Source organism: Camellia sinensis, chromosome 13, assembly GCF_055761805.1.
Source record: "Camellia sinensis isolate YWXY chromosome 13, ASM5576180v1, whole genome shotgun sequence".
NCBI lineage: Eukaryota > Viridiplantae > Streptophyta > Magnoliopsida > Ericales > Theaceae > Camellia > Camellia sinensis.
In genome coordinates this window covers 134938104-135010192 of record NC_138973.1, presented here as the reverse complement: position 1 = coordinate 135010192, position 72089 = coordinate 134938104, and the positions used below count along the sequence as shown (strand labels likewise).

Below are 72089 nucleotides of genomic sequence, written 5' to 3'. Positions count from 1 at the left end.
TGAGAATTGCTGCATAAAAACAAGGTGGAAGAACAGGATGCGAACAGGATTCTACACGCTTTGGTTCCTATTGTTTGCTTCGTATTTGTGATCACATTTTATTTGTTGATAGTCAGATGGACTTACTCTTTAAGTTTTGTGATTTTAAGTATTTTGTGTATATGTTCATTGGATAATCTTCATTATGATTCCTTTACTCTAATAAGCACAGACAGGACAAACATCTACAATGGAAAAGAATAGGTAGAAGAACCACTGAACATGGTTGAAAGCAAATGAGATAAATTAAACTATTGAGTTTGTTTCTATATTTGTTCTCTGTGTTGTCTATATTAAAAATGACATTTGTTCTCTTATGGTGCTTTACAGTGGGACATTATATAGAAACAATGACAGTGGAATTGTTCTCTGTGCTGTCTATATTTGTTCTCTTATGGTGCTTTACAGTGGAACATTATATCTCTTTGTAATCACTGCAGGCGATGTTTGAAGGGATTCTTGTTGATATACCATTTGCAACGTTCTTCTTGAGCAAATTAAAGCAAAAGTAGGGTTGCACCCATGTGGCATTCACAATGTATATTCTTATTTATCAAAAACACAAGAAATAAAAGGAAAAAGAATTTCTTGCAGATGATCAACCTTATATCACTTTTCTTTCTCTCTCCTCCACACTCCCACTCCCACTTCCACTGCCCTTCTAAAAATTGTGGAAAAAATCCGCACATGCTTTATATGTATCTGCGTACACATTATGGTCCTATGGAAATAGTTTTGAATTTCAGGACCATCTCTGCATATAAAAGATGAGTCTTTTGGGGTCCCAAATTGCCTCATAGCAGGTGTTATATTTTTTAGTTTTGAATTCTAGTTTTGAAATCTATTTTGATGCTTTAATTTTAGTTTTTAATTTTGATGCATCCAAAATTTTGTTGAGCAGGTACAACTATTTGAATGACTTACCTTCCCTGGATCCAGAGTTATATCGCCACCTTATTTTCTTAAAGGTGATATTTCTCCCTCTCCCTTGCTCTCTTCTTTAAGCAATAGTTTTTAGTGAAATCTTATGCTTCATTGATTTGCAAAATTGATGAAGCTAAGAGATGAATTGTTTGAACATTGTTATTGCCTATCCAACCAGAAGTTATAACTGAATCTGTATATATTATCTTCTTGTCAACCAAACAAATTTTTTGACATCTTTGGATGTCCATGCAAATGGAAAATTTTCAGTTTTCCATTGCATTTTACAAGGCAAGAAAATCTCCCGTAGAATAATCACTGAAGAAAATGAAGTGTACACAAATGGTAGGATGAAATTAGAATAATCACCTTTTGTTGTTTTCTGGCTCAATTTCATGGCCAATCGGGTGGTTCTGTGTAATTTCGTGTTATTTATTGATTTATTTATTTATCTTTTGTTTGATGTACAGCATTATGAAGGTGATACTTCAAAGTTGGAATTGTACTTTGTTATTGTGAACAATGAATATGGAGAGCAAACAGAAGCAGAGTTGCTTCCTGGAGGGAAAAGCATACGTGTTACTAATGAGAATGTCATTACATTTATTCATCTTATAGCCAACCATCATTTGAATTCTCAGGTTGCAAGGGTTTTCCTCTTTCATTTATTAAGTTTGTTTTCAAATTTGATCATTTTCTCCTGTAATTATGATGTCGTGATATAATTTTCAGATACGCCAACAAAGTTCCCATTTTATTAGGGGATTTCAACAGCTTATAGAGAAAGATTGGATTGGCATGTTTAATGAACATGAACTTCAGGTATTGCGATTCTTGTTGAATGATATTTAAGAACCACGTGGTGAAAGCATTACTCTAATTACTTCATTTAGTAGGGAGAGCTATGAGCCTCGTAAAAACATACAAACAAATAATAGTTTGCTGTTGTATGTGGCCAATATGAAAAAAAAAATTTGACTTTTTTAATAAACAACTTAACATTGCTTGCTTTGTTCCATCTACTTCTGTTTTGGAAACAGGGCTGTGAACTTGCCCAAGTAAAAAAAGGAAAAAAAAAAAGAAAAAAAAGAGAGAAGAAAGTAATGAAACATTCTAACATTAACTACCTAAATCTTGTAGGGTTCTTGCACTGCATCCGTTTCAACGCACCAATACTCAACAGATATGTGCTCAGTTTTTTGATTGGCCTCCTGAGAAAATAATTTTTGTAATTCACAATCTTAATTATGTATTCTAGAGTAACTTGCAAGCATGCACATGCTCACATCATTTGGATTCATGAGTTTTTTCGAGTTAGGTATCTGTACTTCTATCGTCTAGTTGGTTCACTGGTTCATTTACAAGACAATATCAATTAGCTCCTTATCGGGCTGTTCCTCAGCTTATAGATTTTTGTTACAGTATGGGCAACCAGTATTGGAACCTTTCTTTCGGACTTTTAGTAACACTGCCAGCTGATCATAACTATTGTTTTCACATTTTTCTGTTGAAGGAAACTGTCAAACTAACTCTTGTAGTGGGATAAGTCAATTGTTACACTAAACTGTCAAACTAACATTTGTTTTAACATCAGAGAAATCTTTCTATAATAAGGTGTCTGTAGTAATCACATCTTTCCACTGGAATAAAATTTTCCTTTTTAGATTTCAATCTTTTGACCACCCTTTTAAGTAAGAATGTGAAGAGTTGAATCTATCTTAGCTTATAACTCAAAATTGTTAGGCACAAAGAATTTGTCCATTACCTATAAAAAAAAGGGGCAGTGGCATAAACTTCTCCTTCCATTCCTAAACAAAAGGTTTGTTTCCTTTTTAACCTTTGAATTTTCATGCATTGATTAAGATCTCTTGAATTGAGGTCTTGTTCCTCTACAATTGATGTCTTCTTCTAACTCTAAACTCAAAAATTGGATCAAACAATGTATCGTGGATGTTAAAATATGTTCAAACTTAGCTTTCAACCTAATAAATCAAAATTTCAAATGAATTTTTAGGTCTTATTTGATTAGTGAGATTAATAGTGAGAAGATTAATAATCCATATGATGAGTGTAGGAATAATTATCCAGTTGAATTAGTGGGGTAAATAACTCACTCTTGTCACATTTGTTTTGCAATAGATATAAAAATATATAATCCTAATTATATGTTTGTTTTGTGTTATTAATTGTATGATTAAAAAATTGTCAACTTTATTGAATGAAATTTTCATCGGAATCTAATTCAAATAATAGAAATTGAAATCAAATACTAAAATATGAGTCCTATAATTTAATAATTTTATTTCTATATTATAATTTTCTCATTTAAATATGCTCTTAATGTATCAAATATGAGTCGCGCTCAAATTACTTGTTGTGTCCAACTCATTTGTGATGCCTCCGAGATAGTAGATTAAAACATGGGTGTGTCCAACTCATTTGTGATGTCTCCGAGATAGTAGATTAAAACATGGGTGTTGAAAGGTAGAGGATTCTGAAGGTCAACCAAAAAAATATGCTACACTTTTCGACTAGTATGGACCCCAAAATGCACCTGATTATCCCTTTTTCACCATCAGATGCTGATATCTACAAAGGAATTAAGCTTTTTAGCAGTCTGCACCTTGTAAACTCAGTAACATTTGTACCTTAGAGGTCATAACTGTTTGACATGTGTCACTCAATAAATACCCATCATGGTGAGAGACAAAAATAAAAAATATTAACAATGATTAGTGTAGTTTTGTGTTGTCCTAACATCAATGTGCAAAACTGGTATAGTTTTCCTTTGCTTTGTATTAAAGCAACAAATTCTGGAATGGTCTAGTCTTGTAGACTTGCTCCTCTATGCAATTGAAGACATGCATTCTTGCCCTATACCTCATATATTTTCATTGATTTTCATGCAGCAGGTAAGGCTTCTAGAACACTCAGCTGGTGGTGTTTTAATCCAGGAATTGCCATGGAAGAATTTTCCCAGTTGGGTGTTGGATCCATCATTTTGACATCTGGCACATTATCTCCAATGGATTCATTTGCTCAGGAATTTAAGTTGTAAGTCACTTTAGACAGATTGGTCTTAGTGTTTATTTGGTTGTGTCATGAGTTCCGAAATTGATAAAAAGAAAAAAATTCCGTCATTCTTTGATTGTCATGTCAGAGAATTTCCTGTTCGTTTGGAGAATCCTCATGTTATATCTGCAAATCAGATATGGGCTGGAGTTGTATCAGCTAGTCCATCTAGTTACTCTTTCAACTCCTCATATCGAAGCCATGATTCTGTAGAGTACAAGCTAGAGCTTGGCAATGCTATTGGTATATAATTAGGTATTAAGATTGCGGGTTCTATGTAATGATAAACATGTATCACAAACTATCTCTTTGTAAATGATTTGAATACCTTGTGCATGGATAGTTTTGGGGTTTGATGGTTTAGGAAGAATATGACTTTTTTAAAACCTGACTTGTTTTCCTGATGGAGGAAAATTTTGGCTTTTCATTGCACTTAACTGAAGATGTTTACATTTTTTACAAGGAAAATTGCAAATGAAGCTTTGTTTAAATCAATCTTCCTTCTGAAGTTAGTAGCCTCATTAGTATGATAATTATTTCATGAAGTTTTTGTTCCGTGGTTCTGATGCTTCAGTCAATTTTGCTCGAATTGTGCCGGATGGCTTGCTAGTATTTTTTCCATCTTACTACCTTCTGGATCAATGTATTGGGTGTTGGAAGAATACGGTAAGGGTTCTAGCACAAGGAATAAACACATGTGGATCACCTTGTGCCTGTTTAATAATCTATTATATGAAAATTCCTCTGTGCGACTAGCACAGCTGAAGTGAGAATAGAAAGCATATACAGCCTAAATAAAACAATAGCACCCCTATATCACAATTAAAAGAATGCTATTGTTTTACAATTATAAGAATGCTATTTATTTATAATTTGAGTACACACTTGTTTTATTTACAACCACAATTATAAGAATGCTATTGTTTTATTTACAATTTGATAATGAAAGTCATTTAATTTGCTAATGTGACGTTTGCTTTTCATCGACACTTTTCATTATTTGTCCACTTTTACCTGACATTATTTTACTTTTTCTTTGGTACAGATGGATGAACTCGTGCACAACGTTAAATTGCACAGGACAAATTGGCACTTTTTGCATTTTTTGAAGGATTATATAATTTTGTATAGATGTATATGGAAAATATTAGGGTAGACTAGTAGTTATATTTTTGGATGGGTGTGTATAGAAAATATTTGGTAGGCTACTAGTTATATTTTTCGGTTGATGTACATGGATAAAAATTTAAAACATAAGTTTGGAATTATTTGTGGATGAAAACTTATAATAGTTGCTGATTTTAATTAAACAGGTTTAGAAATGGTTGATATATGTATTTTGTTGAATGTTCATGATTCAATTTATTTGTTGGTTTGAATGATTTTTGCAAATTACAGATTTTATTGAATAAGTTGAATGGATTATTATAAATTACAGGTTTATTTTGTTGGATGTTGGCAACCAAAATTTGGTTTTGTTTTTCTAGTTTTGGCGACCAATTGATTAGTCGGGAAAGATAAGTTATACTTTTGCCGAGTAGTCAGTGTATCACCAAGCACATTTGGCGACTAAATAATTAGTCGTTAAAATTATTAATTTTGGCAACCAAAGGATTTGGTCGCGAATTGGTCTATTGCCGACTAAAGTTTTAGTTGCGCAAAACATGTTTGGTCGCGGAATGTGACAATTGGCGACCAAAATCTTTGGTCGTGGAATGTCACAATTGGCGACTAAAATTTTTTGGTCGTGGAATGTCACAATTGGCGACCAAACTTTTTGGTCGTTGAATGTGATAATTGGCGACCAAACTTTTTGGTCGCGAAATGTGTCAATTGGCGACTAAGATATTTGGTCGGGAAAATATCACTTTTCGCGACTAAAATGTTTTAGCGACAAAATGAATTAGTCGCAATAATTAAATATTTAGCGACAAAAAATTTAGTCGGCAAATCCAACTTTTGCCGACCAACCAAAATTTTGGTCGCGAATTACTTTTGCCGACCCTCAATTGGCGACCAAAGTAGCGACCAAAAAAATTGGTCGCGGATAACTTTTGCCGACCAAAAATAGACTTTTAGTGACCAATTTTTTTGTTGCCAAAAGTGTTAATTCTTGTAGTGTTACGAATAAATCCCAATCAATATTCCATCATCCAAATCTTAAGGGTGAAACAAAACCTAAATGTTTTCGTCTCAATCTGGTTTAAGTAAATTTCAATGTTAAAAAAAAAATAAATTACAAAGAATAAAAAAAAAATTAACAAACGCCAACCAATTCATTTATCATAAATTCATAACTATCCAATTCTTCCAACATTAAAGTAGCAACAAATAATCAAAACAACTTAAATAATGTAAAGTTAAAAAATAACCCACAATGCCAAATTATCATAATACTAAGGTCATAAAAAAATAATAATAATAACGTAATATCAAATCTAAACTCTAGAAATACAAGAAATCCGAGAGACATGTCCTACAAGCATAGTTATTTTTCGTCACCACCGTAGTCCCAACTAAACCTGCAAAGGAAGCTCAGTTGCGTTAAAACAAAATGCACCCGAGATGTTAAGAGACAAAATGGGTATATACAAGTATACTGCTATGAGTACAAGATTTGACACCTACGTGTCCACTAGACACAAAAAAATTACATTTAATTCTTATTGCGGGATAAGACAAGTAGTTCCACCTGCACCGAGACGAAGGGGTAGTTTCCCGAGATACGGTGTCATTTAGTTTCTTACCCATATATAATTAAATATAATTTGAGTATAAAAAATTAATGAAAATAAAAATAAATATGGTGGGTCAGCCTTGCATAAAAAGTTAGTAAGATCCACCATTCTACAAAAAATAAAGTTAATATAATTTAATCATAAGTAAATTACTGAAGAAATACAAAAATGTACCGTTTCATATTTAAATCATTCGAATTGACCAAAACTCAAAAAATAAAAGTTGTATATAATCAAATTTCCTAAAAGGTGGCATGGAAGGATTTAGTAAAAACTGAATAAGTTGAGAGAAAAACTTCATAGAAGAACTTAGATAGGATTCGACTGAAAAACCTGAAGCTAAAAACGAAAAGAAACTGCCCTAAGATGATTTTTTTTGGAAAAAGTTCAAAATACAAAAAGTGTTCAAAATAATGTTTTACTTCAGTTTATGCGAAATCAATGAAAATGAGCTCGTTTCGTGGGTTAAAATAGCTTCTAAAGTTTGCATTGTTAAAATGAATAAAAACTATTGTAACTAAGATTATTCGATTACAAGTTCTAATTGATCTTTTTAGTACCAAGTTAAATATAAAAGTTGTCTAGAATTACGTATACATGCCTCTGCCCAAATTTCGTAATTTATCAAGTTCGTTTACTATTTTTCGAGATGTACAAATCAATACAATTCAAACTATACCAATAAGTTCGTATTTAATTCTTTGCACCTTAACTCCACCACTTTGGCCCTTCATTTCTGGCCTACACATATATCTCATGTGCCTCCCATATACCTAACATCGCTCCGAACCCAAACTTGCACCGGGATATCATTCCAAGTTTGACCCACACTCCCTTGACGATTAGCATATACGTTCACGAGTAAATCAAAGTACTCGTCTACTCCTGAGAATGAGGCAACAATATATATACACAATCCCTCATCTACTCATGAGAATAAACTGAAAAATGTCGAGTCTAAAACATTCAAATAAATTTCATAATCCTTACTTTTTTATATACTTTTTCTCACCAACACTAAAATAAAATAACAATTCATGGAGTTATGATGGAGTATTCAGAATTTATCTATAAATTCCTAGTTTATTTTAATTTTATATATCCATGACTGTAATTACAATCATAAAATAAATATATATAAAAACCCTAAACTTTGCATACACAACTAATCAAAATAGTTGAACTCAATCCATCATCTACATGCAAGTTCAATATCAAACCAACACCAAATAAATAAATAAAAACAATGAAATAAACATAAATCAGGGAAAATGAGTTTTGCACTCACAATTATTTTTTTAAAGATCAAAGAAATACTTGAACATTGAATGAAACTACCAAAATAAAACCCTAACCTTTTTTTTTTCTCCACTCCTCTTTCTCCCCGTGGCTGTTGCAAACTCTTCAAAACTTTAGTGACACAGCCCCTCTCTCTTTCTCCTGATCTCGGCTGCGCACTCTTTGTTTTGTTTTATTTTGTTTTGTTTCGTTTTTTCCGCCCCCTTTTCTTTACCTCTTAAGATTATAACCTAATAACTATTATTTTATATTTTATTATATAAATGCAACATATATAAATATGCTATATGAGATCAATATATATAACGTTTTTTTATATATAAAAATATATATAAATATTCGTATTAATTATATATAATTAAATATCACGTTAAATTAATTAAATAACACCTTAAATTCTCATGTATCCGCGCAATTAATAAAGCAATAAAAAATAAAGTAATAATAATAATAAATAATGACTTAAGAAAATTAAAGTTATTACAATAGTTTTTTTTTTTTTTTTTTTTTGAATTTTATTTCCGTTGGGCATGCAAGTGTCATTGGAAGTGGAGCCAGGCCTGGCTCATATGGGAGGTGAAAACTTTTTGAGTCAGACCGAGTTTCCAAACAGGCACCCCAAGCCCGGAGTCCAAGCCTAGGCTTGGGCCTGGGCCTGATCTAGCCTACTCGAGCCGCAAGCAGGTTTTATATAGCGATCCCGGGTTTACCCTTGTTGTACAGTGATCCGGACATGTGTCCGTGGATGTTGGTAGTTGGTTATTATCGTGTTTACATTCCTTTTTCTTAGTATTTGAGTTATAGTATGTGTTGGGCGGATTTGTTTCAGGTTGGTTGAGTTTAGAAACCAAAACTAGTTGCCCAGATTTTTGGCCTGTCCGCTCGAGCGTAGTTGTTGGCGCTCGAGCGGGGAATACACCCATCCAGTAATTGTTGTGCAGTGTTGTATGCTCGAGCGTGGAGTTGGCCGCTCGAGCGGAGGCCTGGTTCTGCAAAAGTGCTGGGCGAGTGCATTCTGCGCTCGAGCGAGAGGTTAGCCGCTCGAGCGGAAGTCTGTGAGTGGCCGCTCGAGCGGGGTGTTTTACGCTCGAGCGGAGACCTGGGTTAAAGTCCCGAATTTGTGACTCTTCAAATCACTTTTTCACTTTCTCTTCTCTCTCTTACTTTTCCAAAAACACCATTGTTGAGTCTCTCTCTCTAGATACTACCTTCTCTCTAGGTTTTGATCTAGTAGGAGTGATTTACTCACCTTTGGCCTTTACAAAAAAGTTGTTGATCGTCGAGGGCTACATTTTAATCTGAAAATCACGGGTTTTGGAGCACGTTGGGTTTTGTCGTCTTCTCCTTTGGGACTTCGAATTTGAGGTAGGGATATCCTACTCCTCTCTATGGGTTTTGTCTTTAAATTTTGGTATTTGAGATGTTGGGCTTGGTTTGGTAATTTTGTGAAAGTTTGGGGCCTTTGTGTAATTTTACAAAAGTTGGGGTTTTATTCATAATAAACCTAGATGCATGTTTGGCATGGAGAAATGGAATTGATGTTGAATCATTGATGAAAATGGGACCTAAGGGTTGAAATGGTAATTATGGAAAATGGCCTAATTACATTGTTTAATTAATTGGGATAATTAATTGTGAGAAATGAGGAATGAAATGTTGATTGAATATCCATTTGTGCATTTATGTTCTGTTTAGAAATAACTGCTTTGGGCTATCAGTGGAGGATAGTCGTGATTGTTGTAGACAATGCATGATGATTAGGTAAACGGAAACTAATCAATGGAATGTGTCATGGAACTTGACGGTTGATAGAATACATAAATTGTATGTATTGTGTGATTGTATATAGAACCAATGTGTTTATATACGTTATGTGTAGAGGAGGAGATAGGGGATGTACTCCGCGGTTTAGGGGAAGATAGGGGATGTACCTCTAAACCGGATAGGTATTGGGAGGAGATAGGGGATGAACTCCGTAGACACAGCTCATATGCTTGTCTAGAGAAGTGAAGATAGAGCTCATATGCTTATCTTTGTGACGTGTGGATACAGCTTGTATGCTTATCTGTGGATATTGTTGTTATACATATCTGTTGAGAATGAGGATATAGCTTTTATGCTTATCTGAATGTGAGATATAGTTTTTATACATATCTGTGGAAATGATGATAGAGCTAGCATGCTTATCTGTTGAAAAAGAGAAAATGAAAGGAAACTTGGACTCATAAGTCGTATGACATAAATTTGTGATTTATGTGATTGTATCAGTGTTGACCATCTATCAATTGCTAATATTTTAGTCATTGTCCATGGTTGGTTTAGTGTATTTCTACTGGGCTGTAGCTCACCCTATATGGGAATATCATTTTCAGGTGCAGGAAGCATGCCACCTCCAAGGACATAGCTGGGTGGCTAGTGGCGGACATACTTTTGTCGCTTAACTTTTGATGTATTACATGTAACTTCAAGCCCAGGGCTTAATGTGTAATTGAGTTAGTACTCTTTGTTGTAACCAAGTGTTAACTTGGAAAGCTGTAAGCCCGTAGGGCATTTTGATATGATGTTAACATGTAATACTTATGTAATGGAATTTTAATGAATGTAAGAATGTGGCTAGTTCATATGTCAATGCATGTCTTATTTGATGGGTTTAATGTTATTATTTTGAGGGCGTTACAACTTGGTATCAGAGCGTACCGGGTTCGAATACTTTGGGTACGTGGGAAGTGATTAGTATCACAATGGGTTTGTCTCGCTTGATAGAGACTTAGATGTAGTACCATATGTTATGTGCTTATTTGATAACATGCTTATGTGACTATGTGGGTATGGGATTTAATTTCTAGGATGTTGATTGGATCCTTGAGTTTCTGGGAGTCTTGTTGGAAAAGCACTTGATCAATGCTGTTTCTAACCGGAACTCTAGTAACGCCTCGGGACTATCATTATCCGGAAATGAAATTCGTAAGTGCTTATGTGTTTATGTGCTTATGTGGAGTGAATTACAGTTGTCCATGCATTAGGACGTGAGTGTTTAGTTTCGGCACATTTATGAATGTGCTAACGTTCTGTGCTGCCTTTATTAGGATGTCAGGACGAGGAAGAGGTGCTAGGCGTGGTAGACCTGCGAGGCAGGAAGTACCATTACCGGGTGAGATTCCGGCAGTGCAGGAGGGAGTTGGGCAGGCCAATGTGGTCGAGCCAGTGGGTCAGCAGGCTATGGGTGCCTTGGCCAGAGAGATAGCAGGAGCTTTGGGTATTCTTAGAGCTGGGAATCAGGCAGCTGAGACAGGGCCTTCTTTCTTGAAGAGGGAGTTCTTCCGGTCTAATCCGGATGAGTTTATCGGGGATCCGAAGGAGCCACTGAAGGCTAATGAGTGGTTAGAACAGATGAGTAAGACGTTCGAGATGCTTGGCATTGAGGACGGAGCACTGAAAGTGACCTTGGCATCCTTCCAGCTGAAGGGAGATGCAGGTCAATGGTGGAAGTACGAGAAGGTTCGTGTTGGTGGTACTTGGGAGGCGTTTATAAATGCTTTTCAGGAGAGGTTTTTGTCTGCAGTAGCTAGGGAGAAGCTGAGAGATCAGTTTAGCTGGATTAATCAGCAGGGCTTGTCAGTGGCCGAGTTTGAGGCTACTTTTACCAGTCTGTCCAGGTTTGCACCGGAACTGGTGGCGTCTGAGGAACACCGTTGCTATGAGTTTGAGCAGAAGTTGAGGCGGGGCCTCAAGTTGAGAGTTGGTGGGTCTTACATCCGAGAGTATAGACACCTAGTTGATGCTGCAGCACATATGGAGCTTATGATGCAGGAGGAGGATGAGGGTCAGAGAGGCTCCAAGAGGAGCCAGGATAGTCAGAGTGATGGCAGGAGGCAGAGGGGTTATAACCCTCAGCAGTCTCAGGGTGCAGTCTCTAGATCGACCTTTCCAGTGCCGAGTGGAGGCTCGGGGAGAGGCAATCAGGGGGAATTCACTTGTTACAGGTGTGGCCAGCTGGGTCACAAGGTTTCTGTTTGCCCGCAGAAGGGTGGGGGTCAGAAAGTTGCTTCTTCTTCAGCTAGACCGCAGAGTCAGAGTTTGAGCAGGGGGCAGCTCTTGACTTGTTATCAGTGTGGACAGCCTGGGCACCTGAAGAGGTTTTGCCCACAGTTGAGTGCCACATCGGGAGCGTCTGGTTCTAGGCAGACGCAGGGTTTTCAGCCAGCTCAGTCTGTGCAGGCCTCGAGGGCCAATCCGGGAGTTTCGTCATCCTAGTCTGTGCAGCAGTCTTTTGCTCTGAGAGGTGAGCAGGTAGACCAGGGGCCTACGGGGCGCGTGTATGCTGTTACCGCGCAGGATTTAGTACCGGCTCCGTCGGTGGTGAGAGGTACTTTTCTGTTTTGCAACTCGGTTGCTAATGTGTTGATAGACACGGGTGCATCTCATTCTTTTGTATCTGCTGCATTTGCATCTGTTTTGGAATTGGAGTTAGCACAGTTAGCATCTCCTATTTGTGTGGTATCGCCTTTGGGTGGTGAGTTGGTTTTGAAACAAGGTGTTAGAGGTTGTGATATAGAGGTCGCCGACTATAGGCTTCCTTTTCCGTTTGTTGTCATGCCCATGAAGGGTTTTGATGTTATTTTGGGTATGGACTGGTTATCGTCATACCGGGCTGTTATTGATTGCTACCGCTAGAGGGTCACGTTATGTACCTTGAGCGGGGAGTGGTTCCATTTCTTGGGAGACCGGGTTGGTAGTGTTTTGCCACCGGGGTATGATTCGCGAGGGCGAAGTGAGCTTAGTAGTCTACTTGCTAGCTTTGAGAGTGGTGAGAGTGGTGAGACTCAGCTTGTGTTGCCGAGGGTGGTTTGTGAGTATTCGGATGTTTTTCCCGAAGATCTTGTTAGTTTGCCACCTCACCGAGAGATAGAGTTCTCTATTGATTTAGTGCCTGGTACGGCGCCGATTTCTATGGCACCTTACCGTTTTGCTCCAGCAGAGTTGGTTGAGTTGAAAGTTCAGCTCCAGGAATTGCTAGATAAGGGTTTTGTTCGCCCTAGTGTTTCACCGTGGGGAGCACCGGCACTCTTTGTTAAAAAGAAAGATGGTGCCTTGAGATTGTGTATAGACTACCGGAAGTTGAATCGGGCTACGGTTAAGAATAAGTATCCTATGCCCCGTATAGATGATTTATTTGACCAGTTGAAGGGTTCCCGTTGTTTCTCTAAGATAGACTTGAGATCGGGTTACTATCAGTTGAGGGTCAGGGAGGAAGATATTCCTAAGACGGCATTCCGTACGCGGTATGGCCATTACGAGTTTCTGGTGATGCCATTCGGGCTTACCAATGCACCGGCAGTCTTTATGGACTTGATGAACCGGATTTTCCGGGAGTTCTTAGACCGATTTGTGGTTGTCTTCGTGGACGACATCCTTATCTATTCGTCTTCTGAGGAGGAGCACGAGGAACACTTGAGAGTGGTGCTTGAGTTACTTAGAGCCCATAGGCTGTATGCCAAGTTTGGGAAGTGTGAGTTCTGGCTGGGGGAAGTCAAATTCTTAGGCCACGTGGTATCCGGGGAAGGGGTGTCTGTTGATATATCCAAGGTTGAGGCAGTGCAAGATTGGGCACAGCCTAAGAGTGTGTTTGAGATCCGCAGTTTTCTGGGATTAGCTGGGTATTATCGTCGGTTTGTGAAAGATTTCTCCAGGTTAGCGTCACCGTTGACTAGACTGACTCGGAAAGGAGTCAAGTTTGTGTGGTGAAAAGTCGTTTCAAGAGTTGAAAGTTAGATTGACCACCACTCCGGTGTTGATTATTCCGGAGAGAGGGTTGGGTTATGCGGTTTATTGTGATGCCTCACGAGAGGGTTTGGGCTGTGTGTTAATGCAAGAAGGGAAAGTGGTAGCTTATGGCTCACGTCAGTTGAAAATACACGAGAAGAATTACCCCACACACGACCTAGAGTTAGCAGCTGTGATCTTTGCCTTGAAAATCTGGAGGCACTACCTTTATGGTGAGAGGTTCAAGGTATTCTCGGATCACAAGAGTTTGAAGTATCTGTTTACACAGAGAGACTTGAATTTGAGGCAGAGGAGATGGATGGAGTTCATCGAAGATTATGATTTTGAGTTGCATTATCATCCGGGAAAGGCCAATGTTGTGGCCGATGCCCTTAGTAGGAAATCCATTGGTGATGTAGCTTGTATAGCCATCCGGGAATGGGAGATGTTGGGAGCACTTGGCGAGTTTGATTTGCTACTGGGCGAATCTATTGAGGCTGCGGCCTTGTTTTCTGTTGTTGCACAGCCTGCACTTGTGACTAGAGTATTAGAGGCACAGAGAGGTGACCTTGAGGTAGAATCTCTCCGAGAGAAGATCTCCAGTGGGAAAGTGGAGAAGGGTTTGACGGTGTATCCCGACCTGAGTGTGAGATACCGAGACCGTTTGTTTGTACCGGAGTCTTGTCGAGAGGAAATACTCCGAGAGTTTCACCATTCGCGCCTTGCGGTGCATCCGGGAGGTACTAAGATGTACCAGGATTTAGGTCGCCAGTTTTGGTGGCGGGGTATGAAGAGAGATGTGGCTGTTTTCGTATCAAAGTGCCTTACTTGCCAGCAAGTGAAGGCCGAGCATCAGAGGCCAGCGGGTTTGTTGCAACCCTTGCCTATTGCCGAGTGGAAGTGGGAGCATGTCACTATGGACTTCGTTGTAGGTCTTCCGAGGACTCAGCGGGGTAGTGATGCTGTTTGGGTGGTTGTAGACCGGTTGACTAAGTCGGCGCACTTTATTCCTATGCGCGTGAGAGATTCGGTAGATCATCTTGCCGATTTGTATATTCAGGACGTAGTGAGATTGCACGGGGTCCCAGTGACGATCATCTCAGATAGAGATCCTCGTTTTACTGCTAGGTTGTGGCAGAGTTTGCAGAGTGCCTTGGGCACTAAGTTGACCTTTAGTACGGCTTATCATCCTCAGACTGACGGGCAGTCCGAGCGTACTATTCAGATCCTCGAGGATATGCTTCGGGGTTGTGTCCTGGATTTCAGTGGGACGTGGGAGAGGCACTTGCCATTGGTAGAGTTTGCTTACAACAACAGTTTTCAGTCTAGCATCGGTATGGCACCGTTTGAGGCCTTGTATGGCCGACCGTGTAGGTCTCCAGTTTGTTGGGCCGAGGTGGGTGATGCACCTTTGTTGGGTCCGGAGTTGGTTAGGGAGACGACGGAGAAAGTTGAGCTTATCCGTAGGAGGCTTGTTACAGCCCAGAGTCGGCAGAAATCTTATGCTGACCGTAGGAGGAGACCTTTGGCGTTTGAGGTAGGTGATCATGTCTTTCTGAAGATATCACCTAGGCGAGGTCTGATAAGGTTTGGGAAGAGTGGGAAGTTATCCCCTCGGTTTATTGGTCCTTTTGAGATCCTTGAGAGGATTGGCGAGGTTGCTTATCGGTTAGCCTTACCGCCGCAGTTGTCCGGAGTGCATGACGTGTTTCATGTGAGTATGCTTCAGAAGTATGAGCCAGATCCATCACATGTGCTGGATTGGACCGATTTAGAGGTAGATGAGGATGCCTCGTATGAGGAGAGACCGGTTCGGGTCTTGGATAGGCGGGATCAGATCCTGCGTGGCAAGACCATTCCTTTGGTGAAAGTCTTGTGGAAACATCACGGAGTGGAGGAAGCCACTTGGGAACGTGAGTTGGAAGTCCGAGAGAAATATTTGGACTTGTTTGTTGATATGTAATCTTGTATTTAAATTTTACATTTTGTTGAACTTAAGAGCTTTTATATATGTCTTAAGTTGTGAAACATTGAAAATGTTTTGGTTATTGGAAGTATGTTTTGGAACTTGCCTCACATGGAAGCTGAATGTGACATTGTATATGTTGATCATATTGTTGACATTGGAAAGATAGTGCATAATGTTGATGCATGTTGAAAATACATATGTTGTTTACATATTGTGATATGTCTCTTGTTAAAGGGATGTGATGACCGGTAATGGGTCGAATTGTTGAATGTTAAATTGTAACATTGTCTAAAATGAAGAAAAACTTGTTTTGAAAACTTGTGCTTAATTTCGGGGGCGAAATTCTTTAAGGGGGGGAGGTTATAGCGATCCCGGGTTTACCCTTGTTGTACAGTGATCCGGACATGTGTCCGTGGATGTTGGTAGTTGGTTATTATCGTGTTTACATTCCTTTTTCTTAGTATTTGAGTTATAGGATGTGTTGGGCGGATTTGTTTCAGGTTGGTTGAGTTTAGAAACCAAAACTAGTTGCCCAGATTTTTGGCCTGTCCGCTCGAGCGTAGGTGTTGGCACTCGAGCGGGGAATACACCCATCCAGTAATTGTTGTGCAGTGTTGTACGCTCGAGCGTGGAGTTGGCCGCTCGAGCGGAGGCCTGGTTCTGCAAAAGTGCTGGGCGAGTGCATTCTGCGCTCGAGCGGGAGGTTGGCCGCTCGAGCGGAAGTCTGTGAGTGGCCGCTCGAGCGGGGTGTTTTACGCTCGAGCGGAGACCTGGGTTAAAGTCCCGAATTTGTGACTCTTCAAATCACTTTTTCACTTTCTCTTCTCTCTCTTACTTTTCCAAAAACACCATTGTTGAGTCTCTCTCTCTAGATACTACCTTCTCTCTAGGTTTTGATCTAGTAGGAGTGATTTACTCACCTTTGGCCTTTACAAAAAAGTTGTTGATCGTCGAGGGCTACATTTTAATCTGAAAATCACGGGTTTTGGAGCACGTTGGGTTTTGTCGTCTTCTCCTTTGGGACTTCGAATTTGAGGTAGGGATATCTTACTCCTCTCTATGGGTTTTGTCTTTAAATTTTGGTATTTGAGATGTTGGGCTTGGTTTGGTAATTTTGTGAAAGTTTGGGGCCTTTGTGTAATTTTACAAAAGTTGGGGTTTTATTCATAATAAACCTAGATGCATGTTTGGCATGGAGAAATGGAATTGATGTTGAATCATTGATGAAAATGGGACCTAAGGGTTGAAATGGTAATTATGGAAAATGGCCTAATTACATTGTTTAATTAATTGGGATAATTAATTGTGAGAAATGAGGAATGAAATGTTGATTGAATATCCATTTGTGCATTTATGTTCTGTTTAGAAATAACTGCTTTGGGCTATCAGTGGAGGATAGTCGTGATTGTTGTAGACAATGCATGATGATTAGGTAAACGGAAACTAATCAATGGAATGTGTCATGGAACTTGACGGTTGATAGAATACATAAATTGTATGTATTGTGTGATTGTATATAGAACCAATGTGTTTATATACGTTATGTGTAGAGGAGGAGATATGGGATGTACTCCGCGGTTTAGGGGAAGATAGGGGATGTACCTCTAAACCGGATAGGTATTGGGAGGAGATAGGGGATGAACTCCGTAGACACAGCTCATATGCTTGTCTAGAGAAGTGAAGATAGAGCTCATATGCTTATCTTTGTGACGTGTGGATACAGCTTGTATGCTTATCTGTGGATATTGTTGTTATACATATCTGTTGAGAATGAGGATATAGCTTTTATGCTTATCTGAATGTGAGATATAGTTTTTATACATATCTGTGGAAATGATGATAGAACTAGCATGCTTATCTGTTGAAAAAGAGAAAATGAAAGGAAACTTGGACTCATAAGTCGTATGACATAAATTTGTGATTTATGTGATTGTATCAGTGTTGACCATCTATCAATTGCTAATATTTTAGTCATTGTCCATGGTTGGTTTAGTGTATTTCTACTGGGCTGTGGCTCACCCTATATGGGAATATCATTTTCAGGTGCAGGAAGCATGCCACCTCCAAGGACATAACTGGGTGGCTAGTGGCGGACATACTTTTGTCGCTTAACTTTTGATGTATTACATGTAACTTCAAGCCCAGGGCTTAATGTGTAATTGAGTTAGTACTCTTTGTTGTAACCAAGTGTTAACTTGGAAAGCTGTAAGCCCGTAGGGCATTTTGATATGATGTTAACATGTAATACTTATGTAATGGAATTTTAATGAATATAAGAATGTGGCTAGTTCATATGTCAATGCATGTCTTATTTGATGGGTTTAATGTTATTATTTTGAGGGCGTTACATTTTAGATGACTGACAGGCCTACGAGTTAGTTTTACACCCCTAATGCTATGTCTCAATACGATGCAATTTTGACTTTTTGTTTGTTTTTTTTGTTTGTTTGTTTTTTTTGTTTTTAGACACTTACAAGGCGCAACTTTTTGTTTTGACTGCCCATTAATGAGACAAAATTTTGATTGTTCATTCCTTAAAATTGTTTAAGTAAACCAATAAAAAATCATGATTTCTGTTTATTACCGGTGGAGAACAAAAAATAAATAATTATTTCTTAAAATTATCAATTACAATTGTCTCATTGGACAAAAAATGTCAAAAAATAAAATAATTATTAAAATTGTTATAGTTTACCATTGATTTGATTTTTTTTTTTTGTGTGAAAATATACACTAAATTTCAATTTTTCCAAATTTTAATTTTTCTTTATATTACATTTCAATTTGGGAAGGATGGTTGCGAATTATTGAGGGAAAAAAAAGGTCATTGCAAAAAAGGATTGCCTAGATCAAGGCCTAGTTTGGGAAGACTAAATAAGTGTATTTTTTGACTTTTTATGAAATATGGGTTGGGTTTGAGTTGGGTTTGAAGTGATGTGTTAGAGAGGTGATGTGACTTAAATAAGATGATGTGACTTAAATAGGATAGTGACTTTTTGTCTTTTTTGCCTCATGCCAAACTTGGCCCAAATGTATTGTTGATTTACTAGAGTAAAATCGAATGAAACGGAATTCCTATTCCTTTACAATTATAAATGATGACTTCATTTATAATAATGAACATTGGGATGAAATAGTCATTGTATTCCACTTTATTTTAATAAATTAAATACAGCATATGAAAATTATGAAACATTTATTAATATAATACCCAATTTAAAAAGTATAAAAAAAATTGAAATCAAGTAATTAAATAATATTAGTACTTTAGTAAGTGAGTAAATTGTGAAACTACTTTTTGACATTGAGAATTATATAAATATAAATATTTGTCAAAACTGTGCTGTATCAAGGCACAGTAAGTCTTGATGTGCATGAGGGCAACAGTATCTCCAAACCTAACGATGTGTAAGTGATGTAATTAGTTAATAATTAAAAGTTATAGCAGAGTAATGCTCAATTATTAATATTTCTTAAGAAATCATATTTATTGATTTAAGATTTGTATAATAAAGATATATATTACATACGACTCTTAATATAGCAAGTTAATAAACTAATTTTATGAAGATAAACATAAATTAATTGATATATAAAAGATGGATCAAATGGGATTGGAATTCTTTCTATCATTTTGTTTAGAAGAAAGAAAAGATTTATTTATAAAAGGAAAATAAAATTATGCCCCTAAGAGCATCTCCAATGCACTAGGCATATAATACTTGTTAGTTAAAATGCCTAGTGTGATTCACTTTTTTCAATTCCAATGCACTAGGCATATGATTAGGCATTTTGGCTCAACTCATATTCACTAGCTACATGTAGCTAGCCTTCAACGCTAGGCAAAATGTATTTAATCATTAGGATCATTTCCCTCCATCTTTGTTGTTGACGTGGCATTCTATAAAATTAATAGTATTTGGATAAATAGCTAAAATAAAGAGCATGGTTGGAGTAAAAACATAAAACAGTTGATAGGCAAAATAAAATATATACTTTATAGTAATATTTGGATAGGTAAAATGCCTACTACCGTTGGAGATGCTCTAAGAAGGGATAAAACGTAATTGCAATTTTGTCATATAAGTGGGTGGGTGAACAGTAATTAACCTCTCAAGCATACTACACGAATATTCTCTCTTTAATCATTTACAATCTTAGCTAATTAAAAATCTTCATGAACTGTAATTAACCTCTCAAGCATACTACACGAATATTCTCTCTTTAATCATTAACAATCTTAGCTAATTAAAAATCTTCACGAGGAGAGCCACACTCTCAGTAGTATCTAAACCAATTGCACCCTCTACCTCCTTTGGACATTTGTTCTCTCTCATAGTCCTTCACTAGAAAAAATAATTCTATGATTCAATCAATACCCCAGGCCAGTTTTTATTTTATTCTATTGTTATTATTTATGTTCGTAAAAAATTTGAGAATTAAAAAAAAAGAATAAAATTGTTTGGTATCTGTTTTTATTTCTAAAAAAACTAAAACAGCTTTTAAAATTTACAAAGTGTGCAAAATAAAGGAAACAAAGAAAAATAAAATGTGTTTTCTTTTCCACAACGATGCAGATTATGAGTTGGTTTAATTACAGATCGAGATACCTTATATACTGAAAGAAAATTAAAATTTCTATTATTAAACCAAATATCATCTACTTCGATTATCCTTCTAACTTATTTTTTAAAAATATATGTTTATCAAAAATATTTTTTATTTTTTTAAAAAAATGTGAACATATTATATATTTTTTATATATAAAAAATGTAAACTGTAAATATCATAAATGCCCCTATGTTAGTGTGTCCAAAGTGCATAAACACAGTATTCGGTTAACACATGGATTTGGTACACCTCAGGGCGGTGTGTCATCAAATGGGATTTTGTGATTTCTCTATCATGTTTCTCATTTTTAGAATGGTGTATGATGTATCATGTTTCTCATTTTTAGAATGGTGTAAGTAAATTCTAATTATTGGATGAGCACACGACAGTTATGTGTTACTGAAATATTAAATAATTACTCATTTATAGGTGATTAAGGGTGAAAATTTGTGATATGATATCATAACACAATTCGAACTACATGAAATTAATGGATTAGACTTAAACATTTACTGACATAAACATGAATATTACATGATCTGATAACATAAATATTAAATTGATCAAGTCAATGTCAAATTTACACAATATGAAATTGATATTGATAACTCGTTTAATGAAAAACAATTTACTTATTGTAATAAGCACGACATTTTTAAATCCATTATGTTATTTCATTCAACTCAATAAAAAAATATATAAAATAGAATTTTAATTCAATCAACTCCATAAAAATTATATAAAATAGAATTTTAAGATTAATATATTTTTTCCTATCTAATTTGGACAATCTAATCAAAAAAGATATGAGATAAATTAATCTTAAATATTATAATTAATTTTCACAATCATTAGTTTAAAAAGTAAATAGAGTTTTGACATGGTGAAAAATGACACAAATACAACTAACTTGACATGATTTTGACAACTCATTTTTTTTATCTAAAAATTTAAAAGTAATTAAAAACACTAAAAAATTAATAATTTATACAAAAAAATCAAATATTTCATTTTTTCTTTATTTTTTATACATTTTTTTATAAAAAATTTAAAAACTATTCTAAACATATTAATTTTTTATCTCATATTTTAATCAAAAAATTAAAAAATTATTAAAATAACATATTTTAAAACGAAACATAAAATAAAATGGTTTGAATAGGACCAATATTTGACAGGATGATTAGAAACATTGAGATGGTTGTGGAGAGAATAGCATGGAATAATTCCCCATTATGAGAAAACACAAGTGGACTCGCCACAGAGCGAGTATGAGGTTTTCATCTGAATCGGGTAACAACAATCATCGCCACCAAATAGCTATTTTGGTTTTGGACCATTCAAGAAAGAAAAATGTTAACATTTCTACTAAAAATATCTTTATGAATAGGAGTTACCATGTAAGTTTTAGATATTTAATAAAAATATTAATAAAATATTTAAAGTTTTTATCATTACACTTTACAAAAACGTTTCACTATTTTCAGAATAATAATAATTATTATTACTGTTTATGCTACATACTTACGAATATTCTTGATATAACAATTTTAAATTAAAGGTAATTATTTCTTTTATCAATTTTTTAATTATTAATTAATTATATAATTTATGTATTATTAAATTTAAAAAATAAGTTTATTTTTACTAAAATTTCTTATTAAAAATATATAGGATATAGTGTCACTGTTGTGCGTGAAACACAATAATGACTGTTGTGTAATCCGTAGAACTCATTTCGGTTTCTATTTTGATGATCTGAATCGTTAAAAATTTAAAAAATATCGAGAACAATATACTTGTAAAAAATCAAGTTGATCGGATATCAATAACTTGTTCATCAAATAACATTTGTATTGAGTTTAATATATATATAAATATATTTATATAAAGATTTTATTTGATGAATAGGTTATTAATATCCGATCAACTTAATTTTTTACAAGTATATTATTCTCGATATTTTCTAAATTTTTAATGGTTCATATCATCAAAATAAGATCATAAATGAATTTTACGGACTGTATAATCGTCACTGTTGTGCTTCACGCACAGCACACACTGGATCCAAATATATATTTGTATTTAAATATTTTTTTTATAATTAATTATATATATATATTTAAATATATTTTTTTATAATTAATTATATTAGTTATTTATATTTGTAATAAAATTATAGTATGTATAGAATTATTAGAAACAAAAAAGAGCCAGTCCCATCCCCTCCCTATATATCAGCAGTAGTGTCCCTCTCCTTTTGTCTTCTCGGACTCTCTCCCTCGCGCGTTGCAATAGTCAGTGTCTTTATTGCGTAGGCCAAACTCTAATCTGTAAACCAGAAGCATCTCTCTCTCTCGAGATATATATATATATATATATATAGAGAGAGAGAGAGAGAGAGAGATTGATTTAGAAGAAGGAAGCACATCCATACACAGACACAATTATATATAGACATCTACAGGGATTGGTGGTGGTGGTGGTGGTGATGGCGGGAAACGACTGGATAAATAGTTACCTGGAGGCGATTCTGGATGTTGGGCCTGGACTCGACGATGCCAAATCGTCTTTGCTGCTTAGAGAGAGAGGGAGGTTCAGTCCCACTCGCTACTTCGTCGAGCAGGTCATCACTGGCTTCGATGAGACCGATCTCTATCGCTCTTGGGTTCGCGTATGTTTCTTCATTCATTCATTTTCTCTCTCTACATGTATGCATATATGTATGTGTAATTGTTGATTACTGCTGGCAGGCTGCTGCGACGAGGAGCCCTCAGGAGAGGAATACTAGGCTCGAGAATATGTGCTGGCGGATTTGGAATTTGGCTCGCCAGAAGAAACAGGTCTCTCTCTCTCTCTCTCTCTCTCTATTATCTGTAGTTGGAATTCTAGATTTCGACTGTTACTTGAAATGGGTGTGTGTTGCCAATTAAGTGGAGGATGTGGAATTGTGTATTTTAAGTCTGTAGCCACAGTGGATGATGATGGGTTGTGTTGGATCTAAAGATTGGAGATTGGTTCATTTTGGGTTTTGATGATTGTTTATTAATTGCCTTTGTTTTCATCATCTGAATCTTATCAATCCTTCAACAATTGGGCTTCTTTTAAGTTCCAAATTTCAAAATTTACTTTTGTGTTAAACAACAGCATGCCACATTTTGATTGCAAAATTAACTTCTCCAATTGCTACTGTTTTTGTTTTTAGTTGTGTTTCTGATATTTAAAATTTTTTATTATTTTTTTTGGGGGGGGGGGGGTACTGGGATGCTTTCTGTAGAAAACCATTACAATGTTTTTTTTGTCATATCCTTTATGATTATGCCTCTAAACTTGTTCAATGTTTCGGACTGTCATTACTCATTTAACGAAAATGGGCATGGCTCAAGTATTATTTTCTACTTTGCTGGCATTTAATTGTTTTTGTTCTTAACTGAACTCCTTTTTGATATGCTAAATGAAGATTTTACAAGGTTTATTCACATCAAATGATACTTGAATCCATCTGTTTTCCTTTGATTTAATTGTTGTCACTCCAGCTTCAAATGCATTTCTTTTATCTACATTTAGAGTTATACTGGATGTCTTTGTTTTTTTGGTCATTATGTTTCAAAAGGAGGCGTCATATTCTGATATTCAGATTCTATAAATCTTGTTCTAATATGTGAATACTGCTTTGATTTTTGTTGTTGTCTTTGTTTTTTGTTTGTTTATCTCTGTAGCTTGAGGGAGAGGAAGTTCAAAGGATGGCTAAACGTCGTCTTGAACGTGAAAGAGGCCGCAAAGAAGCTACTGCTGATATGTCAGAAGACTTGTCAGAGGGGGAAAAAGGAGATACAGTCAGTGATTTGTCGGCTCATGGTGATAACACCAGGGGCCGATTACGTAGAATTAGCTCCGTTGAGACGATGGAGGCATGGGCTAGTCAACAAAAGGGGAAAAAGCTATACATTGTCTTAATAAGGCATGGACTGAACTCTGGTCATTTTTCAAATATTGTAATGAAGAGCACTTTGAAAATGATCAATTGTTACTGCAATAACGCATATCAATTACAAAAATTGTTTATTTATTCATGTTTTTAACATATAATTGATTTCTTTTGAGAACTAACTTGATGAGCTGAAAAACGATAAACCTTTTTTTATTTTATTTTATATTTTATTTTAAAGATATCAACATGTCCTGTAGTAATTCTGATATCAACATGTGCCTGCTTTATTAACTTATTCTTAGCTGTTGGTACTCTTGCAGCCTTCATGGTCTAATTAGGGGTGAAAATATGGAGCTTGGTCGTGATTCTGACACTGGCGGCCAGGTAGATATTAGCTGTAGGAGCTTTTAGATTCAATATCCTGATCAATTAACTCTGTTTGTGTCAGGTATAGTTGCTTGAGACAGTTAAAGACTTCCTTTTTTCTTCTTCTTTTTTTTTTTTTTTTTTTTGGGGTATTTTTTCTTCTTTTCTTTTAGGTCAAGTATGTTGTGGAACTTGCAAGGGCTTTGGGCTCAATGCCAGGAGTATATCGAGTTGATTTACTCACTAGACAAGTATCATCACCAGAAGTAGATTGGAGTTATGGTGAACCCACAGAGATGTTGCCTCCAAGATACTCTGATGGTTTGATGAATGAGATGGGGGAGAGTAGTGGATCTTATATTATTCGTATTCCTTTTGGTCCGAGAGAGAAATATATTCCAAAAGAATCTTTATGGCCTCACATTCCGGAATTTGTTGATGGTGCTCTTAACCATATCATACAGATGTCCAAAGTACTTGGTGAACAAATTGGCGGTGGGCAACCTGTATGGCCTGTTGCTATCCATGGTCATTATGCAGATGCAGGTGATGCCGCTGCACTTCTATCAGGTGCTCTAAATGTACCCATGCTTTTTACTGGTCACTCACTTGGTAGAGATAAGCTGGAACAGCTTTTGAGACAAGGTCGACTATCAAAGGATGAAATAAATACGACATACAAAATAATGCGTCGAATAGAAGCTGAGGAGTTATCCCTTGATGCCTCTGAAATAGTCATAACTAGCACTAGACAAGAGATAGCGGAGCAGTGGCGTTTGTATGATGGTTTTGATCCAGTACTAGAACGTAAACTGCGAGCCAGGATCAGGCGTAATGTGAGCTGTTATGGCAGGTTCATGCCTCGAATGGTTGTAAGTGTTTAGGATATCATTCTTAATTTACTATGACTCAGTTGCTTTTTGTGATAAAATTATTTTACTAGTAACCGTCCTCAGCGTGGCTTGCTCTCAATCCTTGCCATTGATGTTGAGGCAGGTAAAGCAGGTAACCTGCTGATGTTTGTTGTGACTCGGGGGTAAGTAATGCTAGTTTGTCAGATTTAGTACCTGAGCTGAGCTACAGTTGCTTCAGCGTGCTTAGCTTGATAAGACTTCATACATGCCTTTTCTTTTCCTACGGTATCTCATGTCTGTATTGAACTCACATATGAGGTGTTCAAGATGGAGGTCTCAAACACAGCAAATTGCAGCTAAATGCTTTGCATGAATCTGACAAATGAATTTCATTGTCTCTAATCCTAGTTGTAGAAATAAAGCTCTGAATGGGTATATAGAAATTATTAGTTTTTGTAATGTTTTGTCGACTGCATGCATCAAAATTGTATTAATGACTTAATTATTGGCAATAACCTTGACCAGTGACAGGATTTGTGAATAGAAATGATGAATTTTCTTGTGTTAAAAGTTAATCATTAATATATGTGCTAAATTTGAACGGAGCTTGGACTTGGGAAGAATCTGGTCTTTCTGATTGTATCCATTTTGTTTGACTCGTAGTAGCTTTGCCAAAATACTATGTAAGCCTGGCAATAATCACTGCCTGAGTTGGCTATACTTTACAACCCTGATTCATGAGTATATGTTAGCTCCCTAATTCTGTAATATGTTAGCTTAGCTCCCTAATCCCTGTCATGTGTATATGTTAGCTCCCCAATAATTTTCTCAATTCATGTGTATATGTTAGCTCCCTAATCCCTGTCATGTCATTTTTTGCTGGTATATGCACTTGACTACCTTGCTAGTTGGAAGTACGTTCTGTAATATTCCAGCTTTGTGCAGGTAATGCCCCCTGGGATGGAATTTCATCACATTGTTCCACATGATGGTGATGCGGAGGGTGAAACAGAAGCAAATGAAGATCAGCCTGCTTCTCCAGAACCACCTATTTGGCCTGAGGTTCCAGTCATTTCTCTTCATTTGCTTTGATGTGTTCCTAGAGTGATAACTTATCTGCAATGCAAGTCCTTCCAGATATAACTTTTTCACTAGGTTCCTCAACCCTCGAATTTATTATGAAATTCAATCCAATATATAAGTTGACATAATGATATGCAGATAATGCGCTTTTTCTCTAATCCACGCAAGCCTATGATACTTGCTCTAGCTAGGCCAGATCCCAAAAAGAATCTGACAACTCTGGTTAAAGCATTTGGGGAATGTCGGCCTTTAAGAGAGCTGGCTAATCTGGTACTTTTGGATCACCTCTAAGTTTGTAACACAATTTATTTATTTATTTATTTATTTTTGGAATGGATCTACTTGACTGTGCAAAGCTGCTGAATTTGCTTTGACATTAAGGCTCTTCTGTCGTCTGTATTTTGCAGACCCTAATAATGGGTAACCGAGATGATGTTGATGAAATGTCAAGCACTAGTGCTTCACTTCTTCTCTCAATTCTTAAGCTTATTGATAAGTATGATCTCTATGGTCAAGTTGCGTACCCAAAACACCACAAGCAGTCTGACGTTCCTGACATCTACCGTCTGGCAGCAAAGACAAAGGTACTCCATTTATAGTTTGTATGCCATAGTAGGTTAGATATGGATCGATAGTGTAAACTTCAAAATAGTAAGCGGATAAATTTTAGTTATGCAATTTATATGACACTTCTACTGTCCTGTGTGGTTCAACTGGATTACTGTGTTCCAGTTTCCATACAAGTCTGCCATAACTGCACTCATTTTGTCTTCCAAACAATATATTAGTATAGTATGCTTTATAACTACGAATTTCTTCGTGATTGTGCTATCAAGTTGCAACTCTTTAAAGTGTCCATCATCAAACTTATCCCTGGCAGATTTATTTATTTATTTTTTTAATGTTTATGAGAAAAAAATTTATTTTTTATTTTATTTTTGTAGGATGTTAGTTTTTGTTAGTAAAGTTAGATTACAACTTAAGGAGTTTGCCATTGCCCCATCAACTCGAACCCTTGACCTTCCCCCCACCACACCCCTAAGGTGTAGCTATAAGACCACTAGGCCAAACCCAAGGTCTTATGAAAGAGTTAAATCATGATGGGGTTGCATGAAATTCTATTAGAACCTTTCAGTTTTCAATACCAATGTCAGTTTTCTTGGTGGTGATTGTTGAAGACAGCACATTTGCATTTTGCATCTTGAGGTTGTGAATGCTTGTTGCTTTGCTATTACTATTATTATATATTCTTTCTTCTTAAATGGCTTGGCTTGGCTCTCTAGTGTTTGTGCTGTTCAAGCATCCGTTAATTTCTTTTCTGCAAATTGAATTTAAAATCAATCCTTGGTGGAAAATAAATGCCATGCATGCTTTTTATCAACAACAAAATGACACTTGTCTCTATTCAACTTAATGGGAATTTTGTATTCCCTTTCTCTTGTTTGGGTTGACTTGTGTGATCAACAAACAAGTTAAGGAATATACATTCTATTCTATCATGGAATCACCTTAAAAGTGTCTGTTGTCTCTCGTTTTTCGCTTGCCATTGCTACCACAATTATGACCACCCGTCACCACCATTGTTGCTACCCCCACCCTAGTAGTAGTCTACTACCGCTACCTTTTCCACTGCCATTACCTTTTCATGTGCATCAACATTGCAAAGTAAATATGACATTAATGTAATAGTGGTAATTCTACACTAGTTTATCACAACCCAGTACATGCACACTTCCTGATATGCATTTACTAACTTGTTTTAGAATATTTTGAAGGTTAAAAAAAAAAAACTTAGTTTCAAAACAATTTAAATCAGGAGAACAACTTAGTTTTAGTGAACAAGATCAAAGGCTCGGAATATTAGATAAACTGAGGCAGTAGTGGTGCTTTGATGGGTGGCCTGAGATTGAGGAGAAACTGGCTTCAGATGTGATACACAGGGAGAGTAATGGATGTGACGAGGTTTGTGATAGTGAACAACAAGAAGACTGGAGTGAAGATGGGCAAGGAAGAGGGAGCGGAATTTTAAGATAGGGAGAACAAGTTGGTCGTTGTAGTGAGGGGCTGCCTCGGTGAGAGAGAGAGAGAGGATAGACGGTGATGATGGTAGAGGGGAAAAAGAGGAGAGAGAAAGGAATAGTGAGAGAAAAAAGGGAAGTTACAAAGGTTGAAGATGAGAGTGTCAAGGTAATTTCATTTTTTTAGTTAATTCTGTTAAGAGACAAACATGGAGCGGGATCAGTGTAATGATTTAGAATGTGAGGGGGGGAATTTGTATTTATCAAAAATCTTAAGGGAGATTTATAATTTACACTAAAAAATAACCGGGGCAATTTTATAAACAAATTTTAGGGCGAATTACACTAATAGTCCTATAATTTGGGGCTCATGTCATTTTGATCATTGACTTTTCAATTGTGACACATTTGAACCTGAATTTTGAATTTTGTTCCAAATAAGGACAACTGAAGATACCATTGCACAATTTCAAGGGCAAAGTCGTCAATTTGATAAAATATAGACTAAAGCCTCGTTTGGCAAGAGGCTATTTTAGCCAATTAGCCAAAAAGTTACTAAATTAGCCAAAAAGCCAACAACCCATACAAAAAAGTCAAAAATTCTCTTTTCTCTCTACTTTTTGCACATCTTTTCGTAATTAGCCAAAAAGTCATCCCAAACATACAAGTTTTTTTTACCTACCTTTTTAGCCAAATAGCCAAAAAGTTACTAAATTAGCCTGTTCCCAAACGAGGCCTAATTTAACAAAAATAAAAGTCAAAAAAATATTTTTTTAATTTTTAAAAATTATTTCTATCCACCAAAGATAAAATTATGTAAAATTGATAAATTTTTTACACATTTATTTATTTATTTTTTTTACCAAATTAATTTTTATTGTATTTGGATGATAATCATGTAATGGGTGGTTGTTTTTATTTTCATTAAATTAGTTTCTATTTTTCAAACTCAAATATGGTGACAACTTTGATATCATTATTAAACCAATCCATTAAATTAAAAAATCCAAAACTAAAAACATTTTATACATTAAATATATCGATTGCACATTAAAAGCTTAACAACCACCCATTACATGATTATCATCCAAACACATAATAAAAATTAATTTGGTAAAATAAATAAATAAAAAAATAAATGTGTAAAAGATTTATCAATTTTACATAATTTTATGTTTGATGGGTAGCAATAATTTTTAAAAATTCAAAAATATGTTTTTGACATTTATTTTTGTTAAATTAGTTTATATTTTATCAAATTGACGACTTTGTCCTTAAAATTGAGTAACGATATCTTCAATTATCCTTATTTGAAATAAGATTCAAAATTTAAGGTCAAATGTGTCACAATTGAAAAATTAGTTTCTATTTTTCAAACTCAAATATGGCAACAACTTTGATATCATTATTAAACCAATCCATTAAATTAAAAAATCCAAAACTAAAAATATTTTATATATAAAATATATCGATTGCACATTAAAAGTCTAACAACCACCCATTACATGATCATCATTCAAACACTTAATAAAAATTAATTTGGTAAAATAAATAAATAAATAAATGTGTAAAAGATTTATCAATTTTACATAATTTTGTCTTTAGTGGGTAGCAATAATTTTTAAAAATTCAAAAATATTTTTTTGACATTTATTTTTGTCAAATTAGTTTATATTTTATCAAATTGACGACTTTATCCTTGAAATTGAGTAACGATATCTTCAATTATCCTTGTTTGAAACAAGATTCAAAATTTAGAGTCAAATGTGTCACAATTGAAAAGTCAGAGACCAAAGTGACACGAGTCCCAAACTACAGTGACTATTAGTATAATTCGCACCGAATTTTAATATCATTTTGTATTTGGTTTCAAAAGATGAGATTTCCGTTTGTTATGCTAAGAAATTGTAATATCATGGAGACACAATGGTAGAAAAATGACACAGCGGAATACACACAAAACTAGATATCATTCTAGTAAACAGAGACTCTAGAACCCACAAGAAAGGAACCCTTGAGTATCCACAAGCAAAATAGAGTAACTTGAAAATTAGGTGGATAGAGAATGCCTTGGCCTCTAGGTTTACATGACTATTTATACTAGATAAAGTCTTGGTCACCAAGCATACTTGTAAACCAAGGAAAATATAAGAAAATAATAAACTAAGATAATACTGGTCTTGGTCATCAAGTATACTTGGAGACCAAGTACTACAAGAAAGTAACTTTGGTCACCAAGGAAAATATAATCCTTGCTCACCAAGGAAAAATTATTTTTTAAAAGATTCTTGGTAGCCAAGTAAAATTGTCCAAAATTATCATTTCACTTTTGGTCAATAATTTGATTTCATTGACTTGTGTTTGTCCAACTGTCTCAAGAAATTTGCAACCACTTTTTCTACATCAAAAAATATGTTGTTTTTGGGGGGCCACTGGACTGGAGGTTTTCCCGGTCATTACCTTCAGGGCCCCAAGATTGGTCGAGGTGCACTCAAATTGGCTCGGACACCCAGTTATCAAAATAAATAAATAAATAAAATGTTGTTTTTATTCAGAATTGCAATAACAAGGACATTTGGGAGGAAGTTTTTGCAGAAATAATAATCAGGTATGACAATGCACTAGCTAATAGGAAGTTATGAGTCAGAGGAGAAAGTAAGTTTAGCTATAGACAATTAAGGAAGTTAAGATTTGCTTGTCAATAAACTGCAGATAAATAGGAAAATGACATTTCCTAGTGTTCTCCTAGTTAGTTGAAGTTGGATATGAAAAAAATATAACAAATGAGATTCAGTCATTATCTAAGACGCACGAACATGGATATGTGACACGACACGAATACGACACGGACAAGCTGACATGACAATTTTTAAAAAATGTAGGATACGACACGTGGGGGAAATGCACGGAATATGTAATTTTATATATTTATTATGTGCCATATATATGAATATATCATTCTAAGATAATAAATAAATGCAAATATATTACTAATTTTTATAAGTTGACATTAATTTTCTTTTATCATCGTATTCTAAGTTATTTTGTTTGAACCTATACTCCTTCTGTCCCAAAATAATGGTCCATTTTGGGGAATCCAACTTTTTTTTATAGTACAATTATTGCATTTTTAAAAATTGATTTTTCAAAATTACCCTTTAATAGTACATTTTTTGGAAAATATCAATGTCATAATTGTACTTTTTATGTTGTTAATGAATTTAAAAGAAGGGCAAAATAGAAAATTTATATTATTTTTATCCTTGATTTTTTAAAAAGGACTAATATTTTAAGACAATGAAAAATGGAACAAGGGACTAATATTTTGGGACGGAGGGAGTAAGTAGTTTCATGTGTGTCTAATCAATGGACACGTGTGTTTAAGCAATGGATACATGTGTCTTCCAAGTGTCTAAAGAGTGTCCGAGTCTAAATTCTTTTTTAAAAAGTAGGACACGTTTGGATGAGTGTCAGATAAGTGTCGGGAAAGTGTCCGATGAGTGTCAGTATTCGACACGGACATGCCACCTTTTTATAAGTGTCCGTGTTAGGTCATTATGGCATTGTCAAAACTGCTAGGGACAAGGAACTCAAATTCTATACTGCAAGCTATTTGCACCCACTTATAGTTAAGTTCACTAACCCTTTGTATTTTAGATCATTTGACTTGGCATCTTAACTTTGCACAAAGTTCTCTTAAGATTTTTTCACATTTAAGAGAGGATAAACTTTATCAAGGCATAAGATGAAATAAGAAAAATTTTAAGGTATGACTTTTGGTTTTTTGGAATTGTAGTCATTTAATGCTAGCTTCTCTCTTTCCTTGGGAAGGGGCATGGGGTACAAAAGTCCCGTTAAGGTGGCCGTCTTTGTCTGTTGTGTTAGGTATGGGAATGCTCTTACTATTGTCAACTTGATTAGAAGAAGGCAAGTGCATGATAATTGGTGTTGCATGTGTAAGCATGATGAGGAATTTATGAGTCATCTTCTTATCCATTGTGAGGTGGCACGAGAGTTGTGGTCTTTTGTTGTTGTCACGTTTGCTGTCATTTGGGTGTAGGTGTGCAATTTGGGCAGGCCCAACCTGAGAAACCCAAGTCCAACCTAGATTTTTTTAGGGATTGGGAAATATATTTTTGAGCTTAGTGCAGGCTTCGGTAGCAATTAAGAAGTTCAAATTGAATTTGGATTGGGCTACATCAAACAACTTGAAGCTCGAATTGTACATATAAATATATGAAAATATTAAATATACATGTAGAATATTGATAATTTAGTTAAGCTAAAGTTATCTAGACTGTTGGATTAACATATAGATATCGTATCTCATATACACACACACTAATCCTCTCTTTCTCATTTGCATCGCAAGTTTGCAACGCTCTTGACCCTCTGGCTCTTTTCTCTACTCTAACTATATATTCAGTCATTCAGTGTATTGTTACACTAATGTTTGTTATGTTGTTAGGTTATTTTGGTAAAAAGTTTATTTTTTTTATTTGTTTTAATGCTATTTATGATTTTGTGAAAAAAGTATTAATAGGGCCCAACCTCAAAAATTAACCAGCCTAGCTAATTTGTGGGCAATTTTGGTTGGGCCTAGACAACCCCTTAACTTGCTTGAACGCGCTTGAGTTACACTGCTATTTGGGTGTTCCCAAGGAAGGGGGAGCTTCTTTACTCATAGAGAGGAGCTTGTGCGAGGAAGAGGGAGGCTTGGTGTTTGGTCGTTATGGATTGTTTGGTGTGAAAGGAATAGGACTTTTGTTGGCAAAGAAGAATCTATTTTGAGAATTAAGAGCAAAATTATCCTTTCTTGTATAGTTCTTGGGAATGGTTAAATTTTGTAGAGACCATTGAATAAATTTTAGATGTGTAGTTGACAGAGGTCTTCTTTGTATATGGGATGCACCAACCACTCAGTGCCTCTCTTGTAAAATAATTTTATACATAGAAAAGAATTTACTAAAGTCTGGAAGGTGGTGATTGTGGAAGACTGAACTTTCAGGCTTAATGCACATCAGGTGCTGTAACTGTTTGTCTTTGCTGTCTCTTCCTTGGTCACTCCTATTAAAGTTTGATTTACAAAGTATTTATTTTGCTCTACTTGAGGTCAATCACCTATTGGGGATCCTGTATGGTCTGACATGATCATATTTCCAATCAAGAATTTGTGTTTTGTAGGCTTAATATGGGCATTGGATGTGCTATGTAATTATGTTAAAGTTGAACTTTTTGAAATTTATTTCATCGAGTGTCACCTCAAGGGATTTGCATGGAGCTGGGCAGTCTTGTTATCCATGAAAGGAAACATATGGGTTTTCCTTTTTATTTTTTGTCTCTGTGTGGGTGAGAGGTTTGGTTAGAGGAAGTATGGGAAGATGGCGGGCACTTCAATGGCTTGAGATCATCGGAAGTGGAGAGAAGGAGGTCAAGGCAAGCTTGGAGAGGGAGGTTGGCGGTGATGGACCTTGAACAGTGATGTAGAGTGTGAGAGTGGGGTGTTTAAGCGTGGGACGTAGTGTGTTACAATTACGGAGTTGTGTTGTGGTTTTGCTGCATATACGATACGTTATATAGGCCGTAGGAGTATTGGAGCCCAAGCAAACTGTTGAATAGGTGACTCGGTCTCCTCAACTCTGCCAGAAGTGACATAAGCCCTTCTGCCGTCTTTGGCAGGCGGAGAGCAACGTTTCATGGCAGGCGGAAAGTAACGTTTTGTATATGCATCGGATGACATGAATGTAAGGTCATTGTTGCCTCTTCTCCAAGCTTGGTCAAGATGGAGTTGTTTTAACAAGAAGACAACCATCTCATCGATCCCATGACCTCAACCGCCAGTCCAATATCCTCTGATGATCCCGAGCAGTGGTGCCTGGGTCCTGCTCTCAACCCAGACATTCAAGTAGGTGAATGGGCTAGGGCCCACCTCGGTGTTCAGGAGAGCTAGGGGCTTGCTTCCAAGCGACCAAGTAGGAGAATGGGCCGCGTGCCTATCTCAATGTTTAGGAGAAGGGCTCACTTCTAAGCGACCAAGTAGGAGAATGGGCCGCTGGCCTATCTAAATGTTTAGGAGAGCCAGTGTTTATCAATCCAAGTCCAAGTGAACCGGGGGCTGATTATATTGTTGTTTGGTCTTGGAGCGAGGTATGAAGGACCATGGGCCCCGTGGGGCCATGGTGCTGCCTATTGCAGGGCTCTTCATATTTAGGTATATTTGGGCTTATGTGTATGCTCCCACTTAGGCTAAGCATACAGTCTTGGTTTTGCGTGGTGCCTTGGCACATGGTGCCCGTAGGGCTCGCCATGTATCAAACATATGACATGCCCACGTGGTGCTTTATTGGTCTGCCACGTGGGTGGGGTTTTGGTGGTGTGGCATGCGTATTGGGCTTGATACAGGTACCTACACTACGTTAACTATTTTTTATAATCCATAAGATATTTCCATTCCATACCTAGGTTTTACATGTTTCTATTGTTGTTTTCTCTTATTGTAGTGATTGGTTCATAATAGACAGCTATTTGACATAAATTTCAGGATCTTTTTTTCACATTTAGTCGTGCATACTAAAGCTTGTACACTAATTAAATTCGTTCCATCCTTTAAGATTCCCTCTCTTGAAATGCTCGTAATGACCTTTTGAGACTAAGTTCTAGTATTATTCATACTGTTTTGGTTAGTTAATTCATTTATGTTATTTATATCTACCTGTTCTTTTTATAGCAAGTACTCTAGGAAATGAGAAACCACATTTCTGACATTTCTACATGAGATTGAGTAAACTGAAAAAAGTGAAGAAGGCCAATCTTTGTGGATGGAGGGAGTATAATGCCTATTTGTTTTATATAGTCTGACCAAAGGTAATTTGTTATCATTGGACTATAATAGCATGTATGGAGTCAAATGATGAGTCATATGCTAAGTTTGTTTTAGTTCATTTGTCTGGTATATCTACTCTCTCTCTCTCAGATGAATATGTTATCTTATTCTGCTACCACATTTTGGCAGGGTGTTTTCATTAATCCAGCTTTCATCGAGCCGTTTGGGCTTACTCTAATTGAGGTACACTTCTTATACCTATGAATCTCTCATCTTTCACTAGTTAGTTCACTATTAACCCGTATAACTGCTCCATTTAACAGGCAGCAGCTTATGGTTTACCAATTGTCGCGACAAAAAATGGAGGTCCTGTTGACATACATCGGGTATGTGATATGTCAACAATTCACTTTCATTTTATTAATCTGGATATATATTTTTTTTCATCTTATAATGAAGTGTGAAAATTATATCTATTAGATTTCCTGTATATCTGTTGCAGGTACTTAACAACGGTCTCCTTATAGACCCCCATGATCAGCAGTCTATAGCTGATGCTCTTTTAAAGCTGGTTTCAGACAATCAACTTTGGGCAAAGTGCCGGCAGAATGGGTTAAAAAATATTCACCTCTTCTCATGGCCAGAACATTGTAAAACTTACCTATCCCGAATAGCGAGTTGCAAACTGAGGCAGCCATGGTGGCAAAGAAATGATGATGGGGATGAGAATTCTGAGTCAGATTCACCAAGTGATTCCTTGAGAGATATATCTTTAAATTTAAAGTTTTCAATGGACGGAGAAAAGAATGAAGGCAGTTACAATGCTGATAGTTCTTTAGAATCTGAAGATCGCAAGAGCAAGTTGGAGAATGCTGTTTTGACATGGTCAAAGGGTGTCCAAAAGGGCACGCAAAAGGCTGGCTTTACAGAGAAAGCAGATCAGAACAGCAGCGCTGGTAAGTTCCCAGCGTTGAGGAGGAGAAAACATATTATTGTTATCGCTGTGGATTTTGATGCTATAACAGATCTTTTTGAAAGTGCTAGAAAGATATTTGACTCTGTGGAGAAGGAAAGGACTGAAGGCTCTGTAGGATTCATATTAGCAACATCCTTTACTCTGTCTGAAATACAATCTTTTCTCATCTCGGGGGGGCTGAGCCCTACTGATTTTGATGCTTTTATCTGCAATAGTGGTGGTGACCTCTACTATTCATCTCCTAACTCAGAGGATAACCCTTTTGTGGTTGACTTATATTACCACTCACATATTGAATATCGCTGGGGTGGAGAAGGGTTGAGGAAGACTTTGGTACGTTGGGCGGGTTCTATCACTGATAAAACGGGTGAAAATGAAGAGAAGATTGTTACAGAAGATGAAAAGATTTCAACCAACTATTGTTATGCTTTTAAAGTGCAAAAGACAGGAAAGGTAAACTTACTTCTTGTCTACTCATGAATGACTTTCTCATGAAATGGCTGGTTAAATTTACTTTACCTAACCCCTAAGGTGTTTATCAAGCAGAGCAGCTCAAGATTGACTTGAGTTTGACTTGGATACAACTTGTTTTGAAACAAGTCGAGTCAAGCTCAAGCTTGAATTTAGAGCTCACTGGGTAAGCTAGCCGAGCTGGAACCATCTTTGATTCTTGTCACATGAGGCGAATAGCCTAATAAAGTCTCTTTTTGTTCTTCATCTTGTAGCAAGACATTAATGTCCTTAACATTTTATTTATTTGACCACAATATTATCTTAAAATTTGGTACTGAAGTGAGCAACTGAACAGAGCTGACCCAAGCCGAGTCATTTGTTGATCAGTGTATTAGACAATTTGCTGAGCATGAGCAAGACTTCTTGATATTTATGAGCTTGAGCCAAGCTTGAACATTATTGAGATCTGAGCCGAGCTTGGCTTACATCATCTACACTACACGTGCAAATTATTCTCATGAGAGGACTTTTTCCCTTAGTTTTAGTTTTATGATATTGCTGATAATCATAGATTTATTTTCAGTATTCTCGTTTGAGTTGATGCTTGTTGAGTTGAATTTAGAGATATACATTGTAATGTAATTAAGGTTACAGGTTCTTGGTGTGCATCATCAGATATCATTCTTCTTCTTCTATTACTATTATAATTGTTTCATCTTCACAGGTTCCGCCTGTTAAGGAAATTCGGAAATTAATGAGAATTCAGGCTCTCCGTTGCCATGTTATTTATTGCCAAAATGGGCATAAGATCAATGTAATTCCAGTATTGGCATCTCGTTCCGAAGCCCTAAGGTATGGCTCTTACACCCACACTTACTTTAACTGTTAACTTAGTTTCTTTTTGTGATTAGTTGATCTTTAATCATTTCGCAATAACCTCAGCTGTTTTTATTTTTTTATTTTCCCAAGATGATGCAAAATAGTAAGTTACCCATCTGATTATTATTGTTGATCTCAACCAATATTATCATTGGTTGTTTTCATCATCGTCATATATATTTTTTCATTTTACAGAGTTAGGCTTGATAATGCTGAATGTCATAGTCAATCATCTCCATCATCACGATGATTTTTATCATCTCAATGTGATCACCACTATCATCTACGATTTTTCACAGTTTGACAAAACTCAACTTGACAATGTCAATACTTGGGCTAATAGTCGAGACAAATGATTTTAATGTACAAAACTGCATAGTCAAGACTCAAGACAACTAAATGCAGTTTCCTTTTTTGTGCCACACAAAATGATATTACCATGATAAGTATTGTATCTCATCTATCATCTCTCAATTTTTGAAAATGACCTTTAGTTGATGAAACAAGAAAGATGACATTTAAAATGTCTTGGATTTTATGGTATTTAAATGGTTGGATGGGAAGTGAAAAAAGATGAGAGTTAGGTTTTCTTTGTGTGACTATGTAAGTTAAATAATAATGCTATGATGATTACATTATTTTACTCTTATATTATATATCATGTGACGCGTCACTAGTGTATTGGTAACCGATGAGTGGTGGGACTCATTAAATCAATGAAATGATAACATATAAGATGGTAGACAAATTATGATAAGATAATGTGGTCGTCATAATATTATTGGTTAATAAAAATGAGATCAAAATATGTTAGTCGTTTTATCTTTGATAAACTAAAAGACTAGAGGGGCCCACTTTAAGGATCTTTATTTTAAAAAAATAAAACATACATATGTTTTTTATTTTTTTGAAAATTGTTCAAGGGGTACATAAGTATAAAACGGGAAAGACTAAAGGACAAAATTGAATAATCAAAAAATGTAAGTTGGGAGAAAAGAAAGGAGAAATTATGTTCGCACACCACAAGACATCTCAGTATACACCATTTGTGTCGTTAACGTTTGGACATAAACTTATAAACAAAAATAAATTGTTCAGATATATATTTTGTTTAACTATTTAAGTCCAAACAACTACTTTATGTTCATAAATTTATGTCAAAACATTTGACTTTTGTTTGGAAGTTTATATCCAAATGACATAAATAGTGTGTATTGAGATTTTTTGTGGTGTGCAAATAGAATTACCCAAAAAAAAGTGCAGTTGCTGTTTTCATAAGAGGTAATAGATAATTGGGTCCTGATAATACTATTTAAATATGAGGCAGTGACATGCTCCATAAAGTTTGGGAGCAGATTGAGTAATATGTAACTAAAATTTTGTATGAGAATTGCCCTTCCAATCTAAATGACACAGATGACCTTTGTATGGATTTCTTGCAGAGTTTACCTCATATTTTTTTGGTATTTTTTAGTTGTTGTTTCACTTATTTAGATTTTACATAATTAGTACCTTTTCTTTTGGAAAAAGAGAGATTGGGCTTGCCTCTCAATGTGGCATCTATTATGTCTTGCTTCGCCCTAAGTAATTATAACAGTATAGAAAAAAGAAAAAAAAAAAAAAAGAGTAGCGAAACCAGTGGCAATATGATATATATCTCGACAGCTATTGCTAATTCAGTGAAAACAATTAATGACAATGTTCGACATTTTTTGATGGAGTTTTTAGTCGAATTTTTATCACAAGTTTATGACTAGCTATTTGAACCAATGCCTCAAGGTTATATTGCTTGCCTGTATGTGGGAAACTTTTGCTTTGGATTTAGCTTTAGGAGGACAGGATATTCAATCTTGAATTGTGACTTAATGTTACTTCCCCTAGTTTGCTTAATCATTGTCAGCCTATGCTCTTAAGTGTCATTTGGACCATGGATAACAGTTAGACATCCATTGTGTTGTATCAGTTGGACTTTCCATGTGGACAAATTGAGCAGTCAAGACGATGACGCATTGCATCACCTAGAGATGCCATGTGGTGACCTGATTTACCATGTCATTTCAGCTAGAGTCCAATCAACTCAGGACTTGGAGTGAGTGTGGCTGTTTTGATGATAAGTTATTGCTCCTGGAGACCGCTTTAGGACCTATGTTACTTGGAACGTGGATCGTTCTGGTACATAAAACGGGAATGCGATATGCCACATGATCTAAAATGTGATACGATAGGGGTATACTTGTATATATTATACTTAAGAATTTAAAGTTCTTCTGAGTAATTTTTTTTTAAACTATTAAAATGTAATATTTTCTATGAGCATTATGACCCATTTTTTGATTTTTTGTCTTCTCAAAACTTAACTCACCTGAGATTTTAGTTCATTATATTTGATTTTTTTCCTCCTAAGGCAACAGTTAAGGACATTTATTGAAAAAAAACTTTTGGGATCGTTTTGAACTACTAAATTTACTTTTTTGGAACGAAAGTGTACCATGTTTCGGAACGCGCGTATCTATATGTAATTCACTATGGTATTAGCGTTTTCTAGTAACATAGTTTAGGACACCTTGATACTTTATGCGTCCCAGGGACGAGAATGGAGCCCAAGGAACATATAGCCCTAGAAACCTAAATGAAGCTTGATGCATCGGTAGTAAGGCAAGCCACTTCAGCAATTGAGTCACCTTTATTATGCATGCACGCCTCTACTTTCCCTCCTCTCGTAACAGTGTAAAGGTACACTTTGGCACCTTTTGCCTTGAGATACTACGAGGATGTTGTCTTGGCTAAGGCCTCTACTAAACTGTGCTAGGGCAAAACCTCCCTTGGTTGGCAGGTGGCACACTCATTTCTAATTAGGGAGGCACCCTTTATGTTGGTTTATTAGATGGAAAATTAAGTTGCTCAACTATTGTGGGACACATGTAATCCATTGTGTGGATCACATTGCTGCAAGATGTTTGCTCTGTTGAACTCATTAATGTACCCTCGGGGCACTGTAGACCTCAATACTATGGCCTTATAGGCTAAGCAGGTTCCTGTAGAGGATATAAATGTTTGAGTCGCACCATCTTTAGAAGCTAATAGACCTCAATACTAGAGAATCAGAGGTTCTGCAGGCTCCTGGGGCAGATACAATTGTTCACGTCATGCCCTTTTAAAAAGCTTGAGGGTGTAATTTGTTTCATTTATATTGTTTTTGTTTCATTTATACCCGTTTTTGGGTTTTTGTTTGTGTGTTTTCAGAAATAAAAATGACAAGGAATTGGAATACATGATCGCTTTCATTTTTAAAAGAAAGTCTGGCAAATAGTTTTTGAAAACAAAACCAAATGTGCTTTAAGCTTTGTTGATAATTGATTGCATGAGTTTGTACCAACGAAGGCAAGGATTTGTGTTTGAATCTCACCGCCTCTCGATACAAATCTCACCGCCTCTCGAATTAATCTAAAACATCCACGTGTTTGGCTCACTCATAGTAGGGGCTAGCCACAAGTAAGAGGGTATGTTGAGGATATGAACAATTACGTTAAACCCTCTTTTGGGGCAATCATCACCCGACAGCTCCCACTGCCTTGCAACCCTAGCTCAAAGTTTGGGACATGTATAGTGTTGAGTCACTGATTTTCCCAAAAGCTTAAGCTGTTAAAAAATGGGCCCAACAATATATATCAAGTACCCTCTCTCACATGCTACTCCCATCTTGCATGTAGAGAGACAAATGGAAGGAGAAGTAAACAACCAAATAGAGAAGAAGAAACCAAACGGGGATAGAATATGAAATGCCAATGTAGAGACTTGAACCCAGGACAGCTTTCCACCTGAGCTTTCATACCATGTTAAGTCACCTGATTTTCCCAAAAGCTTAAGTTAGGAAATGAGCCCAACAATGCATATCAAGCTATCCAGCTTATAGATTACCTTTTGAGGCTGAATATTCGGATGGATTCTTGATCTTTTGAGCCTACCTACTGTCACTTGCACTCCTGGTTTCCCTTTGGTTAGTGTTGCCTTCCCTTCAGCTACACCTCACTTGCATCTTATTGTATGTGGCACTATAACTCAGTCTAAAACAGATAGGAAAGTGCATGCTATCATGGAAGGTTTGCATTGGTATGACTATCAAGAGATTTCTCCTGCTATGCTAGTTGTCACTGTCAATTCTTGTCGACTTGATTTGAAGTTGACCCTAAATTTGCGGTGGCCCAGCTGGGTTTCTATATAAACTCTCCGGTGGGCAATGCTAGCTAGAATTGATTCATAGCAAGAATTTTGCTGGTTAAATTTTGTCCTGGTTCCAAAGGGGAGGTTCCCTTTTAACAAATGTAAATTTATGGCACTGAGAAGGGAAGAAAGGGCAAGGTTTGTTAGTTTTGAACTGGAACTTTCCATCATTTTGGAATTGTGTTTCTTGGAGTTGTAGAAGCTCTTCAAACTAGGTGTTAAGAATCACAATATAGGTGTTTTACTATTTTTAATACCACTCAATACTTTGAGCCAGATCTGTTTTGCAACCTTCATTTCTATATCATAGGCCACTAGTTAGTTGTTCATTTTTGTTGATGGCTGAACCCAGATGTGCTGGTTAAATCGTTTTAAGTTGACACTTCAATAGGTTGTTAAACAAACCTCAATTTATGTATAACCAATTTAAAAACAATTTTACTGAAATATACCCTTGTTATACTTGTGTTCAAATTCCTTATTTATAGATTCTTGGAGAATTGTCTGATATTTATATTTTATCTCAAGCTGGCATTTTAATTAGAATTGAACTTATGACTGTTGGTTGTTTCTCTTTAGGTTTGATAACTGGTAATTGTGAAGCATGTTTTCATGTTCTAAAGGAATTTTTTCGTATCCCTCACCTGGAGTATCATTGTTTATCAATGGGAAAACTTTTAAATTGCAGCGATGTGGATTTGAGCTGCGTGGTTAAATGTTTATACTTCTGTGTTTGCAAATGGCATTTTTTTGTTTATTCATTGTGGATTATGATTCAAGATTCCATGTAGGAAAAAAAGTGTCTAGTCCTTCAGTAAATGTTCAACAATTAGGAACAGTTTTAGATTGTTTAAATGTTGAGAAGTGAGCACCTGTCGCATGTTAATATTTCCATTATTGATCCGTCACTGCATCATTGAATTGAACTTTTTATGAAACTTCGTAATTAAAAACACATTCTATCTAGGTATCTCTATCTCCGTTGGGGTGTGGACTTGTCAAAAATGGTTGTTTTTGTCGGAGAGAGTGGGGACACAGATTATGAAGGATTGCTAGGTGGTATACACAAGTCCGTAATATTGAAGGGAGTTTGTAGCAGTGCAAGCACTATACTCCATGCCAACAGAAACTATCCTCTTTCCGATGTCTTGCCATTCGACAGCCCCAACATTGTTCAGACAACCGAAGAATGCAGCAGCGCTGATCTCCGGACTTCATTGGAGAAATTCGGCCTCCTCAAGGGCTAAAAATTTGCACCAGCACCCTTTGTATCATGCTTTGGAGGTGGTATTTTATGTAGGGGGTACATTATGGTAGTGTACTCTTCTATCTCACACTTGTGAAGCCCACATGTTTGTGAGAGGGAGGGGGGTACATCACTGGTATACCCATACCTGAAGTTGGTTTTGGTTTTGGGTTTTTAGTGAGATCTGGTAGCTATCTATTATTGTTTTTTTGTTTCTTTGGTCCTGAAAACAATATTTTGTTGCTTCTATTGGCATAAAAGCCAACTTTTCTTGTATAGCCGTCGTAACTTTTTTTTTTTTTTTTTAAAAAAGTTTCATGGAGCCCTTTGGTCATACAGGATGAAGCAAATAATATATCAAATTATTATATTAAATAAATGTGAAGATTGAGTTTTTATTTATTTATTTATTTTAAGGCCTACAAAGAAAGGAGAATCTATTCCTATCAGATTGAGTTTTTGTTTTTGTTTTTTTGAGGCCTAGAAGGGAAAATCCTTATGCTCTCTCTCTCTTTCTCACTCACACACACACAATTGCATTCAATGATGTACATCAGCAGTAACGATCTTTGTTGCTCCATGAATTTGCCATCTGGTAACTGTCCCTTCATCTCAAATATCTCTGAGTTTGAGCATCTTCTAGAAGACATTGAAGTCCTGTTGCAGACATTTCTTTTCTTAATCTTTACCAAGCTTTTTTTCTAAACCAGCGAAGAGAATAGTCCAGCAACTAGTAGGAAAGGAGAGAGAGAATGGAGATCAAGGGAAGCAACATAGAAGGGAAAAATGTAGAGAGACAGAGGTGAGGGGCTTATCAGAAATTGCAGTCGGATGGAGGAGGGAGAAGAGGGTGGCGGCGGCGGTGGTAATGGTGGCTCGAGGGTAGGAAGAGGTGGTTGGACAATGAAAATGAGGAGTGAAAAAAAAAATGATTACATCATTATGGCTCTTAGAAATGGTTGAATTTTTGGTATTTCCCTCAAAAAAATGGTTTAATTACCTGACTTTCTGCCCAAAAAATGCAGTAGGTTCTATTTATTGTATTAAATTGATTTAACTTAAAAATTCAAATATAATATTGACACTATTAAAAATACATCAAATTGATGCAAATTGATGTAATTAAAAATATAGAGATCAAAATCATGTGAAACACAAACTATGAGGAGTATTGTGTAATTTGTTCTATTTTCAAATAATGCAAGAATTGAAAGAAATGTTATCAAATCGACATAAATTAAAAAAATTTAAAGATAAAATTGACACAACTGAAAATATAGAGATCAAATTGACAAAAAAAGACAAACTATGGGAATTACTATATTTTGTAGAAGCCTAGGGTATATCCCTTGTCGACTTATATATTTTACTGTTTTATTTTATAATTGATTTAAACCAACCAAACCAAGCTTTAAGTCCCATCAAATGGAAACGGTTGCATGAATCATTCTTCTCCACTCGATTCTATCTAAGGCCATTTCGTTAGTCAAATTAAGAAGATTCATATCTCTATTTACTACACTAATCTACATTAATTTAGGTCTATCCTTTCCCCTAACACTCTCATCTACCGTCACTGTATCACATCTCTTCATTATTGCCTCTGTTGGTTTTCGTTATATATGACCAAACCATCTCAATCTATTCTCTCCCAACTTATCTTCTATTGGTACTACACTTACTTATTCTCGAATATATTCATTTCTAACTCTGTCTTTTCTAAACTTGCCACACATTCACCTTAACATCCTCATCTCAGCAACACTCATCTTATCTGCATGTTGTTTCGTACTTGCCCAACATTTTGTCCCATACAACATCGTTAGTCTAATAGCTATTCTATAGAACTTTCCTTTTTAGTCTAATGGGTACTCGTTTATCACATAATACTCTAAACGCACTCCTTCATTTAAGTCACCCCGCCTTAATTATGTGAACCACATCGCTCCAATCTCCACAGTCGTTGTGATAATCGATCCTAAATAACGAAAATGTTCACTCTTAAGTAGTTCTTCATTTTCAATCTTCACTTCTCCTCTGCTTCCATTGTGTCTGTTATTAAAATTACACTCCATATACTATGTCTTAGTTATGCTTATCCTAAATCTTTTAGATTCAAATCAGCTTGCTTGTTTTCATTTTTCAGAAAAACACTTTTCAGAAAATTCTACATTCTTATTTTCCGTGTTTTTTTGTTTTTACTGATTTTTTTTAATATTTTAAGCAATTTTTTTTACTTTTTAGACACACCTAACATAAATACACCTAAAAAGTAAAAAAATTGTAAAAAATCTTCTAAAAATTCACTAAATACCAAAAATACAAAAAAATACAAGAATTCAGTACATTTTTTTTATATTTTTATGTATTTATTAATTTTTTAAAATATTTTTTCACATTTTTTTTTTCCTTTTTAGATACATCTAACTAAAGTTCACCTAAAAAAGTAAAAAAAAAAAAGATTAAAATTTAAAAAATATTCACTACAAACAAAAGAGTACGAAAATCAAAAAACTCAGTTTTCAAAAAACTTAATCCAAAAAACTCAAACCAAATACATTGAATGCTTTTCTCCAAATCTTTAATTTAGTGTTAACTCTTTTTCTAATCCCATCCACTAACACGATATCATCTTCAAGTAATGGAAGAATCAAAAGAAATGCTCAACTTAAACAAACTTTGATTTTAAATCAACTATGATGCAGACATATTGAGACAATTGTGACTGTATTTAAGTGTTTACTTGAAGTACTAATGTCAATTTACAACAATAGTTTGTTATATCAATTTAGTTTTTGTAATTTAATTTTTACAATTTTGTAGTGGCAAATTTGTTTAATTAATAATGTTGCTTACAATTTTGTACAAAAAGTGGTGACATATACTTCACATGGGCAAAATTAAGAAATTGCTAATTTTTCTTAGGTAAATTCTATTTACATTGCACTTTTATCTCATTACACTTCTTATTTTTTTTAGGATAAATTACAAATATATCACTGGAGATTTACTTAAAATACAAAATGTACTATATAGTTATGGAAATTACATCACGTCCCTTGAAATTTCTAATTTCATAACAAATAGACCCTTTTATTAATAAATTATCAAGTCAGTTAACAATTTTTAATGATATCGGTGCACCAATAGTTGCACAAATCTCCATCAAGTTGCATTGATTGTTGCACGAATCGCTATCAAACCGTACTGATAGTTGCACAAAATCACTTAACAATTAAGTCAGAATTGCATTGACAGTTGCAAAACCATAGATCAATCACTCAAAAGACACAAAAGTAAGCTCCTTATTTATAAACTGCCCAAATTATATAAGACTGATCCTCTCAAAGAGGTATGTAGGTAGTTGTAGACAACCCATTTTGACTGACCCTAAGATTTCAAGTGCTTGCAAGCCTCCCGATGATGAAATGCTAAAATATTTCATCTTCAGAATGTTTAAAGGATGTCTAGAGTTGCTGTACAAATCTGTTTTGGCCAAAAATCAACTTTTTGTTAAAATGACAATTTTACCCCTGAACTCGCTTTAACTGAAAACTAACTTTTTAACCCCGAGAAAGAGAGAGAAGCTCGATTGTGATCTGATCAAATGTATTTTCTAAAATTAGAGACCCATTTTATCCAAAACATTGATCAAGAGGTAATACGGACTTACTTGGGCCACAAGCAAGCCAAGATCATGAAGTGTATGCAAGGATGACACATGTACCATTGAAAAGGGTGCTTGCACACGTGCCTTGCACGTGCGCACCTTATCTGTGTGTGCACACAATCTTTGCGTATGAGCACATCCAGGTGCAATAGAGTTATTTTTGCAAAACTTATTCTTGGTGCTTTTTTGTAAAGAGGTGGCAGAACAAGCAATGGAGGTTGCCCTAGCTTGCTCCCCACACCCCCTCAAGCCTATATAAGGAGCCCTACCCTCTTTCTTTGAAGGGGTTGAGAAATTTTGAACTTTTGGGAGTTTTTGAGAGTAAAACCACCCTCTGTCTCTGTCTCTCTCTGTCTCTGTCTCTGTCTCTCTCTCTCTGTCTCTTTTCTTGAGCTCCGAAATACACACCCCTATAGTAGCTCTAAACCTCTGAAAAATACTTGCAGACATACGAAATTGCACCCTAACTTGGAATCCAAGCCTGAGGGAGGCTTGCAAGCAAGAAAACGAAGGTTTTCCTGCACTTTTCTTGGTGTATTCTTCGATCTAAGCAAACCAGCGAGTAAACTTCCTTCTCCTTTTTATTTCAGTACTTATTTTGCTTTATTTGTCAATTTTTATTCATGCTAGGTTGTTAGATTATCATCCCATTCATGTAGTTTATTAGTTTTTCCATCTTTTCGGTTATTTTTGCATGTTCTTCTCTCTATCTTGTTAGAGCAACATGTTTTTAGGCATTTGTTAATCATGTGATGTTCATGCATAAGCTCGGATCATCATGTAGTATTAACTTATTTTTGCTTATTTTTACTTGTTAGTTGTTTTCCTTGCATAGTAATCATGTTAGTAGCCTCAAATAGGGCTTAACATTGCATTTTGTATGTGTTAGTTGTATGATTAGGTCATGTTTATTTTATCTCTTGCATGTAAGATGCATAAGTGGGCGTTCAAGTAAGTTCCTCTCTTCCTCCTTGGCATGTGCTGTCTATTTGCATTGTTTTTCAATTATGCTAGTCTATATGCTCTTTATATGCAAAATTGATTGTTTGAATGTTTTATAAGTGTTGTTCATCTTAGTTCAATTTTATGGCCATATCTTACCTAAAATCCATTTTTGATGGAAAATCTTTATTTTATTTAGCCTTTGTTTGGGAAGTTTTAGCCCCAGGCTTTTTGGCTAAAAGAGCCACAAAAAAACAAAATAGGTTTTTTAACCCAATAAGACAAAACATCACATCCAATCAATAATCATTATATTTTTTCTCTCACAAAAGTCAAAAGAACTAAAAATCCCATCCCAAACAAGGCTTTTTAGCCTTAGCCTAAAATAGCTAAAAAGCCAAAAAGTCAACCTACTTCCCAAACGAATCCTCAAAGATGTGGCTTTATTCTTGCAACTAAAATAAATGATACCTGTTTTTATTCAAGTCACATAGTTTTAGGTTAGTTAAGGGTTTTAGGTCTAATGATGAATTTATGTGAATAATTAACCACTAAAATAATAAAATAGAAAGTGAGTAGAGACCAATCTTTGGATTGGGCAAAAAGGGATGCTTCTATGTAAATGGTCGTCTCCTTTTCTACCTAAGCTCCCAAACATAGAATTTATGATGGACTAGGCCTTAACTTAGTTTTCATTGTTAAAGGTTTCTTAATTTCCCTTAAAAAATTAAGTGGCGACTCTTGGTGTCAAAACAAGTCGGTGTGGGATGTATGGCTTTGACTCGAAAAAGCATGACGCCCAAGAAGCCTTCGGGTGTGACCACACGTCCCTCTCTATCTATTGTATCTTGTTACATTTTTATTTATTATTGTTATTATTTTTTTAGTTTGGTCTAAGCATTATAGCCTACCCAAAATGCTTTGTCTTTAGGCTTTGACATTCATTCATGTTGACAATGACATGTTACACGAGTTTTGTCAAAGAGGGATATTTGTAGAAACCCCATTTGGACTTGCTATAATGCGTGGCCCTACTTGATGAACACTATCTAATGATGTACTCAAAACAATCAGAAATTCATGATTCGTTAGCTTTACTTTGGATATGAATGCATTAAAACTAGTCCTGGTTCACCCTAATATCCATAAAAACCCAGTCATAACCAATTCCAGCCTTATTGGGTCCCTAAGACTCAAGTGCTTTCTATTCTCTCTTAACCATGCACAAGTTTAGAAATAGTTACCCTTTTTAGGGTACGCTTTTTAGGGCATCCTTTTATGTGAAAAATTTGTGAATTTTCAAAAACAGTCCAAATTTTGTAGAATTTTGAAGGAGCTTGCCAATGATATAAAATTTGCTAAAATGCTTTTCAAACGAAGTTTTGGTGGCCTTTTTTTGATTGCTCGTCGATTTTCGACAAGAGAGGATAAAATGGTCATTTCACAAAAGCTACAAGCCAGACTTGAACTGAGTTTTTTTCTACTCTATTTTGGGTTTATTTTGTTATTAAATTGGACTATTTTTCAAAAAAATGGATGGTCCAAGCCCAAAACCCGGTTTGAAACTCAATTTCCATACCTAGGTTTGAGGAAAAAACATAAAAACATGCACGTAGCCCCACATGGTCGGGCCAGCGATGTCAACCTTTTTATAAGCCAATGGATGGTCAGACTGGCCACCTTAGAGAGTCCTATGAATACCCCCCATTCACCTTCATATTTTTTCATTCAAGATTTGAGTTCAAGAAGCCATTTTTTGAATTCAAGAGATTACTCTAAGTCTAGAGAAATCTTGGTTAAGCACCAATGTGCATTGACTTGGCCATCCTAGTTCAAAGTTGTCACGTCTAGTCTTTAGTTTGTTCATTTAAGGCAAGTTGGGATTTCTACCAAGCAAGGAGAAAAACTGAGGATAGTAAGGTGTTTCCTATTGTGGTTCTGCTCGTCGAAAGGTTAGTAGTTTCATTCTTTTTTTGTGATTGTCTTTTATTTTGTCTTTATTTTCTAGTCATATTAGGCATACGATCCTGTAGACTGCCCGAACTTCCTCCGCGCCCCCCTTTCGGAGAGGGCGCGGATTTGGGTTCTAGCTACTACAGTTCGGACTCCTACCACGGTTCTGAATCTAATCTCACAAAGTGCAATGTAAGACTGATAAATCACCAAAGAGTCAAAATCCGACAAATTGTTTTGGAAAATCGATTTTAATCAAAAAGCGCCAAACATGGTCTGCTTTGCCAGATTTCAGAGTCGCCACCTAAATATTTTGTTTTGGGAAATTTAGGAAATCCTGACTCGTGCCTAAGACCACGTGTCCGTCATCACCAAAGTTGCCTCGGCTCGGGAACTTGGGTACGAGAGGGGAAGGTCCTAAAATGAGCACCCCTTCTCGCCCGATCAAAAGATCGGCCTCTACTAAACATGATATGTTATTTTTGAAAACACATGTGTTCTTGTTTGATTATTAGCTATCTTTACTACATAATGTGCACAGTATACATGTATAGACCAAATCGCGAAAATTGGAACAAAACAATTCATGTTTGTTTGTTTGAAGATTGTTTGAAAAGTACTACTCGCAAGTAGGCTAAAGCGCGGATTTGCCACCCTCAAGTGGGCTTAAGAAAACATGATTTGCCACTCCACAAAGTGGGCTTAAAACTCACAATTAATGAATTGTCCCAATTCAAGCAATGAAGCCTTCATCCACAGGCATTCATGAAATTTATCAATTAAGCAAATAGCCTCATGGCAAGCATGCTATCATGGTAGTCACTTACACACATGCAAGGATGCTAAAGCGAAAACACTTACAGTGCACTCCGAGCCAAAACAGAAAACTACTTAGAAATCAATGCATGATCCTAGCTATGTTAAGATGCCTACTACAGCACATGCAAAATGCAACTAAGTAGGCTCGGCTACCTAATCATGACATATGAATGCGACATTTGATACATGTATTCAAATAGGTATTGAAATATAATGCAGTTTGAATAATGCGCCGAGCTCGGTGCATGCAATACAAATGAATGATGCAAACATGCATAGCATAAGGTATGCTAATCAAAATATGCCCTAAACTAACCATCAAAAGCTAATAAGTAAAAGGGAGAAAGAAGTGGGGGTTAGAAGACATGCACACACACACACACCCTTATTACAACATTTGCCCTCTCGACAGAGGATCCGAATGGATTAGCTAAGCTAGTCTAAGCTAAGCTAAGCAACTAATCTAATTTAAGCTAATTAGACTAATTATTACAAACCAAATTGAATAACTAGCAAACTTGTTACTAATTATTACAACAATCTAACTAATTAACAAATTAGCTAATTAAATTACAAATTCAGATGTTAACTAACAGGTAAAGCTATAAATTACACTGCTGCCTTAGCTCTATTTGAAGATGTTGAACATGCATGCTCGCATTTGGTTTCTCGCCCCGAAAAAGCCTTCTGGTTTGCTCTTTAGAGGCTCGGTTTGTAGGGTGTCCTTAAGAACTTGCTGCTAAATCTTACCAAAACAAAGCTGGGGAGTGCACTAGTGGCCTGCCGGCCATGAGGAGCTACTGCCTGCCACCTGCCGGCCAAAGATGGGCCTCTGCTGGCCAACAATGCAAGGGTGTCGGCCATCAATGTGGCACTGCCGGCCACTGGTGTGCTGTGGCACCAAACTGCAACAGAGCACAAAACAGACAAAATGGAGGGTCTCCCTAGGGCATGTGTGTATTGTGCCACTCCATATCATTTCAAAACATCAAGGGAGAGGCACTATTGGATCCAAAACCATCAATCAAGCATCTCAATGCATGATGGCCAAGGGTCCAACTTGCACAATTTCAATGAATGCAAAACAAACAAGACACTAAGACCACTACCTTATCAAGGGTGATCAAAGGCAATGGAGACAAAGGGAATTAGCCCATTTTCATCACTTTGAATATGAAATGGACCGATTCACCTTGTGGTCAATATGACGTTTGATTGAACACAACACACTGCAAATGCAACACATGTTCAACTTGGCATGAAATGTAAGACTCTAACATACAAACAACGCATGCACAACATGTTAAGAGTCTTAAGCATTAAAATTAGTGAAGGATACAACATTAGGACCATACAATATAATGTTTAATAGACTAAACCAACCCCAAACAGACCTCATGCATGCCAAAACAATGGCCAAAATGATCTGAAATGATAACATGAAAGGCAAGAGAATGATGTTCATGAATTGGCTCACAAACAAGGCATAATGCTCAACTCTCAAGAGCATTGAAAGAGTGATAAACATGAGAGTACAACAAGGCTATATGCTCCGAAATTATGTGTTAAATGATGCCATATCACATAAACATTACAAATAAGGCATCCTAGAAGACCTAAAGCACAAGGCTAGTAAAGGGCACTACACAAGAAGTATGCAATACATAGGCCAAACAACCAAACCAGCTCTAGACAGAGCTCAACCATGCCAAATCAAAGGCTAAAACATGCTGAAATGATAGCCTAAAAGCTTAGACAAGCATGCATATGTACTGGCTCACAAACAAGGCATAAGGCACATCTCTCAAAAGCATTGAAAGAGTAGAACATGTGAGAGTGTGACTACACTATACACACTGAAGTCATATGAGAAATGAGGTTAAGGCATGCAATCATCACATTCAAAGCATGCTAGGGACCTCAAACACAAAGCTAGTGAAGCCCAACTACACTATAGCTATACAAAGCTAAGCATATATGACCAAGACCACTTAAAACAGACCTCAAGCATGTTAAATTAGTGATAAAAATGTGCTGGAGCAAAGCTAACACATGCTAGAATGATGAACTAAAGCATGAAACATGTTAGGCCAACAAAAATGATTGCATTACAAGTACCAAAAGCAAGCAAGAGGTGACCCAAACACCCAAAAACAGAGTTAAAGGAGGTCTAAGAAGTCACAAAAACATGCTCAAACTAAGCCTCAAGAGGATAGAAACACGTGCTCATTTGATAGGCCAACAACACAAGCAAGTAAGACAAGAGGAGAGGGGACCACCCCCTCCTATTTAGGACCTCAAAACCACCTTTCCAGCACTGAAATTCCTCGGAGTTTCAGTGGTAGAAAGGCCATGCAAAGGCTATTACAAAAGCTTCAAAGGATGGCTTAAAAGCTTAACAAATAAGCAAAGAAAGAGGGTAGACCACCCTTAACTCCAACAAGGACTCAGACCAACATTTTTAACACTTAAAATCAGAGCTTTTTATAGTTAACAACCAAGCCTAAAACAGCATGCAAAGGTGGCTAACATGGTATACAAAAATAAGCTTAAAAGGGAAACATGCTCACCCTTGAAGCACAGCAGCAAGGCCGGTCTTCCTCTAAGCCAAAACCAGCCTTTTGAATTCCAAACAAACCTTCAAACACCTCAGCTTCAAGGTAGTGGTGTTTGACTAGGTGTTCCTTTGCAAAATTGTGAAAAAAACACACTTTAAGGCACTATTGAGCACAATATATATAGAGAGAGTAAGAATTCTAGAGAGAGAGAGAGAGAGAGAGAGAGAGATTTTGCCTCTAAATTTTCTGAACCTCAGGATAGGGAGAGGGGCCTTCCCTTATATAAGCAATGCAAGCAAAAGCTTGCTTGACAAGCTTAAACTTGCCTCCATCCCTTCATACACGTGTATGAAGGATGGCCCAGTGAGCCACCGCTGGCTCAAAAGATGTAAAATAATATCTGTTGAAACATAGTGGCCGGCAGGGCTAAATTGATGGTCGACAATGCCAAAAAAAGGCCGGCAGTGCACCACAAGAATCAGGCTGAAAGGACCAACACATGGTCCAAAAATGAAGCAGAAAGGACATAGTGTTTGGAACGCTCAAACCTGTGACGTTCCGCCACGAAATTTGAGTATTCGACGAGCAATCAAACTTGTCATCGGATGTACCTGCAAGTATATCCAAGTCTTGAGGACGGTCAAAAATGGGGTGTCTACAATTGCCCCTCTTTGACAGAATTCGAAAGTTACAAAGTGACGGGAGTGAATGTCAAAGCCTAGAGACGACCCATTTTTGACAAGGCCAAAGACTCAGGAAAACATTCAATATAACCATACAGAGATGAGCCCACAGACTATGGCAAAATGCAAATGACATGCATGATGCAAGAGCATAACTTATGATTATGCAAAGAAAGCTATAATGAAGCATTTATGCAAAATAAATGCAACAATTTAAGCAAACCGACAAGTTGCAGAACTCTCACACATTTCAATAGAAAGCATGTAAGAAAATTATACAATCTTAACCACGCACCACGTAGGAAAGACTAAAAGCGACCGTTGGGCACACTATGCGATAGATACACAGAGTAAAGGCGTGCGATGGATGCACAAAGCGAACGTGTGATAGATACACAAAGTGAATGTGTGATAGGTACACAAAGTGAGCATGTGTGATAGATACACAAAGCGAACGTGTGATAGATACACAAAGTGAGCATGTGTGATAGATACACAAAGCGAACGATCTTAAACGGAACTTCCCTGAATGAACTGCACATCCAATATCGCTTGGTTGTGCCAGCGTCAAATGAACCGTACATACAATATCGTGCATGAATGAGAAAGAAACTTGATAGGTATAATGCAATACAATGCATGTCTTACGCAAGACGAATGATCGCAACACGATGCCAAGGCATGCTCAATGCTCAACATGCAAGAAATGGAACCGAAGCATGTTCTATGAGAGATAATCAACGATGCATATTCAATGCAAGATAAACGACAATGCATATTCAATGCAAGATAATCAACGATGCATAATCCATGCAAAATAATCAACGATGCATATTCAATGCAAGATAATCAACGATGCATATTCAATGCAAAATGGTAATGCATGTTCAATGCAACTATTCAAAATACATACTCCATGCATCAAAAAAAGCAATGTTCTTTCTATGCCACAACAAAAGCATATAATAGAAACAATTCAAAGGCAACTCCCGATTTACCTCTCAGAGAGTTGCACCATGCTTAAAAGGATACACTTTGTGTGGGTTGAAAGGCGATGACCTTCGCACACTGCGAATGTGATTCTGGGCTTCTGTGGATGCATTCTCAATCAAAATTTGAACATACCTTGCATTTCTTGTAACCCAAGGACACATATCAAGGTAAAAGAGACGGGGGAAGCTGGTGGAGGCCTGCCGGCCATCAGGGGATCCTGCCGGCCATCGGTGGCCACTGCTGGCCATCAGTTGTACACTGCCGGCCATCAATGTGTCACTGCCGGCCATCGATGGCCGATTGGGGCAGAATCGTCCTTTGACCCGTGGCTCTTTAAGTACACACAAAATCACTTTATTTCTTCACAAACCCTTGCACTAAAATCATCTTCCTTGCTCTCTAGGTGTGCCTTCTCTCTAGATCTGCGCATTCTATGCGTTTCCCAACACCCTAGAAACATTTTTTTCGCGAAAACCCTTTCGTTCTCTTCGATTTGAACCGATCAAAATTTGATTTCGACGACTCTTCCGTCATTTCCACCATTCAAGGTTGATTTCCCTCGAGTTTCTCCCAAGGTTAGTACACTTTTCCCTTGTTTTCAACTTTCTTTGATTTTTTCTCTCTCCTAGGGTTTACTTTATTCAAAGTTCACCATTTTCCGCATTTTTGCTCATTTTGCATCCATTTCAGATGGCAGACAATGTCCCACAAGACGGGGGCTTCCCCGCACTACCTCCACCAGAGTTTGCAGCGGACTACGAGGCCAAGCCTGCCGTTGAGCCCGTGCTATTATCGCCGAGCATTCGCCCATTCGATCCGACGAGGTACCACCACGAGACGCACATTATACTTGTTGCGAGAGTCATCAAGGCCTTCATTGATTTCGCCAAGGACGTGCTAGACGACCTCTTACTGAGAGAGCCTATGTCTCACTTGTTGGCCATAGCCATAGAGGTACAAACTTCACTTTTCTGCAATACCATCTTTAACTGTTGCACTTCTTACACTACTTTGATTTGATCGTATCGCATGCCTTGATCTGACTGTATTTCATACACTGCTGCTTCACATTCAACTGTATTTCATACATCACTGCTTTGCATTCAACTGTACTTCAATTGTGCTTTCATTGCTTGATCAAATTGCATCATATGCATTAACACAGGATGGATCCCGCTCCTTCTAAGGCTAGGGTACCACGACTGCTCGAGATTGGTATGAGGAGCTTCTAGCTGGGGTTCGTGACATCATCGACGGGACCGGCTTCGGTTTATTTTGCTCCAGCTTGACACGAGTCACAGCGAGCTGCCCCCTCTTAGGGGCTCTTGTGGAGAGGTGGTGGGATACCACCAATTCCTTCCACTTCTCCTTCGCGGGGGAGATGACGATGACTCCTTACGACTTTGCCATGATCACTAGCTTAAGCGTAGGAGGTGATCCAATTCCCCTCGATCCTGACATGGGAGAGTGGGAGGCTGCATGGACTGCACTTCTCGGGGCACAGCCACCGACATTTCAGGCAGGTATGGTCCGATACAGCTGGTTTGAGGAGCAATTCAGAGGAGTCAAGCTCGAGACCATAGAGCAGACCAAGCAGTATGCCAGAGGCTTTCTCATGTTCCTCTTTGGTTCCACCTTGTTCTCGAACAGGTGGAATACCGTCGGTTTATATTTTCTGAGCGCATTGGTGGTGCTGCAGCGAGTCCCGTTCTACGACTGGGGCGGAGCTGGTCTCACCACTCTCTACGGATACATGAGCTCGACCTCCCGGATGTGCGAGACCTTGATTGGCGGCTACTGGCGAGCTTGGGAGGTACGCAGCTAGTTCCCCCCTCTTCACTTTACATTTTCGCTTAGCATTTCCTGCTTTACATTTGTGCAATACATGTACTCTCTATTCTGCATTTTTCTGTGCCTTGCTCATACACTGTATGCTTTCTACTTTGCATTTTTTGTACACTGTTCATACACTGTATTGATCACATTTTCCTTGCAGCTATGGGTGTACGCATACTTTCCGACTCTTGCCCCAGAGCCCATAGTGGAGACCCCTGCGATAGTCCTGTTCTCTCGAGTGTATGACGGCCTGCTCCATCGAAGGACTTGGGAGAGCTTTATGTTCTTCCGACAGTATTTTGACATAGTTACGGCACGCAAGGTAACCCAAAACACAGTCATGTTGCTTTTCAATTAATTTGATACACACAGTAGTCAATTGATAACGACTAATCATCTGTTCATTTTCTTATCTTCAGATCGCATGGCAGCCGTGGGACGTGATACCATCAGGGGCCAGATTCGCATATGAGACCGCTAGGGTTGTGGCTCACTACTGTATCCTCCTGGAGGGACCGATTTGTCGTGCTTGGTTCTTGAGCGAGTGCTTTGTGCGCTAGACCTTGAGCTTGCTTGCCCCGTTTATACCGATGGCACCTCCCGCGTCTATAAGAGAGACACATAGGCTTTCTGAGGAGAAGGTGATCGAGTTCATGGTAGGACTAGATGTAGACCTTTTTCGCATGGAGGCCGACTACGCGACCTTTATTCAGACGCATCTGATGCCGCCTCTGACCGGCGTTCGCGGAGGTGAGGGAGCTAGAGCTCCAACTGCGAGAGAGAGAGGCTAAGCGACCAGATCTCGTAGGAGGAGAGATCCTGAGGCGCGGCAGGAGACTGGATGGCCAGAGCTACTGACTACAGTGAGTTACCGGAGACGTTCTGGAGAGACTTGCCAGATCCCCATTGAGCCTGCACTAGCTGGTCGCGCTCTTGTCGGGATTCGAGGCCCGACTCCGGTATGCATTGAACTTTACATTTTGCATATTTACTTCCTTTCAACTATGCTTTATGGAACATTGATCCCTTCAGTGCACTTGCAAGCACCCATTGAGTACACAGGGTAAGCCCTTGAGCTCATGGCTTCCTTGATAGACATGGTGCAGATGAGCTTAGATCTATTCAGCCTCTACCGGATCCCTGTAATTTTCAATTTGCATTTCAAGCTACAAAGTCTTTCTGCTAACACATTAGCACTGCAGCTGCTCCAAGCTTCACTGATCTGATACACTACACTAAAACACTGCATCGATACACTGTTTCCGCACACTGTCCACGGCATACATACACTGCAAATCCACTGTTCACAGCAAATACACTACAATCATCCAATGTTCATAGCACATCATTTGCACTCATTTAGTGCTCACGGCACATCATCTTTTGCATCCCATGCACACAGACTAATGCATTCTCATAAATTGCCCTTTTCAGATTCCTTTCGAGATGCCAGCCCTGCCATATGCCCCAGCAGGAGCAGAGCCAGGACCTTCTATTCCTCCCCCAATAGCAGAGATGAGAGGGAGATAGGCTTAGGGCCAGAGGCACTCGCAGCGAGAGTGGCCCTTCAGAGCCCATTTTGGGCGATGATGACGATGAGACGAGCGAGGAGGCTGAGGCAGCGAGTTTGCAGTCCGAGTCATCTGAGGGTGGAGATGATGACGCTAGCTCAGATTTTGCTGGTAGAAAGGCTGGAGAGGCTGAGGAGGATTCCAGTTCAGGCTCTAATCCAGCTTCATACAGCGGTGGCGCCGGTGGCGATAGCGCTCCAGAGTCTGCTTCGCTGAGGAAGAGGGCGAAGAGGGCTTCTGTGTCCTAAGATAGTCAGCCGCAACTCAGATGCTTTTGTTTTTTTTTTTTCTTTTTGCTTGTAGTTTTTGCACATTGTACAACCTTAGGCAGTTTTCTTTTCTTCAAAATTCGTACTTTTTGTAAATGGGGAACCATGATTGGAATGAAAATAGCTTTTTGATTCAAAAGGTGTTACATTTTACATTCTAAGCATCGCATAACATCGCACATCATGAAAATGAGATTGAACTTTTGAAAACTGCACAGTCAAATTGCATTGTTCTTAATCAGGTAGTGAACCAACTAACAACTGAAAAGACAAAACAACTTGATAAACAAAACAAGGCCTCGCAGGCCAAACAAATTAAATACAACTCGATAAGCAATTTGCAACAACTCCATAAACAACAAACATACAACTCGATAAGCAACACACATGTGACTTAACAAACAAAACTGAATGATTACAATTTAAACAGGCATGCTCAAGCCCAAAAAGAACCAAAATAAGACCCCGAAAGGTGCTGATAACAGAATACGACTGCTAGAAAGCAACTGGATCTTCACACAGGAGATCACTGACCATGAAGGGAGGCTGCCGGCCATGGGGAATGGCCTACAGGCCATCAGTGTGCCAACACCGGCCACTGATGAGCCACTTCCAGCCATCAATGTGCAAGTGTCGGCCATCGATGGCAGACTCTCTGAAACGTCAATACCTGTCCTCCACTCACTGCCTTATCTTCTATAAAGGTTCCAACTTCGTGGGTTCTTCATTCTAACTCCATTTTTGCCCCAAATGGAAGCATTTCTTGCCCAAAAAATCTCTGATTGGCTTGCAGCTTTGGATGGCTCGAAAAAGTTGAATTTCTGAGGTTTCGGAATAAATGCACTATTCACACTGATGCGCATCCCGCTGCGTTTTTTGTTCCTCTATGCCGCGGTTAGGTGTTGGAATTTGGTAACTCATGTTTTTAGCTTTAGGGGTCAAGAGATGTGCCCCACTTTTGAAGATTTCCAAGCTTTGATGGAATCTCAGTGCGATGAAGAGATCTTGCCCCAGTTCTGCTTTGGCCACATCCAAGCCTTAGGACGGATGTGCAGGCTTACTTTGCATGACGCTCGGTCTTTGATTTGTGACGGAGAATTGGACATCCCGAGCTTGATTCATCAGTTTTCTGATGCCGGTGACCGTGACAACCATCTTTGGCAGAGTTTTTGACGACACGCCCTCTGTTTATGCATGTTGTCTCACTTCTTTCTTGCCCTAGGCTTCGGAGGGTCTAGCGTCCATTTGATTGAGGTTGCCCAAGGCTTAAAAGAGGGTAAGAGCTACATTACCATGACACTAGCTGAGACTCTAATGGGTTTGGATGCCTTTCATCACAGGGAGACAACCAGATTTACAGGGAGTCCACTACTCTTACAAGTAATGTTTCCCACCCTTCTCACATGTGTGTTTCTCACATCACTAGGCCCTCAAGCTCTATTTTTCTCTTAAAATCTCTTTCTCAATTTTCTCTCCACGTAAACCTCTCTATTCTTTAATCTCTCATTTTTCATCCCTCCCCAAATATGGTTGATGGATAAGTTGAAAATAGTGGACTCATGCCCAGCATATTCAGCACGCGGTTATTTCTTCCGACAACGACTAGTTGATGCCCCAGATGAGGGATGGTGGTGCGGATGGATGTGCAGCCTATCTGCCATCAACATTACTTGGCGCTGCCCCTGGCTTAATCTGCCAGTGATAAGCTACAGCATGTCTCGCCAGCCGGGCATTCAGCTGATTGGCCTGACACACTGTGTCTTTTACTTCCCATTTTGAATCCGGCGCCAATTTGGGCATGATCAGACTTGCCCGAAAGAGGAGATAGAGTACCCTGCTGCATTTCCAGTCCGAGGCGCACGCTAGCTCGATATGCCATAGCATGGAGGATGAGAGAGCTTCTGGCCCCCGCTCCCACTTTCAGTTGCACCCTTTCTGACAAGTGCATAGCTTGGCTCAATGAAGAGGCACAGGCCGGGCCTACTTTGGCATCAGAGGCTTGCACAAGCTCTGGGAGGGGGCGCAGGAACACCTGACTTATCCATGCCCCAAGTTTATTTGCTTTATCAGTACTTTCAAGTTTTCTTTATGAATGTAATAAAAAGAAACTTCAATTTGTATTCAAGAGTATGAGAACTCTATACTAAAATCAATGTAATTAAAGGTTGTGGGTACTGAAAATTTTCCGTTATGGTCCAAAAATGGTCTAAGTTGTAAAAAGATTAATTTGAGCAAAATCAACTTTTATTAAAACTTTTGAAAACCATTTTTGATATGGATCACAACTGGACACACCTGAGATCTATCACTGAGATGTACAACCCCGAATCCCAATAACTGGAAAGTTGCCCCTAGTCTGAATAGCACTGCACTGGAGATCACAACCGAGCTCTTGAATACAGAGAAGACAGAGATGACCATCATGATCACATGGACAAAGTTGATTTGGAAGTGTTTGTGGTTGGACTTCAGAATGAAGTTGCCTACGTATCCCAAAGATGGGAATCAAGCCTTACGTAGTTCGGTTCAGGTTCACTCGTGTATTAATACTCTCCTTTTGCACTCTAACTTTTGCCAAGGCCGCCATTTCTGGATTTTCAACCTTGCGAGCTCAGTTTTTATTATTTCAAAATTTTCATGCTCTAACTTTTGCCTAGGTCGCCTTTTCGGGTTTTCGGCCTAGCGAGCCTCTCAAGGATAATATTTCTTCAACTTGTCCATGTTGATCGGCTGGGAGAACTCAAGGCCATCTAAATCCATTAGAATGACAGCTCCACCCGACTAGATAGACTTGATGATGTAAGGGCCAGTGCAATTGGGTCTGAACTTGCCCCTAGGGTCGTGGATGGGAGCTTGGTTGTCTTTCAGCACCAAGTTCCCTTCTTTCAAATTCCTGGACTTAACTTTCTTGTTGAAAGCCCTGGCAATTCTTCGTTGATAACCCTGGACGTGATACAGTGTTTTCAGCCTTCTTTCGTCAAATAGCATGAGTTCTTCGAACCTTTTCTGCTGTCAATCTGCCTCAGCTATCTGGCACTTAGCCATAACCCGTAATGACGGAACCTCAACTTCGATAAGCAGAACAGCCTCCATCCCATAGACCAAGGAATGCGGAGTTGCCCCAGTAGAAGTTCGAATTGAAGTTCGGTAGCCCCAAAGAGCAAATGACAGCTTATCTGGCCATTCCCCGTAGGTTTCCACCATCTTCTACAGAATGTGCTTGATGTTCTTGTTGGCGGCCTCAACAGCCCCGTTGGTTTACGGCTGGTATGTAGATGACTTATGGAAAGCCACGTTGTATTTCTCCAACAAGTCAATCACCTCCTTCTTGAAGTGGGAACCATTATCCGAAATAATCACATTCAGGACTCTATAGCGACAGATGATGTTGTTCCTGATGAACTTAGCAACATGCGATGCCTTCAACACTGCATAGGATTGGGCCTCAACCCACTTCGTGAAGTAATCTATCACTACCAGTATGTACTCACGCCTGTTCGACCCCTTCGGAGTGATTGCCCCAATTACATCAATCCTCCAGACTGAAAACAGCCATGGCGAAGTCATGTTGTATAGCTTCGATGGCGGAATGTTCATGCGGTTTGCATGGATCTGGCATTTGTGGCATCGCCGAACAAATCCAATACAATCCTCCTCCATGGTTGACTAGTAATAACCCTGTCTAAGGATCTTCCGGGTTCGCATCACCTCGCTCATGTGCGCTCCGCACTCTCCTCCGTGGATGGCCTCCATCAGGCGCTTGGATTCTTCAGCATCAACACACAATTTATGCATCCCAAGATGACCCCATTTGTACAGTTTACCCCCGCATATGATGAACTGAGCAGCCATTCTTCGTATCGCCCTTTTGTCTTTGGCGTTTGCCCCTGGTGGATATGCCTCATTTTCCAAGAAGTTCCAAATGTCATAATACCAGGGGTTTTGATCTTGTACCTCATTTATGGCAGCAATCAGCTCGAAGGTCGGCACGAATTTCTATTCGATGATGATCGGACGCATTCAGACTCTAAAAGGGATGTCTATCATAGAAGATAGGGTTGCTAATGAATCAGTAAACCTGTTGTTCTCTCTTAACAGATGGACGAAGTTCAATTTTTCACACCGAGGAATTAGAACGTCCAAGGTCTGCTGATAGATCATCATCTTTTCTTCTTTGACTTTCCAATCTCCTTTAGCTTGAGATACAACAAGGTTCGAGTCCCCGATGACATCTAACCGTTTTGCCCCTAGTTCCAGGGTGATTTCTAGTCCAGCAATACATGCCTCATATTCTGCTTCATTATTCGATACCTTGAACCGGAGCTTGAAAGCTAAGGGTATGTGGGAATTGTCGGGTGCTATCAGCAACACCCCTATCCCATACCTGTACTGATTTGACGCTCTATCAAAGTACATAGTCCAAGTTTCTTCTTTAACATGCAGAATAGCCTCGTCTGGGAACAGATACTCTACTGCTTCGTCCCCTTCCATTGGGTGATCGGCTAGGAACTCCGCTACTGCTCTCCCCTTCGTTGACTTGCGAGTCATGTACTTCAGATCAAATTCGGAAAGCAGAAGCATCCAATGGGCTAGCCTACCAGTAAGTGCTGGTTTCTCGAAGAGATATTTGATAGGATCTAATCTCGAAACCAGTATTACAGAGTGAGCTAACAGGTAGTGCCTCAACTTCCTGGTAGCCCATACCAAGGCCAGACAAGCCTTCTCCAGCGAAGTGTAGCGGGTCTCATATTCCAGCATTTTCTTGCTCAGGTAGTAGATAGCCTTCTCCACTTTATCCTCAGATTCTTGCGCAAGCATGCAGCCCATTGTCGTTTCGGTTATTGATAGGTACAACATCAACGTTTTCCCCAGCTCTGGCGGGGACAACACAGGTAGGTTCTATAAATATTGCTTGATCTGCTCGAAAGCTACTTGGCATCGGTCATCCCACTGGAACTTCTTTCCTTTCTTCAGGAGACCAAACAGTGGTTCACAAGTCAAGGTTAATTTTGTAATAAACCGTCTTATGAATTGCACTTTACCCAAAAAGCGTCGCACCTCCTCTTCAGTCCTTGGTGGTGGCATTTCTAAGATGGCCTTGATTTTGGAAGGATCGACCTCGATACCCCTTTGCATGATCAAGAACCCCAACATTTTCCCTACTGTAACACCGAAAGTACATTTCTAAGGATTTAGCCGCAACCGGTATTCTCTGATCCGTTGGAAAAATTTCTGCAAGGCAGTGTAGTGGCCCTCTCTTTCCTTGGACTTGACAATGATGTTGTCCACGTACACCTCAACCACTTTGTGGATCATATCGTGCAAAATCGTGGTTACAGCCTATTGATATGTAGCCCCAGCATTCTTCAAACCAAACGGCATCACCCTATAGCAGTAAGTTCCCCACGGGGTAGTGAAAGTAGTTTTCTCCCTATCTTTGGGTGCCATCAAAATCTGGTTGTAGCCTAAAAATCCATCCATAAACGAGAGCAGTGCATGCCCAGTAGTGAAGTCCACTAATTCGTCGATATGCGACAGAGGAAAGTCGTCCTTCGGATTGGCTTTGTTCAGATCTCTAAAGTCCACACATACCCGAATTCTGCCATCATTCTTTGGCACCGAAACTATATTAGCCAACCAAGTTGGGTACTCAAATACTAACAGGAACCCTGCATCAATCTGCTAGTGACCTCTTCTTTGATTTTCAGAGCCCAGTCCGGGCGGATCCTTCGGAGCTTTTGCTTAACAGGTCGGGCCTTTGGGTTAAGAGGGATCCAGTGCTGTACAATCTCAGGATCGATTCCAGGCATGTCTTCGTAGGACCACGTGAAAACATCTTTGAAATCTTTTAATAAAGCGACTAAGCGCTCGCATTCCTCAGAAGACAACGTGGACCCGATCTGGACCAGCCGCGGATCCTTCTCAGTACCAACGTTAATCGAAGTGATTTCATCAACCAAAGGTTTTACAAACCTTTTCTGCTCTTGATCAAGCAAATGTTTCAAAACCGGAGGAGTTTCTTCCTCGTTGTTTTCATCAAAGTTTTGAAAATCCTAATTAATGTAATAAACTAAAGGCACAGAAAAGTACTCAGAAGGCACAGCTGTACGATTCTCATTAATAACATCCAGTCCGTCTGATCCTTCGGTTACAACAGACTCAAAGGAAAAAGAAAAAGATGACTTGGACAGGATAGTGGCATCTGGGTTATCACCCCCAGGAATACCGGACTCTGACTCAGATGAACTAGAATCTGATTCCGACTCCACAGACTCTGTGGAATCAGATTTTGGTTCACTACCTGATCTAGAACTACTCGATAAAAAGCCTTCCTCGTATTTCCAAACGAGGGAAGGTGCGATGGATGTATCCAGAATGCCGGAAGATGGGCACACAGCTGAGCTATCTCCAATCATGGATATTGAGCAATCATCCCCAGAGCACTCTGGTAAGATCTGAGGATCTGAGAGGAGACAAGCTAGTGCTACCCCCATTTCAAAATCTGTGCCACTGGACTCATCCACATTGCACTGCTCAGCCACAACTATTGGGTTAGTCAGCTCTTTGGCAACTTCATCTCCCGACAATTGCAAATCAAAGAATATCTCAAAACCCGGTGAGTGCCGCCTCTCTAAATTCAACCATGGCTTTGGAAAGCCGCAGAACGGGAAATCTTCCCCCTCTCGGACAAAGTGTCTGTTCAGGGTCCCCTGAATAGGTCTGTGCACTAACTCATAGTGCTTCCCAGCTTGTTTAGCTCTGGCTCTTCCAGCCATCTCTCTTCCCTTCTCGGCCCAATCCTCTTTGGTAGGCGAGTAGCCTAAACCAGAGGTATATGGGTTATGTGGTACTTTAGTCAATGCTGCGATGCCCTTCCGGCCACTTCGTGCCCAATCCCATTCTGGGCATGTGTTGAAGCTTGTTCATGAGGAAGATAGATTGTGCACTGACGTATAGCCCCTCATCAACGGCCAGCATATCCTGTACAACCCGAGCCTCAGCCAAGGTGAATCCCGACAAAAATACATCCTACACGCCGTGCTCAATCTCTAGAACTGGTGTAGAAACCTCTGGCAGCGGATGTATTGAAGAATTCCCAAAATCAATTGCCACCCCCTTCCCATGGGGGTACTTCAACATTTGGTGTAAGGTGGAAGAGACAACCTTCACTTGGTGCAGCCATGGCCACCTAAGGAGTAGATTGAAGGTGGCTGGAACATCCAAGACATGGAACTCAATGTCCTGCTGTCCCGGTCCAACCTGAGTTTTGATCTGTACCATCCCCATCACCTCCCGACTGGTGTTGTCATAGGCCTGTATTACCTGGGTTGTAGGCACGAAATCTGCGAGCTTCAACCCGATAGCATACGTTGTCCGCGACGGACATACATTGATTGCAGATCCCGTGTCAACCAGGACCACCGATATCCATTTCTCCTTGCATTCCATAGAGATATAGAGCAGCTTGTTGTGATCAAAGCCCTTGGGCGGTAGTTCTTTGTCTGTGAAGGTTAGGGTTGGTGAAGCTTCGCCCGAGAAAACCAACCCCACCAACTGCTCAGGTGTGGTATTTATTGAAAGCTTGGCCTTGTCCATGGCTATAAGGATGGCTTGTCTGTGGACCCTCGAGGCCATAAGCAGTCCCCAGATGGAGATGCCTGCTTCAATTTTCTTTAGCTGTTTCAGCACCGCTTCCTCCTCTAGCAGTTTTTCTTTTTGCCTCTCAGCTTCTTTGTCCTTCCGGGACGCCTCCGGCTGGTCCAAGTGTGGGGGCTTGAAGTACCGCCCACTTTGAGTCATGTGGTCGATCTCCTCAATGTACCAGGTGTCATCCGGGAGGTTCTGCCCCCAGTCTTCATCTGTATGGGCCAGACGCAAATCGTCGTCTTTCCACCACATGCCCTCAGAAACCGATAGAAAACTATCTGGCTTTGCTATAGTTGCTTCTGTGCACATATCACATTCTGTCCTCACAGGGGCCTTGGCCTTTCTAGCCCTATCTTCATTCTCGATCTTCTCTTGCTCAAACTGCCTCAATGCGGCTTCCTATTCAATGTCTGTTGTACACAAACTGCCCAAGTCCCGAGCAAAATTCTTCGCACCGGTGCTCTCTGGCGATCCTTCCTTGTTCTCGACCATTGTGGATGTTCCAGTTTCTGACTGCCCTTGCCTCGGCTGAGACTCCTCAACAACATCTGGCTCATCACTGAGCCACCTTGTAGCATCTGTTGCTCCATTTAGGTCAAACCAGTTAACGCTCACATCTCCCGGATCCTGCTTGTCAAAGAACTGCAGATTAGCAATGTCTTCTTCAAGTTCTGCTAGATCATCCAACCCATGACTCGGCCTGTCCTCCCGGATAACATGTACCTCTTCCCCAGTTGGCAACTCTACCATTGGCTTGGCTTGATCTGTTGACATAATATAATCGCACGGGTTGTATGCTTCCTCATTAATGCTCCCAGATCCGTCAGGTTCCAAACCAACATTTCCATTTTCCTCTAAGGTCACCCCAGTTCTATCTTCAACAGTCACCACCACTGGCTTGGGTAGGGTTAGGGAAGTGCTCATCATGCACAAGTCTGTGCTATCTGGGATGAACACCTCAGGCTTAGGCAGGTGGGAGGGAGTGATGTATATGGTGGGGTCGTACAGAACGGCCATGGTTTGGATCATGTTGATTTGCTTGGGTGGTGGAGCTCGGTTATGTGGTGGGAGTGGGTTGGTAGTGACATTTGGCTTGTCGGGAGGCGCAATCACCTTGTTGTCAATGAGATCTTGGATCTCATGACGTAGTCTAAAGCAGAAGTCGGTGTCGTGACCTTGCTGCTGATGGAATGCACAGTATTTAGTTGGGTTATGCTTTGGAGGGAGAGGATCGGGTAGAGGCCGTTGTTCTAACGGTTTCGTATGTCCTTTCATGAGTAGGACCCCTAGAGCTTTAGACAAAGGCATATAAAGTGGGGTAAAAACCCTCTTGCCTCGGGGTGGATAGTTCGAAGTTTGGGGGTTTGGAGTGGATGTACCAGTGAAGGGTGCGGCTGTTTTGGTCGTGGTGGTGATCATGCCAACATCCGAAGTTCTTGCGGCTACACTGCTACTCGCAGCTGTATTCGTACCACGGGTGAAGGCCCTTTCAGGCTGCTCCCTTTCCTGGTCGATCAGACCTTGCTTCATAGCATCTTCAATCTGTACCCCAATCGCGTGCAAGTCAGCAAAGGTGGGGAGGGGTAAGACGATCATTTTCTGCATCAGCTTCGGCTGTAGGTTGCGCACAACCATCCTTATCTAATCCTTCTTGAGTAGCCGAGTTGTCATCATGGAGGCCTTAGCCCTCCATCGAGTGACAAAGTCAAAAAAGCCTTCCCTTGGCTCTTGCCTGGTCGCCTCAAGATCACGGGTCGTGACCTCGATCTGGGTGTTGTATGAATATTGTGTGACGAAGGCCTCGGCCATCTCCTCCCAACTTCTCTTCATTGAGTCCTCCAGTTTGGCATACCAAATGGCCGCAATACCTTTCTGGAGTCTCATTAAGCCCATCGGGCGGAGAATATCAGAAAACAGCCTCAAATGAACCATAGGATTGCCTGAGCCATCAAAACAATCTATGTGAGGCATTTTGAACCTATCTTGCAATGTAACTGCTGAATCGGTGTATCCATCTTCTATGTCCAGGATGGAGTTGACTCACTGAGCCTGTTTAAACAGCTTTTCAAGCTTATTAACTTTCAGCACGGTTGGATCCACCTCAAATTCAAACGGTGTATCCACTGGATTAGCCAGTGCTTTAGATAGTTGAGGTAGGATTGGGGGTGGAACTGGCCCCGTTGGAACGTCTGTATTCTCTTGGACGTTTGCAGTTTCCCCGGGTGTCAGGACCCCAGGTGGGGGTGGAGGTGGATGTGAAGCAGATGTTCCGGCTTGTTGTGGTTGCTACTGTTGTTGGAGCCTGGCAATTAGTTCTGCCTATTGAGCTACAACTTCTACCTGACATGCAGTAACCTCCGCCTGACGAGCAACATCCTGCTGCGTGGCCTGTATGGTCTCTTGGAGTTGGCGCATTATGTCTTCCATACTGACTGTAAAGTGTGAATCTGACTGAACTAGTGTGTATTCCCTCTCCGAGGTAGAAGCGGGTATCTCAGCCCAACCGCGCACAGGTGAGGTAGATAATGACCACTGATCTGGTAACCGCCGTACTGATGACCTGTGCCTAATTGACCTCCGTCTAGTAACCAGGGGTAATGAAACCAGCACTGGTTGTCCGTCAACTAGATCCTCAGATCAATGAACTCTCCCAACTCTGGTCCAGAGTGCTCGAGGGGTATCTTCTTTTTCGGAAGTAATGATGCAATACTACCTTGCAAAAAGATAAATAAAGAAAAATAAGGAGACAAAAAGCAGAAAAACGGACAGCATTTCAGCTTAGATAAAGACAACACACAGTTGATAATCATAAGCTGAACAAACTGTTCTCAAACACTGATCTCTGCCCCCAAATCACTGCCTCAAATCTGATACCCCCAAATACTGATGTCCTCAGACTGATACCCAGACTTGCAAACTGATACATGCATTCCTGTAGAGACACACTCTAAAAGCACATAGCAAGCAAATGAGATCCAAAACACCCCTATGGAGGGGTAGGGTTTCCCTGTCCTATCTTGTCAGGAGCTAGGGCTTCACTACGCACGCAGCGGTTTCAAACAACCTACATTCGGGTAAGCAACTTGTCATAGTTTGAAACAGTCTCTTAAGGCTTCCGATATGCAACTAGGTCGAATGGTCGAAAAGGGTGCCTCGGTAAAACTGAGGTTTGTGTTTCGATCGGGGCAGAGCTCGTAACCGGTCAGCCTTATGGCAAGCTTTTCCAAGCAAGCCCCCGGCAAACCGTTCAGGAATAACAGATGGCAAACACGGTGTCCTAAGCGCACCAATGCAAATGCAATGCAAAGAAACACATAAGTGTAGATAAAACAACATATCATGATATTCGAGTCAAGTTCTCTAAGTCCCCAGCAGAGTCGCCAGAAACTGTAGACTGCCCGAACTTCCTCCGCGCGCCCCCCTTTCGGAGAGGACGCGAATTTGGGTTCTAGCTACTACAGTTTGGACTCTTGTCATGGTTCTGAATCTAATCTCACAAAGTGCAATGTAAGATTGATAAATCACCAAAGAGTCTAAATTTGACAAATCGTTTTGGAAAATCGATTTTAATCAAAAAGCGCCAAACATGGACTGCTTTGCCAAATTTCAGAGTCGCCACTTAAATATTTTGTTTTGGGAAATTTAGGAAACCCTGACTCATGCCTAAGACCACGTGTCCGTCATCACCAAAGTTGCCTCGGCTCGGGAACTTGGGTACGAGAGGGGAAGGTCCTAAAATGAGCACCCCTTCTCGCCCGATCAAAAGATCGGCCTCTACTAAACATGATATGTTATTTTTGAAAACACATGTGTTCTTGTTTGATTATTAGCTATCTTTACTACATAATGCGCACAGTATACAAGTATAGACCAAATCGCGAAAATTGGAACAAAACAATTCATGTTTGTTTGTTTGAAGATTGTTTGAAAAGTACTACTCGCAAGTAGGCTAAAGCGCGGATTTGCCACCCTCAAGTGGGCTTAAGAAAACATGATTTGCCACTCCGCAAAGTGGGCTTAAAACTCACAATTAATGAATTGTCCCAATTCAAGCAATGAAGCCTTCATCCACAGGCATTCATGAAATTTATCAATTAAGCAAATAGCCTCATGGCAAGCATTCTATCATGGTAGTCACTTACACACATGCAAGGATGCTAAAGCGAAAACACTTACAGTGCACTCCGAGCCAAAACAGAAAACTACTTAGAAATCAATGCATGATCCTAGCTATGTTAAGATGCCTACTACAACACATGCAAAATGCAACTAAGTAGGCTCGGCTACCTAATCATGACATATGAATGCGACATTTGATACATGTATTCAAATAGGTATTGAAATATAATGCAGTTTGAATAATGCGCCGAGCTCGGTGCATGCAATACAAATGAATGATGCAAACATGCATAGCATAAGATATGCTAATCAAAATATGCCCTAAACTAACTATCAAAAGCTGATAAGTAAAAGGGAGAAAGAAGTGGGGGTTGGAAGACATGCACACACACACGCACCCTTATTACAACATTTGCCCTCTCGATGGAGGGTCCGAATGAATTAGCTAAGCTAGTCTAAGCTAAGCTAAGCAACTAATCTAATTTAAGCTAATTAGACTAATTATTACAAACCAAATTGAATAACTAGCAAACTTATTACTAATTATTACAACAATCTAACTAATTAACAAATTAGCTAATTAAATTACAAATTCAGATGTTAACTAACAGGTAAAGCTCTAAATTACACTACTACCTCAGCTTTGTTTGAAGATGTTGAACATGCATGCTCGCATTCGGTTTCTCGCCCCGAAAAAGCCTTCCAGTTTGCTCTTTAGAGGCTCTGTCTACAGGGTGTCCTTAAGAACTTGCTGCTGAATCCTACCAAAACAAAGCTGGGGAGTGCACTAGTGGCCTGCCGGTCATGAGGAGCTGCTGCCGGCCACCTGCCAGCCAAAGATGGGCCTCTTCCGGCCAATAATGCAAGGGTGCCGGCCACTAGTGTGCTGTGATACCAAACTGTAACAGAGCACAAAACAAAGGACATGGAGGGTCTCCCTAGGGCATGTGTGTACTGTGCCACTCCATATCATTTCAAAACATTGAGGGAGAGGCATTATTGGATCCAAAACCATCAATCAAGCATCTCAATGCATGATGGCCAAGGGTCCAACTTGCACAAATTTAATGAATGCAAAACAAACAAGACACTAAGACCACTACCTTATCAAGGGTGATCAAAGGCAATGAAGACAAAGGGAATTGGTCCATTTTCATCACTTTGAATATGAAATGGACCGATTCACCTTGTGTTCAATATGATGTCCGATTGAACACAGTGCAATGCAAATGCAACACATGTTCATCTTGGCATGAAATGCAAGACTCTAACATGCAAACAACGCAAGCACAACATGTTAAGAGACTTAAGCATTAAAATTAGTGAAGGGTACAACACTAGGACCATGCAATATGATGTTCAATGGACTGAACCAACCCCAAACAGACCTTATGCATGCCAAAACAATGGCCAAAATGATCTGAAATAATAGCATGAAAGGAAAGAGAATGATGTTCATGCATTGGCCCACAAACAAGGCATAATGCTCAACTCTCAAGAGCATTGAAAGAGTGATAAACATGAGAGTACAACAAGGCTATATGCTCTGAAATTATGTGTTAAATGATGCCATATCACATAAACATCACAAATAAGGCATCCTAGAAGACTTAAAGCACAAGGCTAGTAAAGGGCACTACATAAGAAGTATGCAATACATAGCCCAAACAACCAAACCAGCTCTAGACATAGCTCAACCATGCCAAATCAAACGCTAAAACATGCTGAAATGATAACCCAAAAGCTTAGACAAGCATGCATATG

At 38.5% G+C, this 72089-nt stretch overlaps 2 protein-coding genes across 3 annotated transcripts in view; both read left to right on the top strand.

Annotated features, from left to right (window-relative positions):
- LOC145805729 (E3 ubiquitin-protein ligase UPL6-like) overlaps window positions 1–4234 on the top strand; it is a 5030-nt gene extending 796 nt beyond the window's left edge. Inside the window, exons 2-8 of the mRNA XM_082900918.1 lie at window positions 370–436; window positions 480–547; window positions 941–1007; window positions 1434–1604; window positions 1696–1785; window positions 3873–4017; window positions 4124–4234. Of these exons, the coding sequence (XP_082757044.1) occupies window positions 370–436; window positions 480–547; window positions 941–1007; window positions 1434–1604; window positions 1696–1785; window positions 3873–3968 (559 nt within the window). The 3' untranslated portion in view covers window positions 3969–4017; window positions 4124–4234. The remainder of the gene's footprint in view (window positions 1–369; window positions 437–479; window positions 548–940; window positions 1008–1433; window positions 1605–1695; window positions 1786–3872; window positions 4018–4123) is intronic.
- Window positions 4235–22604: 18370 nt separating this feature from the next.
- On the top strand, window positions 22605–43667 carry SPS1F (sucrose phosphate synthase 1F). Of its 2 annotated transcripts, XM_028269474.2 has the most exons (13): window positions 22605–23089; window positions 23169–23258; window positions 24135–24376; window positions 24667–24730; window positions 24886–25584; window positions 26512–26628; window positions 26788–26919; window positions 27057–27233; window positions 35680–35733; window positions 35814–35876; window positions 35993–36919; window positions 37644–37771; window positions 42987–43667. In XM_028269474.2, exons 1-13 carry the CDS (start codon window positions 22907–22909, stop codon window positions 43264–43266), a joined length of 3156 nt encoding a protein of 1051 aa, XP_028125275.1. In that variant the 5' UTR covers window positions 22605–22906; the 3' UTR covers window positions 43267–43667. The 2 variants fall into 2 exon arrangements, with proteins under 2 accessions (XP_028125275.1, XP_028125276.1); XM_028269475.2 differs by lacking the exon at window positions 24886–25584.
- The last annotated feature ends 28422 nt before the right edge of the window (window positions 43668–72089 follow it).

What these genes read in the sequence shown, in the direction of transcription:
- SPS1F (XM_028269474.2), top strand. Translation starts at nt 22,907, where the DNA reads ATGGCGGGAAACGACTGGATAAATAGTTACCTGGAGGCGATTCTGGAT. An exon ending in GTCCTGTTGACATACATCGG is followed by an intron (nt 35,877 to 35,992) that starts GTATGTGATATG and finishes TATCTGTTGCAG; the next exon opens with GTACTTAACAACGGTCTCCT. An exon ending in AAGTGCAAAAGACAGGAAAG is followed by an intron (nt 36,920 to 37,643) that starts GTAAACTTACTT and finishes TCATCTTCACAG; the next exon opens with GTTCCGCCTGTTAAGGAAAT.